This window comes from Chionomys nivalis, chromosome 6 (assembly GCF_950005125.1).
Source record: "Chionomys nivalis chromosome 6, mChiNiv1.1, whole genome shotgun sequence".
Taxonomy (NCBI): Eukaryota; Metazoa; Chordata; class Mammalia; order Rodentia; family Cricetidae; genus Chionomys; species Chionomys nivalis.
Genome location: NC_080091.1, coordinates 26,017,331 through 26,089,419, shown reverse-complemented (window position 1 = coordinate 26,089,419; position 72,089 = coordinate 26,017,331). Strand labels below are relative to the sequence as shown.

Here is a 72,089-nt window from a genome sequence, read left to right as displayed (position 1 = left end):
GAACAGCAATGTGGAAGTGTAAACTGTATAAATCCTTTCCTGCCTAACTTGATTGAAAATTTGTTGCAGATACAGAAACCCTAAGACAGGATTAATTCCCCCATAGAGAGGTTTCCTCTTCCCAAATGACACAAGTTAGTGATAAATTGATCGGATCTTAGTGATAAGTTGATCAGATCTAACAAGCACAACCAATTGTCAACTCCAAACACAAAAATATCACTATTATACTATATCACATCCTTTCTAGTTTATCCCCAAGATCTCATGTTAATATTACAGTATGAATTGTAGTACAACCTTAAAAGTTTCACCATCATTTAAATGATTTCAACCAGTTAGAAATCCAAGTTCTCATTAAAAATCCAAAGCCTTTTAACTGAAGGCTCCTATAAAATAAAAACCAAGTTATATACATTCTTACTCTAATAGAAAACCAGAGCATAGCTACAGTAATATCCAAACATACCAAGTATCCAACAGTATAAAAAGCTCAGTGGCCCAGCATCTGGGACTCACTCATGATCACTCGGGCTTCAAAGTGCTTGAGTAGAACCACCTCTCCAGGTCCACCATCCACAGAATCCCACAGCTTGTCAAGGAAGCTTGGGCAGGCTCCACCCCACCCCGCCACTGTCCTGTGGCATCTTTAGTATGCAACAGAATCCACTACAACTGAAGCTATACCTTCAACAATGGCCTCTTTTGGCTTCGTCGGTACCAAGGCTCAACTTTTCTCTAAGACACCTTCTATCCAGCGGTTTTCACTGTAACTGAAGAAAATGAACTTGTGAAATTTTCAGGATAATGAATGGGACTAGAAAATCATATACTGAGTGAGATAACCCAGACCCCAAAGAAGAATGTCTTGTATGTTACCTCATATGTGCAAACTTACTTAGAAGTTTTAGATTTTTTTTTTAACTGGCACAGAGAAGTCATAAAACTAGAAAGGGGTACTGACTTGGGGAAAAGATGTTCTAAGGGAGGGGAAAGAGTATAGTGTATGTGATATGACAGCAAATACTTGATGTCAAATATTGAAGTAAGAATGTAGGTGGGAGACAGGAAGAGAGTAGGTGGTAAGGAGGAGGATTAATGGAAACTAAAGATTATGAAAACTATCTTATAAGGTAATTTTAAAACACAATTTAAAAAAAACACGAACTTCTTTAGAAGAAACCCTGTGAGAATAGATAAATGCAGATCCCAGAAGCCATAGGCTATTAAACAAAAAGTCCCAATGCCAGGGATATCTCCCTAGGTTGTGCACTCTATGTCAGGGAGACCCAGAAAACAACAGACCATTGCCACTGCTTTTGTTCCATATAAGAGCTATATGACAAGACCCCATTGCTGAAGATACCGGACACTTTGATTACAAATTATATAAAATTAAGTTGAAACTGAGAGGGAAGTTTCCTCCTTACTGGCTAGCTTTCATAGGACAGGAAGATGCTATTCAGCCTGATGGAAGCGACAAGTCATCAATGGTTGTAAATAGCTTGGAACCCTGGGAGCTATAGTACCAGTCTTCCAAGCAAGAGGTGCCCTCTGGTGCAATAGGGACATCGATGTTATGAGCTAACCAACTGCTTTCTTCTTAGGTTGGATGTCTGCTTCCCAAAATGGAACGTATGACTTTTTCTGTAAGCCTAGTCAAAAGTCCATATGCGAGGATGTCCTAGTCCCTTAAAGGCAAATTTCTGTTGTTTTGCTAAATGGAAATGGTCTTGAACTGCTTTCTAAACATTTATGCTTCTAACCATGATGTAGCACATCTCTCTTATTCATAGAATCTGCTCTGCAGTGGGCGACAGTTAGCACAGAGAATCCTAACTGAAAGTCCTGAGAATAAGTGAGTGTTGAGTTCTCAGCCCTAAATAAGACATGTATACAACCTTCTCCAAAGCTTAAAGAACACTGTGTAAAGGGGCAGAAAATGAATAGGAGCTCTGTCAAATGCTGTCTTCTGAACATGAAGTGGCCACTGCACTCCTGAATTCACAGCGATTGTTACCTGCACAAGACATGCACAAGACGAGGCCCATCAACATTCTACCAAAGATGAATGACACACTCATGAGGCCCCACCCCTCCCTGAAGAGCTAAAGGCAATAAATCATTCTTTTTCTTACCATAGCCACTAGTAACTTGTCTCTGTGCCAGTTCATTAATGAAGCAGTCATTAAAAGCCCCTCCCTCAACAAAAAGAAAGAAAAGACCCAGAGACAGAGAGTTTTAGCAGAAAGTCCTACCAGACTTTCAGAGAGCCAATACCAATACACCCCAAATTATTTCACAAAGTAGAAAAAGAAGGAACATTGCCAATATCATTTTATGTTTGCACAGTAACCATAACACCCAAACTACACAAATATTAGACAAATAAAGAATGCAGACTTTTATGTCCATTTCCTTTATGGACATAAATGCAAAAATACTCAATAAAATACTTACAACTCAAATCCCAGAACACATCAAAACCATGACCAATTTGGCTTCATACCAGTTATGCAGATATAACACTTCACCCATGCTCATGCAAGCAATCCTAATTAAACTCAAAGGGTCCAGAATAGTAGGAAAGGGACTTGTGAAAAGAAGGGGTTCTACGGGAGTGGGAAGCATATGAGAGATGGTGGTGCGATGAAAATGAGAAAATGCCTTACCTGCACTTACAAAATTTCAAAGATTTAAAATGTTAAGTGAATATTAAGGAGAAAGGAAGCAGTCACTGTGTAATAGCACTGTCTCTGATGCCACAGCATCATCTGCAGAATATCCCAGACACCCAGCAGACAATAAAGGGGGCCAGAGCCACTACCAGCAAAAGAACATGAGAAACACCAGGTGCACGGGCTGTGGTGACGAGATGGTCTCCAGACTCACACAGCCAAGGACACATTGGTCCAGATCTGCATTGCAGTCACTAGATGCCAAGGGTGCCTTGATTCTTCTGTGTTTTCAGACAAATTATTTCATGAAATGGACTACCGAGGACACACCCACTTGAAGATCTGGGTGTCACTCACCCCTTCTTACATTTTCTGCTCACATCCACATGACCTAGTGGGATTAAGTGAAGCTGAGGTCAAAAGATCTTTAAGTAAGCTATTTTAAAAGCCACTACTGACACCATCAGTTTGGAACTGGTATTCCTGGATCAGCGCCTCCTCCTCCTTACAGCAACAGACACAGTCCTGGTTTATTATTGCCTGGCTGCAAGGGGCCATGGAGAGCTGGGAGTGGTCACCAAGCCCTGGACAGCCTCCTAACATCTAGCAGCGGTGCTCTCACAGAAACTGATAGAAGTCTCTTCCTAAATGAGTCCCAACGAAATGAAACACCAGAATACAATTTGATTATGAAAATATTACGAGGCTAAAATGTAAATCCTGTGTACATAATTTATTCTGAATCAAGTCACTTCTGTTTCTTTCTCTTTTGTGGGGGAGGGGTAATTGATTTTTTTTTTTCATGACAGAGTTTCTCTGTGAAACAATCCTGGCTATCCTGGAACTCACTCTGTAGACCAAGCTGGTCTCGAACTCACAGAGATCTACCTGCCTCTGCCTCCAGAGTGCTGGCATTAAAGCATACTCCAACACTGCCCAGCCACTTCCTGCTTCTTTAAAGGATACTTTTATCGATCTCCTGAGTAAATTGGGAGTATGGGGACCTTGGGAGAGGGTTGAAGGGGAGGGGAGAGGCAGGGAGGGGAGCAAAGAAAAATGTAGAACTCAATAAAAATCAGTAAAATTAAAAAAAAAAAACAAAAAAACAAAAAAGGATATTTTTATCACACATAGGAGGGATTATAAATTCAAGTTAATGCTTGGATTTATTTAAATGGTTATCAAATAAGTTTGCAAAGACTCTACAGAGTGATCTGTAAGTTTTTTCCAATACTTAAGGTTCTGTAAGCCCAGAGAAATGGTGCTCCCTTATTTTAATCTCATCTGGTTCGCTCAATTTAATGAAGTAACTATTATCATTATTATTCCCCCGTCTTATAGTTGAGACAGCAAGTTCAGAGACATTAAATGATTTATCAAAAGCAACACAATTTGTAAGGATAAAACTGGGCCTCATTCCAGTGATTGCAAACTCTCCACAATACCTGGCATAATGTCACCTCTAGGCTACCTGCATTGAAACCCAAGAGATATCATCTATGAAATTTATATTGACTCTCCCCAAACCACCTTTCTATGAAGTAAATAAAGCTCTCTTGGACTTTAATTGTTGTAAGGTATTGACTAGTTTGCATTTTTATGTGGAAGGCACGCAACAAAATATTTCTATGATGCAGTCTTAGATTTTATAACACGGTTTTCAATTTCTTAACAAATCTGGGGAAAAGAACTAAGCCTTTACCACAACATGAAAAAGACCCTCATCCCAGTTACTATCAAGACAATAGGAGACATATATAGTACTCTAACCATCTGTCTTCATAAAACTAGGAAATCTGAGAACACACACACCACACACAAACTCAGGAAATAATCCTTTAAACAACCCTCAATGTACATGCATATTCATCCCAGAGACTGAGACAAAACTGGAGCAAAAACTTTAAGGTTAGAGTCTTGGCAAAGACTTGTAGTGCATGTGTTCTGGAACATGAATTAAGAGTGTATATATGTCAGCAAATGGTGGCAATTCAGTGGTTAATCTTTAAAACACTTTCTTGTACAAATGTCAAATATCATATAGGAGTTAACTGTCTTTTTTGCTAGAAGTTGCAATTGGCACTCAGTATTGGGCTGATATTAATGTAATTCTGTCTCTCCTTAGAAAACAAGCAGGCCTTTGGGGTGTATTAGTCAGGGTTCTCTAGAGTAACTGAATTTGTGGTATGAATATGTATATATGTATGCATGTATGATTTATTAGAATGATTTACAATCTAATGCCGGTGGAGGAATGAACTTGATGAGACAGCAAGGGTAAGCAAGCAGAGAGCAAAAGCTTCCTTCTTCCATATCCTTATACAGACTTCTAGCAGAAGGTGCATCCCAAATTAAAGGTGTGTCTTCCCACCCCAAAATCCAGATTAAAGGCCTGGTTTTTTTCCCAGTTTGAGAGATCTGTATGTCTTCCTCATTCAAAGATCCATAATAGAAGTGGATCTTTCTACTTCAAATTAAGCAAAAAAAAAAAAAAAATTCCTCATTGGTGTGCACTCCATTTTGATGTTTTAGTTCCAGATGTAATTAAGTTGACACCCAAGAGTAGCCATTACAAATAGATAACAATAAATATATAAAATATAAATAAATAAAATATAACAAAACATAAAGTAAACCAAGCAGTGGTGACGCATGTCATTAATCCTAACACTCAGGAGGTAAAAGCAGGTAAATTCCTGTGAGTTCAAGGCCAGCCTGGTCTACAGAGTAAGTTCCATCTAGGGTTACACTCAGAAATCCTGCCTCAAAAACCAAAATTATATACTACATGTATAAACATATAGTTATATATCACATGTATGTGTAATAAAACAAAAATCTGATACATCAGAGTTGAACAAGACAAACAAAGAGAAGGAAATGAGCTCAAGAGAAGGCACAAGATTCAGAGACCCACTCATTTGCACAATCAGGAATCCCACAAAAACACTAAACTAGAACTCACAATATCTACACAGAGGACTTAATTTAGACCCCTGTAGGCTCTGTGCATGCTGCCTCAGTCTCTGGGAGCTCATATGAGCTTTAATCATGTTGATTTCGAGGACCTTGTTTTCTTGGTGTCTTCCATTCCCCTGATGCTTACATTCTCTCCACCTCCGCATCCATGGCTTTCTTTGTGCCCTGGAGGAAGGGAACTGAGAAAGACATCCCATTTAGGGTTGAGAGTACCAAAGTCTCTCATTCTCTGCATGATGTCTGACTGTGGGTCTCTATGTGTTCCCATCTGCTGCAGGAGAAAGTTTATCTGATGATGGCTGAGCAGGACACTGATCTGTGAATATAGCAGAATGTCACCAGGAATCATTTTACTGCATGTCTGTGTTTGTTTGAACTAGTAGTATTCGGTTTTTACCCTAGGTTGCTGGGCTGTCCAGTGCCTGGTTCCTTGTCACCCAAATACTGTTGAGTATGGGTTCCATCTCATGGAGTGGGTCTTAAGTCAAATCAGATATCGGTTGGTTATTCTCACAAGCTTTGTGCCCAAGAATATCATGCAGGTGGAACACTATTGTAAGGGGTTTGTGGGTGGTTCTGGTGTTTACATTTCTCTTTTGGTAGCACACAGACTACGAAAATGTGATGGTAGAGCAAAGGCTCCATGCAGGAACCAGCTCAACTTCTTCGTGTTCAACAAGTTGTATAGATTTTGTCTTCAGCCACCTACAGTCTCTGCAGCAGGCTGGGTTGCTTGAGGATTCCATGGGACACCAATGGCCAACAACTCAATTAGATGCAACCCAATCACAGTACTGAAAGCTTCATTTGGTGACCAGAGATGTCCAGATGGGACTCTGTCTCCACCATTATTCAGAGATTTCATTTATATTGGCATTACATATGTATATATTCCAGGAAACCTCCACTGCATTAGGCTTCTACATTTCCATACCCCTCAAATGGCCCCCAACCTTAGCTCTCTCTTTTCATATTTGGTCCCTCACTCCCACTCCCCTCCCCACTTAATCCACAATATTTGAGAAAAATTACATCATGAAACTTACAGGTAAATAAATGGATAGAAAAGAAAGTCATCCTGGGTGACATATCCCATATTCATAAAGACAAGTATTGTATTGTTTGCTTATATGTGAATATTAGCTATTAAGTCAATGATAACCAAGCTACAGTTCGTAGAACCACAGAAGGTAAATATATACTGACACGCTAGTCGGGAGAACTGGATATTGTTAGGGGAGGGAAATGGAACAGAGTCTTGTGGATGTGTGTGGAGGTTGATTGACAGTTTAACTGGATCTGGAAGCAATTAAGAGACAAGCCTCTGGGAACACCTCTGAGGAATTTCTGGATCAGACTGATTACAATGGGGAGACCCTAACGACTCCAGCAGAAAACTTCTAGAGTTAATAAACACTTTCAACAACGTGGCAGGATACAAAGTAATATAAGAACGAGGAATCATGGTCTACACCAGTAACAACGCACATATTGAGAAGAAAATTGGGGAAACAATCCCTCTTATAACCACTTCCAAAAGAAAAATGAATAAAATTCCTGAAACAAACTTAACCAAGGAAGTAAAAGACCTCCACCAAGAAACTTTTTAAAATATTTAAAGAAGAACTAGAAGACAAATTGGAGTTTGAAACACCTTCAGTGCCAGTGGGTTCCAAGAGATAATGTTGTGGATGATATTGGCCATGCTGCCAACACCGACTGCAGGTCCCATGCTTTCACAGTCAAAATCCCACTACCCTTTCTTACGGAAATAGAAAAAGCAATCTCCAGTTTCATGCACAGTGCAAAATACTATGAGTAGCCAAAGCAGTCTTGAGTTTAAAAAGGAAAAGAGAAAAGAAATAGCATTGGCCTCATATCTGAAATACTACAGAACCTTAATAAAAATGTTCAGCATGTAGATACTGGCACAAAAACAGATAAACTGAATACAAAAGAAGCTCCTGATGTAAGTACACCTACCTGATTTGGGGCAAACACATCAAAAATGTACCCAAGAGAAAAAGTGTGTCTTCTACAAGTGGTTCTGGGGAAACTGGGCATCTATGTGTAGAAGAATGAAAGTAGATACTTCTCTCTCACACTGCATAGAACTCAACTCCAAATGGGTCAGACTCCTCAACATGAGGCCACAGTTTCTAAAACCGGTAAGGAACAAGTAGCAAGTACACTTAAAGACATAGGCATAGATAAGGGTAGTCTAAACAGGACTGCATCTCTCAGTAAGGCCAACAGTTGAAAATGAGACCTCCTGACATTATACAGCTTCAGTACTCCATGAAGACAGTTAGTTACTCAAGTGAAGAGCAGTCTACATAATGGGAGAAAATATTTTTTCGCTATCCAGAGGTTTAATATCTAAAAAAAAAAAAAAACAGTTCATAAAATTAAACACTAAGAAAGCAAAGAACCCAATCAAAAAGTCGCCTATAGAACTGAACAGAGACTTCAAAAGAAGAAACAGGAATAATTAATAAATGTTTTTAGAGTGTTCAACATCTTTAGCCATCACAGAATACAAATTAAAAGTACATTGAGCTTCAGACTCACCCCAGAATGGCTGTCATCAAGAAGAAATGACAGCAAATGCTGGCAGGGAGGTGGGAAAAGGAATCCTTATTTAGTATTGATGGAAACGTAAACCAGTTTAGTTGCCATGGAGCTTTGTGTAAAGGTTTCTCAAAAAACAAAAATGGAAATACAATATGACCTATATATTCCATTCCTAGTTATGTACCCAATGGATTCTACATCCCAATTCAGAGGTACTCACAAACCCATGTTCACTGATGGCCCCTTCACAATATCTAGGAAATTGAGTCTATTTAGATGTCACCAGCTGAAAAACAGATGATGAAAATGTGCCACAAACATTTACACATTTACTCGATTCAGCTGTAAAGAATTATGAAATCACAAAACTTATAATAAAAATGGATAGAACTGAAAATTCCATACTGAGAAAACCTGGCCTCAAAAGTACAAATGCTGTATGCACTCTCATATGAGGATCTCAGCTTCGAAGTTTTAAATGTATAAGCTTAACTTGAAGTGTCTGTAGAGGCCAAGAAGCTAGCAAGAGGTCATGAAGAATTGAGAAGAATACATTAAAATGGGCAATCTCAGAACACAGGTGATGAAAGGATCAGAGACGAGTCAGTTAGAAAGAGTTTATCAGGGATCAGGACAGGAGAAGAGGGATGGTGGGAGGGTTAGCACTTAGGAAATATAAGAAAGCCTTTTTATAAGTTGATTGAAAATATAGCCTTTAAAGGATATAAGTGAGGCATCCTGCATGGATAGATAATGTGGTTCCCAGAAGCCATTAGTTTGCAAATGGAAACTGTAGTATCAGGTGCAGGGTACTTCCCTGTGCGTTGTTGGCCAGGGGAATCCCAGAAGCATCCAAAAAGACCACTGCTGAACTGAATGCTAAGATCCCATTGCTGAAGACACCACATATTTGTTTGCAGGGCTAGAAAATCTAGCTGAAACTAAACTTGAAGCTTCCTCTCTGAGGTGAACTTTCATAGTATGGGGCGCTGAGCAGCCTGCTGGCAGAGCAAAGTCGTCACAGGTCTCTTGCCCAACAGGGAAACCCTGTGCATGAGGATACTGACCCGCCATACACAGGGGCCCACTGGTACAATACTGACAAGACCTTTATTGGGTTAACTAACTGCTTTCTGGTCAGAATTTAGGGTCATATCTAAGAGGGAATTCATGCCTGAAACCGTAAAGCTCCCATGCCTGGTTGGGAAGGTCATAACTCCTGAGGTGTGAGGAGATAAACTCCTGTTGTTTGTCACCTGAATACCTATGCCTATACCTACAAATCGAGCCTTTCTCTCCCTTGCTGTGAGGAGCAGCTAGTTGCATTGGCAACAGTTGATGCAGACCCACAATGATCGAAGTGTCAAGAATGAGTGACTGCTGAGAGCTGGAAGACAAGGGGGAGTGAAATGTTATCTCCTGGACACGATGTGGCTGTCGTATCATGAAGTCACAATAGCTATAGTTACCCACACAAAATCTGCACAGGATTGGACCCATCATGGATAGGATGCTCTTAAGATCCTACCCCTCCCTGAGGAGCCATGGTAAGTTAATTATTGCTGGTGGAGAAGGAGTAATGTTTTTCGTTGGCACATCCTCTGATAACTTGCATATACTCTGGTAAATAATCCCCAACTTGTAGTCATGCAGTATGTAGTAATAAGAGCGGCGGGGCTGTGTCCCCGGCACCCGGCTGCCCGCATGGCTTTACCCGAAATAATTACACGGAAACTGTATTCTTTCAAACACTGCCTGGCCCATTAGTTCCAGCCTCTTATTGGCTAGCTCTTACATATTGATCTAACCCATTTCTAATATTCTGTGTAGTACCATGAGCTGGCTTACCAGGAAAGATCTTAACCTGCATCTGTCTGGAGTGAGAGAATCATGGCGACTCACTGACTTGGCTTCTTTCTCCCAGCATTCTGTTCTGTTTACTCCACCCACCTAAGGGTTGGCCTATCAAATGGGCCTAGGCTGTTTCTTTATTTAACCAATGAAATTAACTCCTCCATCAGCAGCACCCCTAATTAAACCCAGCAGGTCACAGAAAAAGATACAGAAATAGGAGGGGAACCGGGACAGTGGGAGTAGGAAGTCGAAGGGAAAGCAACATGCGTGATGAAAACGTAGCCTACAAATGTATGAAGTTCTCAGACAACAATTTTAAGAAGAAAGAAATATAAACAAGGTAAAATTGAATGGGAATACATGTTAGCCAGAAATTGAGACCTATTATAGTTGGATAATGAATACATACATCCTATCTTTTCTTATTTGAAAATTTTCTTAAATCTTCGTGTTTAACACCTGTTAAATGATGGCTGTGTCTATATAGTAAGAATTAATAGCCTAGGCACAGATGTTTAATGGTAGAAAGGAGCAGAACAGGAAGACAACAAAGCGTAAAAAGAATCCAAAGAGAAAGAAATGCCACAGTTGATGGCATGCTTATGACTTATCACTCACACAACTGTTCCCGGATAAACCTGGAGACCCACAATCTGGCAGCATGCCTGACTAACCATGGCCTTTTAGATTCTGTGTCGCTGCGAGATGGCAAAAATTCTACCCATCCTCCCATTGTCAGTACTGACTTCATAGTCCTTATTTTTAGAGTGTGAGATTTCACAATTCTTAAGACCAATCTGTCCTGTCACTCCTAAAATGAACCTGGATCACCATGGTAACAGCAAAGGCAGCCGATGAGGTGCTCATGTTTTAACACTGCACAAAAAAAGAAAGAAAAGAAAAGAAAAAAAATAGGTAAAAAGCAAAATCAGAGAAAGTTTCCTCTGTGTCCTTCAGGATCCAGCCCAGCCACCCTTCCATAGATGCCAGTGGGGTGCAGATATTGTTTCCCAGTGACCCCTATAGTGTCCATCCAGAGAGCTCTGTTTATAGAACTCAGACTGACCATCCAAGGAAACCACCATCGTCTAGATTTTGCAGAAGGGTAAAGTGAGGCATGACATGACAAGAACCTCTCTAAAGTCTATTCACTGCCAAAACAGGATTGAAGCTTGGATCCACCTGGTGCCAAGGCCCAAGATCTCCCTGACACTGCTGCATTAAGGTGCTCATTCAAAAAGTAGGCTGTATTCTTTGTGTGTGTGACCCTTTATGTCATAAAATGAACATAACACACATTCTAACAAAGACAAATGGTGTGGGAGGTCCTTCTGTCTATGTGTTGCTCTTATTGGTTAATGAATAAAGAAACTGCCTTGGCCTGTTGAGAGGGCAAAACTTAGGTAGGCAGAGAAAACTGGACTGAATACTGGGAGGAAGAAAGCAGAGTCAGGGACACCATGGATCTGCCACCAGAGATAGACGTGCTGAAACTTTGTTGGTAGGTCACGACCTTGTGGTGATATACAGATTACTAGAAATGGGTTAAACTAAGATGTAAAAGTTAGCCAATAAGAAATTAGAGCTAATGGGCCAAGCAGTGATTTAATTGATACAGTTTCTGTGTGATTACTTCAGGGCTAAACTAGCCAGGCAGCTGAGGCAAACAAGGAGTCCCTCCCTCCAACATGAAAAGGTGATCGTAAGTGTAAACTGTAAGCATTTACAGCTCCAGAGTGAATTCATACTTAATTCCTTTCCTCTATCAACTTTCTGCCAAAAAGATTATAATATTAGTAAACAATAAGGGGGAAATCTCTTATTTACAGAAACCTATAAAGAGATAAAAAAAGAACTTCATTAAAGTATGGGCCATACAATCAGTATTCTGGGATAAATAAAAATTATACCACTCAATTTAGACTTCTTCACATAACTCCTTAAAGAAGCAGACCAATACCTATAATAAATATATTATTGACAATTGTGGGTGTGGACTGGAGAATAGGATCCAACTCACTTGGATGCTCTTCCAGAGGACCCAAGTGTGCTCCCAGAGCCCAAATTACGTACTCACAGTGCCTGTAACTCCATCTTCAGGGAGATCTGATACTTTTTTTCTGGTCTCCACAGGCATTCACACACACATAGACATACACACATGTGCACACATCATATATTTGTGCAAAGGTATACTCATACATATAAAATAAATTGAAAAATATGTAGGTGGTACTTTAATAACACAGACCCCTCAGTCTAGAATAATTTCTTAAGCACAATGTCTGGAGCACAGTCCTGGGTTTCTAACACCTTTCTCTAAATTCTCTGAAGACAAGAACCACAGACAGCTATAAAGGAAAAATATGGCTTGAATCTGGGTCAGAAGAGCCAGATTGGTTGTCCATAAAATAATGGAGAACACAACCACCTCCCTACAAGGGTTATCGCAAATAACCAAAGGCATATCAAAAAGAAAACATCACATCACAAAACAGCTCAGACACACCATGCTTGCCTGGGCTCAGCTTCTTCCACAGCTATGGCAAATCCCATGTTTCCTATGTCTCGTTCCCCTACCTCTTCAAGTCCAGTCCTCATCAGTCTGACCCACAGCCAACTTCAGCCTGACTGCTGTTCTTGTCGTGTTATTTAAGACATTATCATTGAAAGTACTCACCTTGTTCCAGTAACAATGAAACACCCCATAGATCTCTGTGAGGAAAAAAAACACATTAAATAATAGCAGATAGAAAAGAAATCCACACCCAGTTTACTCATTCCACATTCTTCCTATTTTTAAAAGACTTTTTCAATTGTGCATGCGTGGTCACATACAGAAAATGTATATCTGCATTCTATAAGCTTAAGAGGCTTAAGAGCAGTAAAATTTTATTTATTTTTGCTTAAATATTCTAGAAAGGTAACAGAATTGGGAAAGGCTTTTACTCGCTCTCCTTGAATAGTTGGTCATCCGATTTTCAAAAGGTTGTTATTGGGGTCTAAAACAAAGATATCCAGTGATTCTTTAGGGATGACTGCAGGAGAGTGGATAATCATGGCTGAGTAAGCTCAGCATCCCACTTCCGAATCTCAATTCTAACTCCTGCTAACTGCAATTACGGACTATCGTTAGTCTTTAAACTCTTTCTCTGTCTCAGAAGCTCCCTGCTAAGGGTTTTATGAGGACTAGAGAAAAGATCTGATATTAAAAAAAAAAAAAAAAAAGCCCTCTGTGGGGAAGAAATGTGTACTGGACATGGAGTAGTAGCTTTGAAGAATGTGTTTCTTCTTTCTGTTTTGGGGGACTCCTGATTATTTAGAATTTTTTTTAATTGTGTTACTGGACATAAACAAAAGGTTTTCCTTCAATATAATAAATTGTGATCAGAAAAATAAGTTCAATTATACAGTAGAATGACTATACTCCAGCTCTGCCCACGAAAAGGATGGGGGAATTGTCTCCTAGAGCAAGTGACAACTCAGTGAATGCCAACTATCTGATCTCTAATCAGTTCAGTTCTGACGGTCTCTAGCTGGCATTTGAGTCAGACCCCACAAGTTACCACCTCAGGCCCACAAAAATGACTCCCATTTGAAGGTCTGGTTTTCCACAACTTCAGCCCAACTTGGCTACAATTTGAAGGTTCCCACACCTCACTTTGAACTCTGTTAATTTTCTAAGGCAGCTTAGAGAGTACAGAGAAAGGGCCAGGTGTGGTGGCACACATCTTTAATCCCAGCACGTGGGAGACAGAGGCAGCGGGATCTCTTTGAGTTTGAGGCAAGCCTGGTCTGCATGGTGAGTTCCAGGACAGTCGGGGCTGTGTAGCAAGACCCTGTCTCAAAAACTCAAACAAAAACAGTACCTAGAATTTTTTATATTTATTGACCTATTGCCTAATGCATAACAAGGCATAAAGGTGTCAAATGGAAGAGACGAACACGAGAACAAAAAGCAAAGCTTCCAGACCCTCTCCTGGCACCACAACCTCCAAGTCATTCCCTTGTTGAGCAATCCAAAAAAGAATTACAAACTTGCCAGGCAGTGGTGATGCATGCCTTTAATCCCAGCACTCAGGAGGCAGAGGTAGGTGGATCTCTGTGAGTTTGAGGCCAGTCTGGTCTACAAGAGCTAGTTCCAGGATAGCCTCTAAAGCTACAGAGAAACCCTGTCTCGAAAAACAAATAAAAAATAATTACAAACTTTACATCTTGGAGATTTTTATTAGGGCATCATCATGAAGACATAACCAATGCATAACCAATGGTTAATGGTTGCTGATTGGATGTATATGGATAAAGGACTGAAATTGTAAGATTTAATCTTAGATGAATCCTTCTGATGGCGGAAATCATTTAAAAACCCACAGTCATCTCCTTAGGTGGAAAAACTTTATCACTGAAGAATTTCTAAGAGAGTTGAGGTTTCTGTGTTAGACACATCTATCCCTGTGCACCTCAGAAAGACCTTAGGAGTCCATTCCAGGAATTAAAGGCAATCAAAGGAAAGACATGGACATTTAGATGCTTTACAATTCCATATGGCCATGGCCAGAGCAGAACTTCACTGGCACGCATTGTGGTCGAAATGTCCAAAATACAAAGCAAATACTTCTGAAAACCACCTGTCTATACTTTAGTATTTTATTTCCAAGCTTAAGAATTTCCAAACTGATACTATAGTTTCTAGAGATCCATTCTCAACTCTTCTATTTCAAAGGTACCCAAGACTCATTGGATTTGTTTCTTTGTTTCATTACTTTAGAAAATTCCCAATGTCCTGTGTAAGACGCAATACAATAAAAATTGTGCTTTGTGTAGGCTTGAGTATTTTGGACAACATTAAAGGTCTTTTAAAACTATATAATCAAGCATGATCTCCATAGCAGGAATTCTCAAGGCATAGTGCCTTAGATTGATGTGCTTGGTATTTTTTGTCTTCTTGGCACAAACTAGAGTCAAGAGGGGACCTCAATTGAGGAGTTGCCTCTATCACATTTGTGTGTGTGTGTCTGTGTGTTGTGTGTGTGGTGTGTGTGTGTGGTGTTTGTGTGTGTGTGTGTGACATTTTCTTGATCAGTGATTGATGTGGGAGGTCCCGGGCTTTTGTGGGTGGTACCACTCCTGGACATATGGTCCTGAACTGCATAGAAGGCAAACTGAGCAAGCCAATAATCACCATTTTTCTGTAGTCTCTGTTTCAGTTTCTTCCTCCAGAATTCTATCTTCAATTCTTGCTTTGGCTCTTAAACCTTTTCTTCTCCAAGCTGAGTTTGCTCCTGATGTTTATCATAGCCTAAGAGAAACAACCGAAGACAAAGAGAAAAGCATAAAGGTCTTTAAAAGTTGTTTCTTGGCAAGTATGGGACCTCTGAGGGAGTATGCCAAAGCCAGAGTTCTTCCGGAGCAGGCCCAAGCCAGGAACCTCTGCAGGTGTGGGCCCAGACCAGGGACATCTACAGAAACAGGTCTGAGCCAGCAGCCTCCCCAGTATCAAGCCTGAGGCAGCGAACTCCACAAGAGCAGGTACAAAGAAGCAACTGCCAAGGAAGCAGGCCCAAGTCAGAGACCCCTGCAGGACCAGGAGCAGGTACAAGAGAGCCACCACTGAGGGAGCGGGACCGAACCAGAGACCTCTGCCAAACTGAGCAAATTAATTTGCGACCACTGAGGTAGCAGGCCTGAGCCAGCAACATCTCCTGGAGCAGGCTTGATCAAGCTACCTCCACTGGAGCAGACCTTTGCCAGCGACCTCTGTGCAAGCAGGTCCAAACAACCCCTGGTATTGCAGAGCAACCCCCAGGAGTGCTGAGCAACCTCCAGGAACACAGAGTGACCAAAAGGGTGACTGGAACCGTGGCCCTGACTGCACCACGAGGTGCAGCCATCTGAGTCTTGGATCCACTGGCACCTGGAAGATTGATCACCAGAGACACAGCCCCAACTACACCAATCAGAGAAAAAGATGGGTAGACAAGGTAAGAACACACGCAACACCACAAAGAGCAACACGACACCAATAAAACCTAGTGGTTTTTCTTTCTAAGTCTGGGTTAACTCACTCAGAGTGGCTTTTTTCTAGTTCTATCCATTTACTTGCAAATTTCATCAAGTCATTGTTTTTACAGCTGAGTATGACTCCATTGTGTAAATGTATCGCATTTTCTTTATCCATCTTCAGTTGAGGAGCATCTAGGCTATTTCCAGGTTCTGGCTATTACAAATAATGCTGTTTTGAACATAGTTGAGCAACTGTCCTTGTGGCATGATTGAGTTTTGTTTGGGTATATGCCCAGGAGTGGTATCTCTGGGTCTTGAGTTAGATTGATTCCCAATTTTCTGAGAAATCACCATACTGATTTCCAACTGGCAGTATAAGTTTGCACTCCCATTAGCAGTGGAGAAGTTATCCCTTGATTCCACATTCTCTCCAACATAAGCTGTCCTCAGTACTTTCAATCATAGCTATTCTAACAGGTGTAAGATGGTATCTCAGAGTCATTTTGATTTGCATTCCCCTGATGATTAAGGATGTGAGCAATTTATTAAATGTCTTTTGGCAATTTGAGATTCTTCTGTTGAGAATTCTCTGATTAGCTCTGTACTCAATTTTTTGATTGGATTCTTTTGTATTTTGATGTCTAGTTTCTGGAGTTTTTTTCTATATTTTTGAGATCAGCCCTTTGTCAGATGTGGGGTTGGTGAAGATCTTTTCACATTCTGTAGACTGTCTTATTTACTGTGTGTCCTTTGCCTTAAAGAAGCTTCTCAGTTTCGGGAGGCCCCATTTATTGATTGTTGCTCCTCAGTTTCTATGCTACTGGTGTTATATTTAGGAAGTGGTCTCCTGTGCCAATGCATTCAAGGCTACTTTCCACTTTCTCTTCTATCAAGTTCAGTGTAACTGGATTTATGCTGAGGTCCTTGATCCATTTGGACTTGCATTTTGTGCATGAAGATAAATATGGATCTATTTGCAATCTTCTACATGTTGACATCCAGTTATGCCAGCATTATTTGTTTAAAGATGCTTTTCTTTTCCATTGTACCACTTTGGATTCTTTTTCAAAAACCAGGTGTTCATAGGTCATCTATTCATTGGTCCAGATGTCTGTTTTTATACCAATACCAAGATGTTTTTTATTACTATAGCTTTGTAAGAGTTTAAAGTCAGGGAGATGATGCCTGTACAGGATTTTACAGGATTGTTTTTAGGAATTCTGTGGTTTTTGCTTTTCCATATGAAGTTGAGTATTATTCTTTCAAGGTCTGTGAATATTTGTATTGGTATTTTTAATGGGGATTGCATTGAATCTGTAGATTGTTTTTGATAGGATTACCATTTTTATTATGTTGATCCTACCTATCTAAGAGCATGGGAGATCTTTCTGTTTTCTAATATCTTATTAGATTTCTTTCTTTAGAAACTTAAAGTTCTTGTCAAACAAGTCTTTCACTTGTTTGCTTAGAGTTACCCTAAGATACATTATATTTGTGGTTATTGTAAAGGGTAATATTTCTCTGATTTTTTTCTCGGCCCTTTTATCATTTGTATATAGGAGGGCTACTGTTTTGGTTTTTTTGTTTTTTGTTTTTTGTTTTTTGTTGTTAATCTTGTATCCTGTCACATTACTGAAGAGGTGTTTATCAGCTGTAGGAGACCCCTGGTAGAATTTTTGGGGTCACTTGTGTATACTATCATATCATCTGCAAATAGTAAAAGTTTGACTTCTTTCTTTACAATTTGTATCCCCTTGATCTCTTTTTGTTGTCTTATTGCTCTAGATAGTATATTGAGTACTATATTGAATAGATATGGAGAAAGTGGACAGCCTTGTCTTGCTTCTGATTTTAGTGGAATCGCTTTGAGTTTCTCTCTGTTTAATTTCATGTTGGCTGTAAGCTGGTTGTCAATTGCTTTTTGTTATGTTTAGATATCTTTCTTGTATCCCTGATCTCTCCCAGACTGCTATCATGAAGGAATGTTGGATTTTGTCAAATGAATTCCCTTTTTAAGAAATAATACTTTAAGATGAGTGGGAGGATGGGGAGAATTGACTTATATTTGCTTGGTGCTTAAAGAATGAAACTTACCTTGATCTCATTCTGATCTCTCATAATATCTTTACTATATTAAGACTTAATGTTGATCTCTTAGTTTTATATACATTAATACTAACAATGAATGTTGAAAGGCTGTAGAGATGGTTTAGTGGTCAACAACACTGGATGCTCCTCCAGAGGACCCATGTTCCAGTCCCATCATCCATATGGCAGCTCACAATCATCTCTAACTCCACTTCCAGAGGATCTGACACCCTTTTCTGACTTTGCAGACACTGCACACACATGTATACATTTGGGCAAAACACCCATACACACAAGATTAAGAAATAAATAACATTTAAATGCTTTTGAAGAATATTCATCTACAAAATCATATTTCAAGATATCTATTGAATCATTCAGGGTACTTTATTCAAGTATCTCTTTGTGCTAGTTAATTTTTTATATTTTTTTCAACTTCACACAGACTAGGTCTTCTGGGAAGAGGAACTCTCAATTGATTTATGATTGGTGTGGGAAACACCGTCTCTCACCAGAGCAGCACAATAGTTTCAAGGTTATTAGCACAAGTGTGGATGAGCCAGCCTTGAAGTTGTGAGTATAAGAGACCTGTCCCCATCACTCATCTGTCTTGTGGTGGCATGGGCAAGGGAGAGATGCCCTCCTCTCCCCAACCACCCATCAACACCGGAGGCAGCTGGGAGAGCTGGCCCTGTGGTCATAAGAAGAGGAGATCTATCTCTGACCCTCACTTGCTACAACAGTCGACAGAGAAAGCCCTGCAGCTTGCCTGGACAGCACAAGGGAGCCAGCTCCATTGGTTCAGGTGGGGGTGAGCCAATCCCGAAGTAGTAAACAAGGGAGAGTTGTCCCCATCACCCATCTGTCTTTTGATGGCATGGGCAGAGAAGAGCTGTACCCAACACCCGCCACCCACACCTATCAGTGCCTGAGGCAAGTGTGAGAACTGGTACTAAGGTCACAAGAGCAAGAGAGCTGTCCCTGCCCCCCACCAGCTGCAACACTTGGGAGAGCAGGCCTTGTACCTCGCTTGGGGAACACGACAGTGCCAACCTTGTTGGCAGGGGTGTGGGTGAACCAGCCCCGAAGTTGTGGCGTGGGAGGATGAGAGATGCCCTTCCTTACCCTTTCCCTCTTTCCTCCTGCAACAGACGAGAGAACTGACTCTCCTCCTTACCAGCTGCAGCACTCGGGAAACGGGTCCTGGCCCTCACCTAGGAAGCACAGCAGAGCTGCCCAGTGATCAGAGGTGAGCAGAGGGCAAGTGTCCCCATAGCTCATCAGACTTGTGGTAGCGCGGGCAGAGGAGAGATGCCAATGCCCGAGACAGGCAGAGGAGGTCATAAGAGCGGGAGTGCTGTCCTTATCCCTCACCGGCTGCTGCAGCACTCAGGAGAGTGGCCCCTGTGCCTCACCTGGACAACACATTAGAGCTGGCCCTGATGATGTAAGTGTGAGAGAGCTGACCCTGAGAGCACGAAAGCAGTGAAACCGTTCCCACCCCTCGCTCATTGTGGTAAGAGATAAATTAGCCCGGGCAATGCTGGAGAGCGCACCCTGGTGGTGAGGACAGGGGAGAACTGGCTGGCAGACCAATCCTACAGCTGCCAGGCCTAGAACTAGGGTTAAGACTTGGACTGCCCCAACATACACCTGCTGGAGTATGGAAAGGGACCTGACCCACCTATCCAAAGCTGCAGGATCTCTACAACACAAGGCAACAACAGGATATCAAAAAGAGTCCCAGTGCCGGGCGGTGGTGGCGCACGCCTTTAATCCCAGCACTCGGGAGGCAGAGGCAGGCGGATCTCTGGGAGTTCAAGGCCAGCCTGGTCTACAAGAGCTAGTTCCGGGACGGGCACCAAAGCTACAGAGAAACCCTGTCTCGAAAAACCAAAAAAGAAAAGAAAAAAAAAAAAAAAGAGTCCCAGCGAGGGCCCAGCATCAACAGTGTAGTAGAAACCAGAGGCCTTGAACCAAACTAAAGTCTTTTTGCAACGCACACTTGTAAGTAAAGATATTGGACAAAAGGGTTCACCGTGTGATTTTTAAATCCCCCCTTTTTTCTCTTAAATTTTGTTTTATTTGGGGGGCATGCAAAGGGTGGAGGGCAGATGTGACGGAGTGGAAAAATGAATGGGATCAAGACACGTGATGTAAAAGATGCATAGAATAAAGAGAAGGGTAAAAAGTATTTTAAATAGTGATGTGGTAGACAATGGAATGGATTCATACAAAGAATGTATTTTTACTTAACTCTGAATTCTTAAGTAAGCATCCTTGTGAAGAGAAAAATGAATATACAAGTACTTAACATAGTGAATTGTAGCAACTGTACACTCAGACTTTTTTGCCTTATTAGTCTCAGGTGCTTGAACAATTGGCTCATTTTTTGCCTTCACGTTATTCTTACTGTGGTATTGGTTCTATTCATGTCTGAACTACTTTTCAAATGTCAGTTTAAGACTTGGAAAATTCTTCTAATCTCTATTCTAAATTTTACATCATACTGTAATACATTTCCTGTTGTTGTTGTTTCAAGATAGGATTTCTGTGCATAACAGCCCTGGCTGTCCTGGAACTCACTTTGTTGACCAGGTTGGCCTCAGACTCACTGAGATTCACCTGCCTCTGCCTCCTGAGTGCTGGGATTAACAGCATATGCCACTACTGCCTGACTGTAATACATTTATTAAATATTGTAATTGGACACCAAAAGAAAGAAAGAAAGAAAGTGCTTTGGGCAGCTGAAAACCATGGAAAATACCACATGCTGCATTAGGTTTTGGCAATGGGAAAGTCATGGTATCAGATTAACAGCTCTGAAACACTCAGTGGTTTTGTGAGTACCGTGTATGTATATGCACAAAAATATATCCCAGGATTTTTTTAATTACAATTACAATCAAGAAAATTTTTCACCCAATAGCCAATCATTTTTATGGAATTTGTATCCTACTTAAATACATGAAATAGTATTTTCATATTTTAGAGAAACTTAACATTCACAAATTAGTATCATTAAATGGACTTTTAACTAAAGGGTTGACATAAAACTAAGAATCAAGATTATTAAAAGTTCATGTGCACATTTTTATTGGCTAGTATCCAACACTTTCTCAGAAATAATGCAGACATCGCATATAAACTGTTAACACCATACACAAGTTTTTAACCTCCTCAAGTCATTTCCTTCCTCTTTCTTGACCAGCCCAGATCATTCTGCCCCTTCAGCTACAATGCATGGTAAGCATTAGATGATTCTTTATAAATTCATGCTCACTGAATAATTCAAAATGTAAAAAAGATCATCTTTTACCCCATACTAATTTTAACACTTAAAAAGAAGAATACTCAGTATTATGACAATGTCAAGATGAGTCAAAAAGTGTTTATGGTGGAGTAGTTTGACATGAAAGAGCTCTTGAGACAACTCATCTAAACCTCAAAGGGCAGGAAATATCTTCAATTGTCCTTTACTTTGACTTCTCATGGTTCTCCGCATCTGGCTTGCAATGCTAATAACCCTTGGCTTTATTCTCCCTCTCATGGCTCTTTCCAGACACTGGTCGAGGACTTGTCTCCCTCACAACACTTGACTCCTGTACAAAGGGGCTTTCCTTGTCCCCTAGAAAGTCCCATGGACCACACCCAATGACCCCACTCAACTCTAAAGAAGCCAAAGAAAGATTGATGCCTCAATTTCCTAGATAGCAGTTAGGGTTACCTCTTGGGAGGTGGGGGGGTGTGGTGGGGGGGCTGGGTATGAGAATGGAAGGTACAAAATATTTAACCTTACTTGGGAAAAGACTTTCCAAAATCAGTAGTTCCAGAAGTGTCCTTGTTTCCCTGGCCAGGAACATCAGATCTCGGGCTTCTTGTCTCTTCCTAAATGAGCAGCCCTCAGCTATAGGCTAAATTCAACGGTGAGGACAAGGATTGCCATCCAAACTTAGATCCCTTCTGGCGAACAGTTTTGGGACAGAATCTCTACTTTTTTGGTGAAGATGGGTTGTATTGAGTCCCCAGTTCCAGTATATTGCCTGAGTTTAGAGTTATTCTTCAGAGGGAAAATGGGACAGTAAAGAATGGACTCTAGACTACACCTCCCAGAATTCCAGGGGGTGGAACTGTCAGAGTAGAACTCTCACGTGCAAAGAAAGGTTGGGAAAGCTGATGAAGAAACTTTTTGAGTCTTTCATTGGTGAGATTTCCCATCTCCACAGCAGCTTAACTGGAACAACATAGCTTTTCTTTCTCTTCCCCACCTTCCTCATCCAGACAACTGCCAGGATTATAGCTAGTCTGCACTGGGGTGTTTCTTTTGAATGAATAAAGTGGTTTCTGAGCTTCAGGATAAATAATAAAATTTTATATATATATATATATACATATATAGTTAAAATGTTTACAATTGGATTTGTATGGCTTTGCCCTCATCCTAGTAATTAGATTATGAATCTGATTACTTTTAGGTGTGGAAGAATTTACATATGAACATGGTTGCAACACAACAATAATTCAAAACTCAACATTTGGGGGGGGGCATGTAAAATGTGCCAGGTATTGTTTTGTGCATGTTGAGTATACACTAATAAGTAAAAGAGAGAAAAATTCCATCCTTGTGTTTCAAATCCCACCCTCATGCTTCCACTGCGTAATACCCATCCATTCTTGTAATTAAGTTTTAGCAAGTGTTAACCGATGTAACCTATGACACATATTTTAAACAGTTTATAGAAATACACAGTCTATATACATATATATGTGAAAACTTATTCAACCATTCGTTAATGTTGTTGGGTTTTTTTTTTTCAACCATCCTTTATAGACTGACATCCATTCAGGTTTTGTTTTGGTTTTTGCAATCATAGCTACAATAAACACAAATACGTCAAAATCATGAATCTATCACTTATATACACATATATAGCTTGTTATTTATAAGTAAAAAGTCAAACCTAGGTGGAGTACAAACATGCCCATCTTTCCCAATTGTATGCACTGATTGGATCCTGCATTTCCCAGGTAGGCGGCTATGGTACTATCCACCTTTGTGGTGCTGAAGAAGGGACTCCTTTTCCGATTCCATACACCTGGTCTCCTTTTGCTGCTTGGAATCTTCAGCGGTCCAACCAACGTCTATGGGAAAGCAGTTCAGAATAACATCTAACTTGCAAGTGCAAACTCTTCAGTGTCGTATGGAGTGCTCTGCGGTCGTCTTGTGGCTCGTCCTTCCTCTTGGACAGGGTCGCGACCTACACCTTAAATTCCCTACTAGCTTACCATTTACAGAACTGAGTAGCTCGCTCCTACAGTTATAAATACGTGTTAACCGATTACGGTGTCTTTTTTGAGACAAGATACGTATAATGGAAATAAACATATAGGACTCGTTCAGTCTCTCCCCCACCCACCCTTTTCTCCCTAACCCGCATCTGTCTTTCTACCCGCACCGCATCAAGTGTAGCTTCCATGTCACATGATAAGGAACTCTGCCTTCCCGGGGTCATTTGCCCTGAGCTCTCGACAGGATACGCTCGTTTCCTGACATTTAAATCACTAGCTAGCAGTTTTCGACTCCGTTTCCCGACACTGGTCTCCATTTCCCCTCTCAGCGTCTTCTCACCAAACCGCAGCTCAGACTCTCTAGAAAGGGAATCCACCCCCTTGGTGCCTAGACTCTGGGGTCTCCACTCCTTGGTGTAACAGTTAATCTTCTCCCAGTGCCTGCCCGCCCCATCCTCCTAGCATCCGGTGCTGTTCTAGGAGGAGCCTAAACGTCCGCCCTGCTGAAGGGGATTGTGGTGCGTAAACAGGATTAACTCTCTAGCCCCCAGCTGTGCTGATTTGCGGGGCAGCCTGCCAGTCCAGTCCCAGCGAGCCCTCGCGTGCGTGCAGGGCCCAGCGCGTGGAGCGGGGGATGGGGCAGCCAGCTGCCTCCCTGCTGTTTCTGGGGCTGGCTCTGTGGCTGAGTGCGGTGGAGGGCCACAGCCTCACCAACAGCTGCTCAAAATCTGGGGTGGACGGAGGTGACCGCTCCTAGCTGTGGCCTGCATCCATCAGCTCCTTCTTCCTCCCTGCGTGTCCCCTCCGCCCATCGCACGGCAACAGCTCCCTCCAGCCCGCACTATCCATCACCACGGCCACGACTGCCAGCCCCTCTGTCAGCTATGGGGGACCTACCCGGGCTCGTGCGCCTTTCCATCGCGCTGCGCATCCAGCCCAATGACGGCCCTGTTTTCTTCAAGGTAGACGGCCAGCGCTTCGGCCAGAACCGCACAATCAAGCTGCTCACCGGCTCCTCCTACAAGGTGGAGGTGAAGATTAAACCCACAACACTGCAGGTCGAGTGAGTGTGGGGCGCGCCGGGCGGCAGGGCGTTAATATTCCAGGTGTGGGAGGAGCACAGAGGCCCCAGAACATCCCTAGCCTTCCCTTGGTCCCCCTTAGTCTCTTCCGTGCTCAGCGGGATCTGGGGTGTGAACGCCCTTTCCCCAAGCTACTCTCCCGCCCTGAGCTTGTAGTCCTGCACCCCAGCATCCTTCCACCCTTCCCTGCGAGTGCCTTTAAATCTGCTACAAGAAGCCAGGATTTGGGGCTTTTGTTATGTTTTGGGGTTTGCTTTGTTTCGTTTTCTTGTAAATTTCTCTTCCATCCAGCTACAACGGGGGAACCACAGGTAGACAGGGTGGGGCAGATGGTAGATATAGAGGGGTTCAGCAACTGCAATCCCATCCTTTCTCTCCTGGATCCTAGGCTCTTCCTCTGCTTTTGCTGAGGAGACTGAAGCGGTGGGGGAGGGCTGAGGAATGAGAACCTCAGTGGACAGATGGCCACTGGGTTCCCTGAGGGACGCTCCCCACTACTCCTCTTCAGAGTTAGTGGCACGAATTCGAGGGCACCACCAATGCTGGGGCCTACCTTTACGGTTTTCCATGCGCTCTACCTTTTCTTTGCTTCCTGGCAGAATTTTGGGGTCAGCCCGGTGCTGTTACCTGTGGTCTAAAAACGCCTTCACAAGACGGGTGTAAAACAGGGGAGTGACATATGGGGAATAATTCCCATGTGGGTTTTAGATTCCTTTCCTGTTGCTGGGCTAAAATTCCCTGGCAAAATCAACTTCAGAAAGAAAGGTTTTGTGTGGCTAAAAATTCGAGGTTGCAGTCCATCATGTGGAAAAGTCAAGGCAACTGGAACTTGAAGAAGCCAGTCATAATGACATCCAGAGTCAAGAACAGGCACAGTGGACTGATACATACATGCCCGTGCCCAGCAGCTTCCTCTTTTTCCTTAGTCCAGAGCCCAGCCCATGAGATGGTCACCTCCACTTTTAGGGTGGCTATAAGAAAATCCTGCACAGACATAACCCGAGGCCAAGCCATCAAGACACTCCCTCATTGAGACTCTTCCCAGGTGGTTCTAGATTGTGTTGTCAAGGCGACAACTGAGACTAGCCATCACAGGGTCCTGTACCTTTCACCTAAACACTGTGTGAGGTCTAGTTTGTGAACAAGAACAAAACAAAACTCACATATGCTGAGGGAGGAGGGGCCTGTGAATCTATCACTTACTTGTAGTTAGTTTGAACTCAGTAAACCTATTTTATTTAGGCTTCATGACACACAGATATGTAGCCACACTTGGATGATTTCTGGTATGCCCAATGCATTTAGTCCATCAGCATCCCCCACCTCACAGATCCCCACACCCGTTGTCCTCACATTGCCCGGTTGTCTCTTCACTTGTAGCCAGGCTTCTCCTTTCTCCCCTGCCCTGACATTTGCCCTCAGGCATAAGCGTTATTTTCCCTTAAGTCAGTCCAGAGAGCGGAAGTAGTTGATCTGTGATCATAATACTGCTTAGTTGGAGAACTGTAACCTCCTGAGCTTTCGGAGGTTGCTACCATGTCTTCCTATGGGTTTCCTCTCTACGATTTTGGTTCAGACTAGAACAGGATACCTAAGCTAATTCCGACCGTCTATGCTCAACTCAAGTCCATTGCAGGAACATTTCCATTGGTGGCGTGCTTGTCCCACTGGAGCTGAAGTGTAAAGAGCCTGAGGGTGACAGAGTTGTCTACACGGGCATATACGATACAGAAGGCGTAGCTCCTACCAAAAGTGGAGAGCGGCAACCTATCCAGATCACCATGCCGGTAAGTCCAAGGTGGAGGTGTGGGGGTGTGGTTTCAGATCAAATGGAAACTGCAGGGGAAAAAAAATCACTACCTCTTTAAGAATAAGAAAAGATGCTTTGGAGCCAGTTACTATGGCAATTGGCTTCAGTTTCCTTCATGGATCTATGAGAGAGCCTGTTTTGCATGACAGGCTGAAGTTTCCGAGGGATAATGACTACGTTGCCATTTTCTCTGTTGTGCTCTACACAAGGACTTGTTTAAATAATCCACTCTGAAAAGATTGCGGTTCTACATACTTCACAGTCCCTTGGGTGTGAAAAAAAGAAATCTCTAAGTAAATGACACATTGCTCCTTAAAGCCACTCTAGCAGAAGAACCCTTAAAAAGTGACTTCTATGCTAAGCAATAAGATCCTAGTCCTTTTATATCATGTGTAGTCATCCCTCTGTGCCCGTGGGAGATTCATCCCAAGACCATTCAAAGATGCCAGATCCACAGATGATCATCCCTTACACAGAGTGACTCAGTATTTGCATATAACCTATACATGCCATTGCATACACTTTAAATCATCTTGAGAGTGTGACTGTTTTGTAAATACTTCTTGTGTGGCATTCTTTAGGGAATGATGGTGCATGTTCAATACACACACAGTTTTCTTCTGAGTGCCTTCTGGTCCAGGTTGATTAATCCATGGGCATGGAGTCTCCTAACATAAAAAGCATGTGTATATTACAAGAAAATATTTATCACCAAGGAATATTGACATCAGATAGATGAAAGGATAGAGTTGACAAGTAAAGTTAGTTAATTGTATGTGCACACACAGTAGATGACGCAGGAAGCTTGCTAAAACACAGTAGCAGGCTACTGTAAAAACTGGTCAATCTTTTCCCCCCCTGCTTCTATAGAGAAGATCACAGTGTTTCCAAATACCCACCCATACGAGAAAAAATTTCCTCTGAAGGCTACTCAAAAGTTCAGTCCTGGTTCCAGAACCAGTTTTTGTTTTTAATTTAATGGCGGGTAAGTTATGATCAAACAAACGGACACACCTACAGAGAACCAACCCTGATGAGGATGATCAACCCTTCAAGAGACATTGATCTAAGATCTTATCCATCCCATCTGATAAAACCTCAAGGTCTCACAGAATCCAGTATCCTTAAAACATCTGCAATGCTTGCCTAAGGAAAGAATCTCGGAGCCCATTCTTTTGAGGGCTATATTTGAACCCCTCTTGTAAGGAATTCTATTTTCCACCAGAGATTCAACAGAGGAAAATACATAACTGTGGAAAATACTAATTTCTCTTAGAGACAATATTTTAGACCCTGTTCTTGGAAAGCTGCTTCTGCTATGTCTTTGCATACATGCATAGGGTTTTTTCTTAAGTACATACACATCAGGAGATGTAAGTATGAAGTATGAGTTTGAAGTCCGTTATGTGAGTGTGTCAAAATCTCCAATACCTACCGGTGGTTTTCATTTCTCACTACTATAAAGAAAACCACTTTAAGTCTTATCACTTCTGCAATGCTATTGTTTACTTGGGGTAGATTTGCAGAAGAAATGTGCATGGGGTTTTTATAAACATTGACCTCTAGGAATTCAAGCAGAGTCTGGATCGATGGCTGAGTACTCTGCCACTAGCCTGACGGACCCAGTTCAGTCCCCAGAGTCCTGTTGGTGGAAAGAAAGAACCCCAATTTAAGCTGCACTTGGCACATATACCCAAACAAGAAATGACAGATAGTTAATAATAATAAATAAGTGTGATTTAAAAACACTTTTAAATGTTTTAACCCTGATAGAATATTTTAACGTTTATGTTTCTAATTACTGATGGCTTGAGATACTTGCCATTTGTACTCTCTGCATAAATTATATTTCATAACTTTTATCCCTGTCTCAACCTGTGCATATTACTGACTGCAATAAATCTTAAAATGATCTCTTACTGTATTTTAAATGTCCTTAGTATTTACCATCTATTAGCTTTGGTCGTAATGTAAGTTTAATTTTTTTAATGTAGCCCAAAATATTAGTCTTTTCTTTTATGACTTTTGCAGTTAGCACCAACCCAGAATAGAAAATCTTTTCTAATTCTGAGATTGATTATGCATACATATAAACACAACTATATTTGTATATTTTCATTTATATTTTCATGGTTTCATTTGTTAAATTTTGGATGAACTGGAGTTAAATATTATTTCAGTTCATATCATTCTATTGGAAGATAATGTAGGAATTAATTCCTAAAATAAGATGAACTTAAATATTTTATTTAACATATTGGTAGATTCAATGATATAAGATTACATTTAGAATTTTCATATTATAATTTTTATTTATTTTGTTTATCAGCAAATACTTGAGAATTTCCTCTATCGGGGGCCCTACACACAGAACCGTGAGAAAAAAAAATAATAATCCTGACTTCACTGAGCTTCTAACCTTAAGAGACAGAAACGTATTTTATATATGATTGTCAATAATGGCATAAACAGTAGGGAGTATAAGCCAAGCATGATGGTGCATGCTTACATGCACTGATAAGGTCGAGGCAGCATTGTGAGTTCAAAGCCAACCTGTGCTGCATAATCAGACCCTGGCTCAAAGACAAAAACAGCTGCTATTATAAAGCAATAATGAATCTGTATAGGACCTTGGGAGGGTATGCCAGGAGTGTTATGTTAGTTCAAAATTAGAAAAGAAATAAAGGATGAGAGGTTGGAGGGCAGATTGACAATGAAGAGCAATTGCTACTCCTGAAGAAGTTTGCTTCCTAGCACCCACTTCCACTAGCTCAACCACTTGTAGCTCAAATTTCGGGGATCTGATGCCCTCTGTCAGCCTCTACAGGCACCTGCACATAAACTCAGGCAGGCATATACACATAAATAAAAATCAATGAATCTTGAGAGGAAGGAGTCCACCATTGAATACAATATTCTTGAGACTCTGCCGTGCTACATATGTCAGTTCTGCTATTGTGTGTTGGCTCAGGTTATCAGTGGATATTTTATTTCAAACTTCCTTTTTCTCCTTATATGCAGGTGCATAGTGTTGTCGGGGTTTCTGTCCTGCCCTATTCCCACAATCCATAAGTCCCAAAGAAATCACACAGAGTTCTACATTAGTTATGAACTGATTGGCCCATTAGCTTAGGCTTCTTATTAACTCTTATAACTTATATTAGCCCATTATTCTTGTCTATGTTAGCCACTTGGCTTGGTACCTTTTTCGGTGAGGCAGTCACATCTTGCTTGCTCTGGTCTGGATCAGGACTGCAGACTAAAACTTCCTTCTTCCCAGAATTCTCCTGTTCTCATTGACCCACCTCTACTTCCTGGCTGGTTGTCCCACCTATTCTTCCTGCCTGGCTACTGACCAATCAGTGTTTATTTAAAATATAATTGACAGAATACAGACCATTGTCCCACACCAGCATAGCTTGATTATTTTCAGCTTTTGGCATTATATATAAGTCTACAATGAGCATCAAAGTATTGTTCTCACCTAGAAAACATTTTCATTTCCTTTGAGTTGACAACCAAGAAGAGAATTTCTAAGTCACAGGATTAGTGTACATTTAACTATATAAGAGATATCCATGTTGAAGAGATGGCCTGGCACCTGCTGCTCTTCCAGAGGACCTGAGTTCAGTTCCCAACAACAATATCAGGTGACTCACACCTGCCTGTAACTCCAGCTCTAGGTCTGATGCTTCCATGCCCCTGAAGGTACCTACACTCATATCACAACCACACACACACACACACACATTGAAAAATAAAATAATTCTTATTTTAAATATCCAGACTGTTGCAACTTTTTTTTTCTACCAGAAATGTTGTGTGAATCCTAATTGCTTTAAATCCATAATGTATGCCCATCTTTAAATTTGGAAATGAATGAGACCTAGAATATCCAACAAAATTTTGATTTGCAATATATATTGATTTCTTACATTAGAACTACAAGTTTATATTTAAAACTTTGGGATTTCCTTTCAGGCCATTATATTTTTATAGAGATTTTAAAATTAGCTTGTATATTTATTCAATAATTGGGCTGTTGTATTTGCATCAAATCTACAGGCCAGCTAGGTGTGATAGCATACTCCTGCTAGTCACAGCTACTCACTCAGGAGACTGGGCAAGAGGATGGCTTGTGCCCAAGAGTTCACAGTGGGGCTGTGAGACATGAGACATTGTGTGGAGGAGGAGGAGGAGGAGGAGGAGGAGGAGGAGGAGGAGGAGGAGGGGGAAAAGAGGAAGAAAGGGGTAGTCTATACATATAATCACAGCAATTGGAAAGCCCAGGGAGAAGGAACAGTACTAGACAACATTCAAAGGCTGTGTGAGGGGTAAAAAAGGAATGAGTATTTACAAATCAATTTTTAAAAATTTAATATCTTTGTATTGAGTCTTTTAATCCATTAATATGTCTATTGAAAATTCCCAATTTTCTCTCATCTTCTATATAATAGGTTACAATATTCCCTATGCAGTTTCATGAATTTTTAAAAAAATTACTAGTTTCATAGTTTTCTATGCTACCATAATGGAATTCTTTTCATTGCTGTTATGGATGTAAACTTAGTTTCTACATAATCTTCAGTCCTAAAGTGTGGAAAATCTTGTTGATTTGTCCTGTAGCTCTTCTTGTAGAATCCTTATTAATTTCTATATATGCTGTCATTGAAAGATATTTTTCTTCTTTCCTTCCCATCTCTATTCCTTTTATTTATGGCTTGGTTATACTAGCTAGGAACTTTAGTATGATGCTAAGTGGAAATGGTGAGGTTTTTTTGTCTCTCCGTCTTCAGAAGACTTCAGTTTTTAACAGTATGATGTTAGCTATGTAGTTTTTAATATAAACTTTGATATTAAAGAGATTCCTTCTGCTTTCCTAAGCATTTTCATTCTGCTACAGAATGTTTTCAAGATTTTTATGTATTGCCAGAGTTTATAATTACGTATCTTCTTCTTTGTTTTGTTTATAATATATTAACTTTTTTCAATGCTGAAGTAAACTTGAATTCCAAGATAAGTAGTAATTAATTATGGTATGTTTTCTGGATGAATAGCTGGACTTTTCTTATTAATACCGTATTGATGATTTTTCTATCTATGCTTCTGCAAGTGATTGGTCTGGACTTCTCTTGTTATGTATTTGTCTGACTAGCTGTATGACATGGTTTAGAAATCTCACACCTTAGAGATCCCAAAATATATTGAATAGAATTCACCAAAAGCCTTCCATTAAAATTCAGTTTTATCAGGCTAGTCACATTTACAGACTTTGCCTTTAAAGTAATTAATTTTATTGTTGTTTTATTTGCTTCAATAAAACTGTTCATGGTAATACTTCTTTTAATATTTTATTTCAATTTAAGTGTGTGTGTCTATATTTGTATGTCTGTATTTGTGTTTGTATATGTGTGTCTGTGTGTTTGTGTATGTGAGTGTCTGTGTGTGTGTGCGTGTCTGTGTGTATCTTTATGTGTGTATGTGCTCAGGTGCCAAGGGAGCTGACGTGGGTGCTGAGAACCAACCTTGGGTCCTCTGGGGAAGCAGTATTTCTCATAACTGCTCAGGATCTTCCCAGCCCCTCATGCTAATTCTTAATCATCCACAGGATTTTCAACAAGATCCACTCTTTCATTCTTGATATTCAAAATGTCTGGTTTTTTCTGGTCAGTGTAGCTAGGCATTTATTGCCTTTAATGGCTTTCCAAAATCCCACCTTTGCTTTTATGTAATTCTAGACCTAAATTTTATTCCTCTGTTTGCTTTGAAATATTGGTTAAGGTATGTATTATACAGTATGGTTTTAAGTAGTTTGGCTGTAGTACACCTGAGTGTGTTTTTCTTTGTATTGGTTTTTATTGTGAATCATTGAATTTATTGAATCTATAAGCTTTCTAGCAAAATTTGGAGTATTATGGACCTTTATTTTGCTAAATACTTGTTCTCCTAGAGCCATATATTTTATTTTTATTGAAGGCTTTTAATTACAAATTAGAATTCCTTGGTGTTGGACTATCTACTTTTATTTCTTCGGGCTACTTTGCCTTTTGTATTTTGCATTTGAGGTAATTCATTTCAAATAAGCTGTCAGCTTCACTGACAACTTTATTGGCAAAAAAAATTTTTTTTTTGGCAAAAAATTTTTATAGCAATCCTTTGTTCTTCCTTTTCTTATAGGATTCCAAATACACATATGTAAGGAAGCTTGGTGTTATCTCCTAAGTCTTTGAGACTTTGTTTAACTTCATTTAATTAAAAAAATGTTTTAATTGAAATAGAATTGCATCCCTTCTCCCCTATTTTTCCTCCCTGTGTCCCCCCAAATTATCTTCTCTCATTTGCCCCCACTCTCAACTTGGTAGCCTCCTTTTCTTTTGTTATTCTTTTTATGTATGTGTGTATGTAAATATATATTTACAAATATATATACATATATATATACAACTTGTTGAGTTTGTTTTTGTTGGTGATGTGTATATGATATCAGAGCTGACAACTCTGCATTAGACAACCAATTAGTAGATCCTTCTCTGGAAGAGGTCAGTTTTTCTCCCAGCTCTATGTACTTAGTCTCCTGTGTTTCTGTGGATCCTCAGAGAATTTTGAATGCAGTGTCTTTACATGCACCGATTTTCCTGAAATTTTCATATGTATATTCTGTTCAAAACCTTTGCTATCATGTTTTCAACTCTAGAGTTTTAATTGCCTACTTGCTCAAATTACGTTTTTCGTTATTTTTGAACATTTATAATTTCTGAGGAAGTGTTTTCTTGTTTTATTGATTTGTTGTCCTTTGTGGTACTGGAGAGTAAAATCAGAGCCTTCAAATACTTGATAAATTCTGTACCACTGTATGCCCAGCCCTCTTTCCAATTTTCATTTTGCGACGGGGTCTTATTAAGTTGCCTAGACTGCCCTGAAACATTTTCATACTCTGGACCCACAAAGAGGCCTTGAACCTGTGATCTTCCTACCTCAGCTTCCCAAGTAGATAGGCTTGCAGCAAAGCACCACCTGACTGTAACCAGTGGCCTGAAATCGTTGATAAGTCCAACATCCACCTCCATTTATAAGCTTCTCTAGGCTGATTTTTCCCCTGGGTGTGCGCGTCTCTGTGTCATTACATGCTTGGTGATTTTGGCTAGAAATCAGACACTGTGGGTAACATTGACTGTTGTGGTTTCTCCTTTATTCTCCTGTGTATAAATTGTGTCCCTTATCCAAAAGTAGGCACTTTTCCTAGTGCCTACTTTAGTAGGCTTTGAGAACTGGAAATTATGTTCATGGACTTAACTTGATGAACTTAATCCAAAAGCTTTCAGACCAGAAATAATTGTTTTGCCTCTTGAGATAAGGTGGCCTTGAAGTCACGGTTCTCTGTCTTCAGCTTCTTGAGTGCCGAAGTTAGAGGAAAGCATCACCACATTCAGCTAAAACTCCAAACTTGCTAGAGGTTATGCTGGGATATAATTTCAGATTTTGTATCTTCAGGTTAGAGATGCTCAACATGTATTACTGTGCTTTCCTGTCCTAGCAAACACTGAGCAGCTTGACTCAAACCTCAAGCTCTGTGAGTCGCAGCCGACGGCTCCATCAGTCTTCCCACCCTTCTGGTTGCTGACTTTCTACCTTGACATCCCATTGTGCCCTTCGGATGCAACAGTCAGACAATAATAGAGATTTGTATCTCTGCATTTTATTTATTTATTTTGTGTGTGCGCACACATGACGCACTACACAGGGGGATGGCGGAGAGCAATAATGGGATTTGGTTCTCAACTTCCACCACGTGAGGCCCCAGGAATCAAACTCAGGTTCCCAGGCTTGGAAGTAGGTACTTTTCCTCCCTGAGCCATCCTCCTAGTCCCGAATGAGATTTTTATACTGAGATTTTAGACGGTCTGCCCTGAGTTGCACCGAAATACCCAGCTTCAATCTCACTTCTAAATTCTTAGCTTTACACTGAAAAATCAGTAAAACTCTGACTTCTCAAGTTTGGGCTGCAGTTTATTTATTTTTATATACACCTATACTTTTATATTTAGCTCTTGCCTCTGAGAAAGGATGTAACATTTTTTCTGAGTTTGTCTTAATTCACTTAATATAATGATATGCAATTGTACCCATCTTTCTGCAAATGACATTATTTAATTTTTCTTTATGGCTGCATAAAATTTCATTCTGTGTGCATACTATATTTCATTAATCCATTCATCTGCTAATGGGCATCTAAGTGTGGTCTTTTGCCTGCCTCTGTAGCTATAAATGAGCATATACAAGTATTTCTACAGTATGCCCAAAAATGCTATGGCGCACGCCTTTAATCCCAGCACTTGAGAGGCAGAGGCAGGCGGATCTCTGTGAGTTCGAGACCAGCCTGGTCTACAAGAGCTAGTTCCAGGACAGGCTCCAAAACCACAGAGAAACCCTGTCTCGAAAAACAAAAAAAAAAAAAAAAAAAAAAAAAATGCTATATCTGGGTCATATAATAGTTCTATTTGCAGTATTTAGAAAAATCTTACTATTATTTCCTCAGTGGCTATGTAAGTTCACACTTCCATCAACAGTGGTTCAGGGTTCCTCTTTTCCCACATCCTGGCCAGTATATATAGTCATTCGCTTTCTGAGATAGCTATTCTAACTGTGGTGAACCAGCATCTCAATGTAGTTTTAACTGCCTTCTCCGGTAACAAAAATATTGAACAACTTGTCAAGTAATTATTTGCCATCTGAATGTCTTCTTTTAAGTAGGCCTATTCAGTTCATTGGCTCATTTTTTGGTGGGAGAGTTTGGGTTTAGAGTGTTTCATTTTTGCGGGTTTGTGTATTCTGTGTTTTAAGACCCTTTGCTATGCAGAAACATTATAGTTTCATAGACTACACCATCTGTCAACCCTTGGGCTCACTCTGTGTGCTGCTATATAACCCTTTCGAGAGACCTCTGCCTGTGTCTACACCTTCACGTGTTTTACCTGTGTTTTCCTCTATCAGTGTCGAAGACTCTGGTCTTACAAAGTGTGGTGGTTTGAATGACGAACGCCACCATAGGAGTGTCACTATTATGAGTAAGTGTGCTGTTATTAGAAGAGGCATGTCCCTGTGATAAAATTTGGAGTTTCGGATATTCAAACCAGGCTTGGTGCCACTCTTTCTTCCTGCTGCCTGCTGATCCAAACGTAGAACTCTCAGCCACCTCTTCAGTTACCAGATCTACCTGCCTGATGCCATGTTTCCCACCCTAATGTTAATGGACTAAACATCTAAACTGTAAGCCAGCCGCAGTTAAATGTTTTCCTTTATAAGAGTTGCCATGGCCATGGTGACTTCTCACAGTGATAGAAAACTAGGGCACAAAGCTTCTGGGATTTCTTGTTTTGTTTTGCTATTGTTTTGTTTTATCCATTTTGAATTTATTTTTATACACAGTGAGAGATCTGTTTCCAGTTTAATCTTTGCGCTGTAAAATATCATTTATTCTTCCCAGCATCATTTTTAGGTTAGGTTTCTGCTGCTATGATAAACACTATTACCAAGAAAAAAAAAGGTCACTTCATCTTACGATTGTAGTCCCTCGTGAAAGGAAGTCAAGGAAGGAACTCAAGGTAGGGGTCACAGTTAGAACTGAAATGGAAGAACAAACCAGTAAGCTTGTTCTTCATGACTTGCCTACACTGCTCTCTTGTACAGTCCAGGACCGCCTGGTACAAGAGCGGGACCACTCACAATGGGCTGGAACCTTGCACATAAATAATCAAAAAATCTCCCCAACAGACTTACTTACAGGGCAGTCTGATGGAGGCAGTCCCTCAGTTGAGATATTGCTGGGGGGGGGGGGTCTGCAAACACCTCAGCCAGCAGAATGTTAATCCATGAGAGACAAGAAGTGAGCATAATTCAGTAGTCGCTGTTGGTTCAAACGCCAAGAGTCTGACACCAGGTAGTTGATTTCACACATATTTAAGCGCAGCAAAATTTGGTGGTGGTGGTGGGGGGGGGGGGTCCTGGTGAGAATTAACCTCCATGTGCACAGCAACTCTTAAGACATGACTACATTGAAACTCCTATAAAGTACAAGTGACATCGTCCATAAAGATGGGTTCTATAGATGAACTGAGAAAACAGACTTAAGGTAAATAAGCTCCTGACAAGGGTCTGGGGAAACCAGATGTTGTCTGGCCCTACGGATAGCACAGAGGTCACCAGGCTACGAAGCACATCCCCAGCCTTGTGGGCAGAAAGCGGGTTAGACATCGCTCCCTTTGAAGAGACAACCCCGTGTGTTTAACACTCCGGGTTCCCCCTGGTGCTTGTCTGTATGCCCAAGGGCATTCTTCCACAGGTCCTCTCTTCCCATACACGTCTGAGTTTGTGTCAGATTGACAAAAACCAACCAGCGCAATTTGCTAAAGAGGCTGTCTATCTGTATAAATTCAGTCTTCCCAACATCATTTTGAAGAGGCTTTCCACAAAGAATGTTTTTGGACCTAAATTAGCTAACTTTTTTTGTTACTGTGACAAAATACCTGATTAAAGTCAATGAAGGAAGCAAGGGTTTGTTTTGGCTTAGAGATAGAGGACAGAGCTCCTCCTGGCAGGGAAGGCACGACAGGAGAATGAGCCAAAAGGGTCACAACACAGGTTGAAAAACACCGCTCTATAGTGTTATTCACGGTCAGGTATTGTTACATATCCAACATTGTTCTTTCTGTTCAGGATTGCTTTGGCTAGTTCTGATCTTATGTCTTACCTTGTGGATTGTGGATTTGTTCTCTTCAGTAGAAAGAACGTCATGAGAACTTTTTATCTGTACATTACTTTTGGCAATGTTGCCATTTTCATAATATTAATTCAGCCTATCCATTGGTATAAAAAAAATTTTCTATCTTCTAGTATCTACAAGTTCTTATTTTAGTGCCTTAAAGTTTTTATTTTACAAGTCTTTAATATCCTTGGTTAGGTTTATTTCTAGATTGTGTGTGTCTGTGTGTGTGCGCGCGCACATGCATGTGTGGGTAGTGTATGTGCATACATGTTTGCATATGTGTGTGAAGGCACCTGTGTGTATGCATGTGGAGGCCAGAAGTTAAGGTCAGGTGCCTTCCACTATCATTCTCCATCTTAATTTTAAGCAGAGTCTCTCACTGAATTCAGTACAATTTTCTTGACTGGGCCGGCTGGCCTGAAAACCTCAAGGATCTACCTGACTCTCTCACCTTGACCCCCAAGCACTGGGGTTGCAGATGTGTGTGATTGTGTCCAGCTTTTGCAAAGGGTGCTTGCAAGCTCATGCCCTCACACTTGTCCAGTGGGCATTTTCCTCATGGGGCCATCTATCTCTCCACCCATAGGTAATGATTCTGAAATTTTATTTATTCATGTATTTGTATACCAGGGCATGCCATAGCATACATATGGAGATCAGAGGACAGATCTGTGGGAATTGCTTCTCTCATTCCACCACGTGGGTCCTAGGAATTGAACTCAGGGAGTCAAGGTTGAGGTCAAGCCACCTTTAGCCCCTGAGCATTGAGTCAAGTGATTTAAGGAATTTTTAAATTTCATCCCTAATTTATTCAACAACTTGCTAGTACTTCAAGTATTGCTCAGTCTCAAAGAATTTATGTACTTTCTGTAATTTTTTTCTGTTGGTTTCTTTTTTTTTTGAATCATGGATACGATTTATTAAGATATCCAATTACATTTGCTTTCTGATACCATACAATGCAGAGGAGATCCTGCCAAATTCTTTCAGTACTCCTCCAAATTACCTAAAATATCCTCAAGTTCTAGTTTATTGTACTACAACCTAGTATGAGGCAAGGGATTATTTTGATTCTTTCTTTGTTTGGTAAATCTTGATTTGTGACCTAGAATGTTATCTGTTTTAAGGAAGGTTCCATGGGCTGCGAGAAAACTCTGTTTCTGATAAATGGACTGTTCTGAAGATACCTGCTAAGTCAGTTTGCTCAGTGGTATACTTTAACGCTGAAGTTTCCTTGTTGATTTCTAGTTTAGAGGCTGGTATATCAGTCATCCACCATTGTTGTATAAGAGAAGCAGATCTTTTAAGTCTATTGATATTTATTTTGTGAAATAATCTGCTTTAAGTGAAGAGGCCCACAATCCCCTGCATATGTCCACCTACAATACCTGAAAACCTCCTACACCAAATGAGAGACCTCCAGCTTCCCCTGCTTAGATCTTCCTAAGCCAAATGGAAACCTCCCTCTATGTGCCCAGACTCCTGTACCAGCTCCATCTATACTACGCAGGAATTTTCTCCAGGAGCCCAACCCACTCAGCTTCCTGTGCCAATGGAGGGACCATGACTTCCATCCCTAGACCACCTACTCACCAAGGACCACCTACTCACCAAGTCTTCCTCTAAGCAGTGGTTCTCAACCTTCCTCATACTGCTTCCTCATGTTATGATGACCACTTTGACCGTAAAATTACTTTATTTACCACTTCATAATGATATTTTTACCACTATTATGAACCGTAATGTAAAATCTGTGTTTTCCAATGGCAATCCCTGTGAAAGGGGCTGCAACCCACAGGTTGAGAACAACTGCTCTCAGAAGAAAAAGAGAAATAGAGCCTACAGCTCTTAATACTAGCCACACAATGGAAAATGACCTCAAACCAACTTCTGAATATTGTACATACTTCCGCTGAAAGAAGAAAGGTGATTTGAACAAAAAAAAAAAAAAAGTTTAGAGGGATAGCTCAGTGATTAAGGTAGCTCTTGCTACCCTTCCAGAGGACCTGAGTTTGATTCCTAGCACCCACCTGGAGAAGCTGGCCACTGCCTGTATCTCCAGCTCAAGGGGATTAAATGTTTTCTTCCAGCTTTCACACATCCATGCTCACAAACACACACATATGCACATCAATTAAAATAAAGACAAATCTAGTTTAAAGGAAAGAATGACACAAGCAGTTAACTTCATTGCATATATCCCAACACACAAACAAAATTAAAGACCAAGAAAGCATGTCTACTCCAAAACTTATTAATCCCATAATAGTGAACCCCAATGAGAACAACATAAAGAACTTTCAGAAAAAGAATTTTAAATGGTATTCAAACAACTCAAAGGAAGCACGGATATACTGCAAGAGAACAAAAACAAGCTGAATGAAATAAGGGAACCAATACAAGACACACAAAAAAATTAGAAAGGAGAATTACTAAACAAAAGCAAGCGGAAATGATGCTGGAAATGAAAATCCTCAATAAACCCACTTAAAAAAAAAAAGCCCCACCAACATAATAAATCATGTAAAGAACAGAGTATTGGGACTTTAAGACAAGGTAGAGGGACTGTATCCTGCATTGAAGTCAACAACAAATTGTTAAAAACATATTTATGGAACATAAGAGAGATTTAGGATACCACTGAAAGATCTAGCCTTATGATTTTTTTTCTTTTTTTTGTTTGTTTGTTTGTTTGTTTGTTTTTTGAGACAGGGTTTCTCTGTAGCTTTGGTGCCCATCCCGGAACTAGCTCTTGTAGACCAGGCTGGCCTCGAACTCCCAGAGATCCGCCTGCCTCTGCCTCCCGAGTGCTGGGATTAAAGGCGTGCGCCACCACCGCCCGGCTAGCCTTATGATTATGTGCATAGAAGAATAAAAATAATCTGATACCAAAGGAATACAGAATATTTTCAATAAAAGCATAAAAGAAAAATTCCCGAGCCCAGAGAAAGAAATTCCCATCCAGTACAAGAGGCCAGCAGAACACCAATTAGACAGAGCCAGAAATGAAATCCGATAGCATTATAGTTAAGACATTAAAAATACCAAATAAAGAAAGAGTATGGAAAGCTGAAAGAGAATGGTCAAATTACTTATAAAGGCAAGCTCATCAAAGTAACAGATGATGGATTATTCAAGGAATCTTTTAACGTGAGAAGTACCTGCAAAGGTCTGCTCCCAGTTCTGGATGACAACTGTCAACTCAGGCTATTACACCTAGAAAAAAATATTTATTAAAGTTGAAAAAGAAATAAAAAATTATAATAAAAACTGATTAAAGGAATTCATGATTGCTAAAATAACTCTACAAAGGGCACTGAAAGAAACACTGAGAAGACAAGTAAACACACTGAAGAGGACACAGGGAATAAATAAATAATACCAGGACAGTTAACCAAAGAAATCTTGGAAAGCACTACAATACAAAGAGAGGAATTACTACATATCTTTTAGCAATGACTGAATATTATCAGTTTCAACTTCCCAATAAAAAGATACACGTCAGCAAATTGAATCGGAGAAGAGGAGTCATCATTTTGCTGCCTCCAAAAACAATACACCTCTCCGACAATGATAAATAGCACCTTAAGGTAAAATATAGAAGGTATTCCAGACAAATAGAACCAGAGACGCAAATAGTCATACCTATTTTAATATCTGCCAAAATAGACTGCACACCACAGCAAGTCACAAAAGATAACAAAGCTCAGTTTATACTCATTAAAAGAACAATATGCTAAAAAAAAAAGTATTACAGTTCTGAACATATACATGCTAAATACAGGTGCACCCAATATAATAAATACAACTAGATGTAAAATCACAGACTGACCTCAACACAGTGACAGTGAGTGACTTCAATACCTCACTCTCACCAGTAGACACAGCATCTGGATGTGGGGGGGGGGGTACATTGGAGTTAAATGACACCATAAATCAAATGTGCCTAACTACAAAACATTCCACCTAAACAAAAAAGATTGCCCATACTTTTCAGAAGCCTCCTATGGAGTTTTCTTCTAAGTTGACTGGCCACATGTTAGGAGAATTGAAATGACATTCTCTGTCCTATTTGACCATAATGGAATAAAGCTATATATCAAAAGTGATAAAAATTATAGAAAGTGCATAAACTCATAGAAATGCAACTACATGCTATTTGATGATAATTGTGACAAAGAAGAGCTAAAGAAGTAACTTTTAAAATCCCTAGAAGTAAATGAAAATGAAAACACAGGAAGCCACAGTCTTTGGGATACAATGAAGGCAATCCTAAAATAAACATTATAGTACTGAATGCCTATGTCAAAAAAATCTGTCCCCAGTTGATAGAACATTTTTGGGAAGAATTAGGAGGTATGGCCTTGTTGAAGGAAGAATGTCATAGAAAAGTAACCAAGACAGTATATGTTTACACTTGTTGAGAAGACTGTGATATCACAATGCAATATATATTAGGTCCATTGTGGCCTAAAATGACTATCTAACACACATCTATATAAACTTTTCACTCTTTATTCTATTTTTTTTTAAAAAAGTTTTCTTGGTCTTAACATCCTTCTCATATATTTCTGACTTTAATATTTTAAAAAGTAGAAAAAATACACAAATTTACTTATAAGGCCATGACATTTTCTGTACAAATATCCTTTATTTAAAATTTATTTATCAGTTTGGGTTGTTAGAGTCATGTACTGGCTGGTTTTGTGTAACAACTTGACATAAGTTAGAGTCACCAGAGGAAAGAGCCTCAGTTGAGAAAATGCCTCAGTGAGATCCAGATATAAGGCATTTTCTCAATTAGTGATCAGTGGGGGAGAGCCCAGCTCATGGTGGGTTGCTGGGATGGGCCAGGAGGGAGAAACAAGCCTGTATGGTTGTTTATGCTCTCAGATAGATGAGGGAAAAAAAGTCTGAACTAGATAGTAAAAGAAACAGGAAGTGGAATTCCAGAAAACTGGTGGGAAAAATAAAAATCCAAGGACTGGAAGAGAGGAAGCTGTGCAGACTTAACAGAGATATACTTCAGCATGACTCTGGAGTCAGGAGAAGCCCAACCAAATGAGGACTGGAAACTAACATCTGACGTATTTGCTGCGACCATTGCTGTCCGCTTATTTCTGTTTGGGTCTCTTGTGTTACTGAATACTACTGAATATTCTTAGATCAAGACTTCCAGGAGCTGGAGAGATGTCTCAGTGGTTAAGAACACTCGCTGCTCCTCCAGAGGACCCCAGGTTCTAGCCCCAACAGCTACGTGGAAGTTCACAACCACCTCTGACTCCAGTTCCAGGGCATTCAAAGCAGCCTTCTGGCCACTGTGGGCATGGACCACACATGCTACACAAACATACATGCCTCAAAACACCCTGACACATAAACTAAAAATAAATTTTTAAGAATAACTTTCCTAGTTTAATTTTTCGGGTAAGTTAATAATACTGAAGTTTCCTCTTATGGGTGGTTATATTATTCATTTTTAATGTTTTTGTTATTTTATATCCAGTTCTTTCTTATTGAAAAAAAAGTTCTCAGTGTTTTCTCTCATTTGGGAAGCATATGGCTTCAGGCTGCTGCTTCTCTTGAGTGGTTAGCTTTATTTAAAAAACTATTTTGGGGCTGGAGAGATGGCTCAGAGTTAAGAGCATTGACTGCTCTTCCAGAGGTCCTGAGTTCAATTCCCAGCAACAACAAGATGGCGCACAACCACCTATAGTGGGATCTGGCATACAAGCATACATGTAGGCAGAATACTGTATACATAATACACAATAAAATCTTCTTTAAAAAGCAAAAAAGAAAACTGTTTTTATAATAAAATGTTTTACTACTAAAATATGTACTTTATAAAATACCTTTATTAGCCAGAGATGCAGGTCAGCCCTCAGCGGCAGAGGCAGGAGGATCTTTGTGATTTCAAGGCTAGCCGGATTTACATAGCAAGCATCAGATAGACAGAGTCACACAGTGAGACCTTACCTCAAAATAAGTTAGTCATTATAATTTAGAATTCAAATTCCAGTTAAAGTTTATAATTCGGTTGTTCCTAACACTGGAAATGCCTCTGTTGGTTAAAACTAAGGAAACTACATCTTTCAAAGTGAGTTATTAAATGAGGTTGCAGTTTGTACATACCACTACTGTAACGCGAATAACAGAAACCCACTACTATCTTATTTTGAACAAAGCTGTGGTATTTTCATTAGAATGTACATATTCTTAATAAAATTTCTAACATATCAGTCTTAACTTTACAGGTAGGATAAGTCATTTCATTTTGAAAATAGCTCTTTTTTACAGAACAACATGAATGAAGAAATAGAAAATGTTGATTACTTAGAAGTTAAAACTCTGCTTTTATACACTTTAGATATGTGTATGAACTGTTCTGGTCTCCTTCTGGCTAAGACTGTTCCATGCCTGTTCTCACATCATATTCCTCCCTTACTGGCTCTGCAAATCCCCATGCCAATACCCCACTATTTTCACAGTATTTTCTTAATAACAGATGCTTACAACAGTGCTTCTGGGACTTGGAAATTTAAACTAATTGAACAGATAACTGGTATCTCTGTAAAAGTTTGTGTTTGCTTAACTGCTAATACTGTGTTTGAAGTTTTTCTGGTTTTTTCAATATTTACTAATTTTATGTTAATTTATGTGTGTGTGGTGCTTAATGTAGGAGCCCAAAGAGGTCAGAAGAGGCCTCCGATCCCCTGGAACTAAAATTTACAGATGTGAGCCAACATACGGGTACTGGGAACTGGACCTAGGTCCTCTGTCAGAGCACCAAGTGTCTTTAACCACCGAGCCATCTTTCTTGCCCATATAGTTTTCTTTTAATGAACTATGGTTCAGTCTTTTATCCTAACAGTCTTAGTAACTCATACATTTCATATAATATTTTATTTCCTTATTAAATATTTTACATTACTCTTTGGCCAAAAATGTCAATACTTAGCATGGTTTGGGTTTTTTTTATTTTTCTAATTAAATTTAAAAATACAAATAAGCACATAGAAAAATAAATGTAATCCATCAGTTTCCAACGTTAAGTTGGAATTAAGTAAGTAGGATTAAATTGGACATTAGAATATTACTGTCCTAGATTTTATCTTTTACTAAGGATTGACCCAGAGTCTTTCATATTTTCTAAGCAGGCACTCCACCACTGAACTATATCCCTGTCACAATACCATGCGTTCAATATTGTACTGTACTTGATTTATATAGGAATAAAAAATAATAGAAAAATATTTTACATTATAATTTCTTTAAACAGTCTGATCTATAAGTAAAAGTTGCCATGCTCAGTTTCACTGCTCTGAAATTTATGATATTCTTGGGAAGTATGATTTCTGGATCCGCGTCTATTCACACCTTCAACCTGACTGTCAAAGGACTCCTTCATGAAGGACTCAGTAGCCTACCTTCCTGTAGCTTACTGAAAATGGATACTGATTTAAAAAGCAACCAAGTGACATGATTCTCAAATAATAAGTTACCCAGTATATAGTTCAGTGTGGTTTGGCCCACATCAACCAAGATATAGAACACTTTTATCATTGTTCTCCAAAAATTCTGTCATATATTTTCAGCAATCTCCCCCTCTCAGGCCCTAAATAACCATGGATATGTTCTGCTAGTATAGTTTATATTTATTATATAATTTTAAAGCAATTGGAAGCATATGGTATATATTCTCTGGAATCTAGATTCTTTTGCTTACAGTGTCTTAAGATCCATCCCTGTTCTTACCTTAATCTACATGTCCTATTGATAGATCTACATGTCATTTTACACATATACCAAAACATGACTCCCATCAGGTGAATAGTGAGGTGTTTTGAGTTTATTCAAGCCTAGGATTATTATAAACAAGCTGCTGTAAGCTCATAGATCTTTACGTCATGGCTCTCCAAAAAGAGATACTTCCTCTTCGTACCTAGGAAATGTGTAGACTCTAATGGTTTGGTCCCCGTGTTTCACGTCAGGCACACTTCCAAAATGAAAGCCCAGATCTTGATGCGGGACCAAGTCAGTGGGTGAGGCGATGATGCAGGGACTAAGTCCTGAGCACCTTGGCAAGCTCTCTGAGAAACACCTGATCACCCTCCTCTTGTATCAGCTGCACAGCGCAAAAGCTCGCCTTGCTCACTGCCCTTCTCTCTATGTCTCCTGGCTCCAAGAGAGTCTAAGATTCCTGCCAAGTCAGTCCTGACCCTTCTCATCAAGAGAGGATCGGCGGAGAAAATAACTACAGACATAATGCTGTTTACTGCCAGGTCCTCTAAATAGCTGCAGAAGGCAGCAGTCAGGCAAACCCCGGGACACTTGAGCATCTGCCCAGTGGCCTCTAGAGCATTCTGTGTCCTCTTCGTGGCTACAAAACACTCATCCTAATGTCTCAAAATTCCGTACAGTGATTTTTTTTTTATTGAGCCTACCTTCCAACCTTCTGGTAGAACAACTTTTATTTTCATAGTGGTTCGAGCTGGCCTTGAACTCTTAGCCTTCTATAAGCTTGGATTTCAGTTTAAACCAACATACCTGGCTGTAACATAATAAGAGTAATAATCACATCTTATACAACTTTCATATGTACATGGTACAGAATAGGCACTCATAATTTGAATGGTACAGTACCTAACCTTGAGAGCTGGGCATATACCTTTGATATTTGACAATTAAAGTAAATCTTTATGAAACCAATACTTCAAGGCAAAGCATTTGTGGTTGTCACCTTCAGTCAAATATCCTCCCTGAATTAAAACTAGTAATAAAAAAACAATTATTTATACCTTACATTTAGATGAATTATATAGACGTTTTCTTGTACTTCTGTCTCAAAACAGAAAGCAAAAGATGGCCAGTCAACACTATTCCCTTTCTTCTCTTTCCAGTTCCTTTCTGTGAAGAGGGGGACTTTTGAAAAAGTACAGAAATTGTAAAAGTCTAAGGTTGGCTTTTTAGAAAACAACATAAATTCATGAAATAGTCCAATGCCCAAGAGATTTGGGGAAAAGATCTCCAATATCTTAGGAATGAAGTTCCTAAGAGAAAATGTGTGAATTTTCTAAGAGAGATGTGGCTACTGAGATCTGATTATTGGGAGCCATGTTACTGACTTTAGCGGGCATCCACTGCTTGAGTGTGTCACTGACTTTAGCAAGCATCTAACCGCTGCTGTGTGTGTCACTGACTTTAGCGGGCATCCACTGCTTGTGTGTGTCACTGACTTTAGTGAGCATCTATCCACTGCTTGAGTGTGTCACTGACTTTAGCGGGCATCCACTACTTGTGTGTGTTGCTAACTTTAGCAGGCATTCACTGCTTGTGTGTGTCGTTGACTTTAGCGGGCATCCATCGCTTGTGGCAAGATGGGATTTTGATGGGTGTCTCTCTCCCTTCAGTTCACAGACATTGGGACCTTCGAGACAGTGTGGCAAGTCAAGTTCTACAATTACCACAAGCGAGACCACTGCCAGTGGGGAAGCCCGTTCTCTGTCATTGAGTATGAATGCAAGCCCAATGAGACACGCAGCCTCATGTGGGTGAACAAGGAGTCTTTCCTCTGAATACAGCTCCTTACGATGTGGCTAGACAATCTCCAGAAATCTACGTTTAGACAAACCAGCACAAGCCTTAACCAAGGCACACCACACCATGGTTGTTTCCCAATGACGTCCTAGCCCCAGTTACTTTGAAAGTGTGATTCCTCTCTGATATAGTGACATAAATGATGATGTCACATCCCTTCCACTCTTCGATGCTGGTGTTCCTGCATCCAGCCGCGTTCCATCATACTGCCCTGCCGGTGTGACTGGAGCTCAGAGGAACTAGAAGCTTTGTCCTACCCATGAAGCTTCCACAGAAGGACCATGGTGTTTTGTTTCCAAGACAACCAATTCCTCCCTTTTGTGTTCATTGTCAAATAAAGTAACAATGTGCTCGAGTCCCCCATGTGTGTGATATTGTAACATGTAGCATGCAGTGTTTGTGAGCCTCCAAAGCAGACTTTGTGAAAATGTAACACAGTCAGCAGCAAATGGGACTCGAATGCCATGCGAATGCCATGCGAATGCCATGCGAATGCCATGCGAATGCCATGCTTCCTCTCAACCCCTCCGCTTCCTCAGAGGAAGAAAATGACAGAATAAATTGATGAATCTATAAAGAAACATTTATAATGTATTAGTAGTCTTTCCAATAGCAAGGCATTATGCTGCGGCCTAGCTGAAATCAGGAAAAGACATTATTGTGGCATTGGAAGTTTGGGTAAGCCTTTGGGCAAGTTACCACAGACCAAGCACACATAGAGATGCCACCCTCCGTACCATTTCATTGAGATCTGTACAGCCGTGCATGGAATGGTAATCAACTTTTGCTATTTCCTAATAAAGACATTGAAAATCACGGCCCAGCTTGAACTCTGAATTGTGCAACAGTTGCCTAGCAGGCCAATCTCTTTTCTAGGACAGTGCACTCAAATCTCTCTGCTGAAGGGTAAGGAGAGTGTACTGAGGGTCAACCTTCTATACCTTGCTGGTGGCCTCCAGCAGGGTCTAACATGGCAACAGGAGTCTAAGCAGCTACTAAACCATCAGAATAGGATCACTATTGTCCCTATTCCTTCCTCATAGCAACTACTCCAGTAGTTAGCTGCTTAACTCGATAGCAAGAGGGCTTCGTGCTACAACAAAGCATTACAACAGCACTGAGACGTCATTGCCTGCTCACAGGTCGCTTCAAAGTGCATAGCACAAAGGCTATGCTCCATACGGTTCCATGGGAGGAAATGTCCTCTTAAAACATAATTTCCTGCCTTCCATGTTATCACTCACTTGCCCAGCAAAAATACTACCATGCTGGGGGAAGTCAGCTGAGGATTCCGGTTTTCTGTTTTTGGTTTGTTCTGCCTATAAACCTTTCACATGAGAATATAATGGTCCACACTTGCAATCCCAGCCTGTGGAAGGAGAAGGCAAGAGGACTGTAAGTTCAAGCAAGCCTATACTGTATAGCCAGACCCTGTTTAAATCCATCAGTAGCATGCCATGTTAATGGAAGCATTTTAAAGAGTTGATTTATTATAGAGCTAAGTTTGGAAGCCTTTCTTCCAACAGGAAGTAGCTGGGCTGCAATGAGTCCTTGCTGCCGCCAGGGAACAGCAATTCCTTGGCTTTCGGCTAATAAATGTTTTAAAGAGCTCGATGTGTTTCTCAGCGAGCTTGCTCAAAAACAATAGCGTGTATTACATTTGCCAAGGAAAAAGCGTGAGCCTGTTTCAAATTATCATATTTTAAAAGTCTAACTTGAATTATTGGCTACACATTGAACTAATTTTAAAAGTGGGTTTATTGTAGGGGCTTTGGTTTTCCTCCAGAATGTGGAGCAATTTAAGTGCAACAAAAGTTGGGGGGGGGCAGCAACTGCACAATTCTGTCTTTATAAATGCTTGATTCGTAAGTTTTGTGTTTGTGAAATGCAAGTTTCAAATCAGTAAGCGACCTCAGAGCTTCAGCACTTGTTTGGAGATTGTAAATGGGTTATGATGTTTGCAAAGAATCTGTGGTTTTTGAAGCAAGAGGCTTCATTGCGAGTTGGAATTCAGTCAACACAAGACTGGAGGAAATGTGGCTGGTCTAACCGCATAAGCATCGCACAGAGGTGTTGAAAGCCGAGCCTGGATGAAGAGCCGGGGTGTGAGTCCCGTTAAGGCTCTTTCTGAGCCCATGGTCACCTCAGCTCATTCTCTTCTAGTTTTTCCAAAATCCTTTAAAATCTCTGGCTTGGCTGGGCGGTGGTGGCGCACGCCTTTAATCCCAGCACTCGGGAGGCAGAGGCAGGTGGATCTCTGGGAGTTCGAGGCCAGCCTGGTCTACAAGAGCTAGTTCCGGCCGGGTGGTGGTGGCGCACGCCTTTAATCCCAGCACTCGGGAGGCAGAGGCAGGCGGATCTCCGTGAGTTCGAGACCAGCCTGGTCTACAAGAGCTAGTTCCAGGACAGGCTCCAAAACTACAGAGAAACCCTGTCTCGAAAAAAAAACAAAAACAAAAACAAAAACAAAAAAAAAAAAAGGAGCTAGTTCCGGGACGGGCACCAAAACCACAGAAAAACCCTGTCTTGAGAAACAAAAAAAAAAAACTCTGGCTTGCACGTCTATTCAATACTTTTTTAAAAAGTGTGTGTGTGTGTGTGTGTGTGTGTGTGTGTGTGTGTGTGTGATATTCCTGCAGGTGCAGAGGCAAGGCACACTGAAGGAGGTGGACCAGTGGTGGGAATAAAGCAACAGGAAATCCTAACAGCTAATCTGCATGTCAAATGATGGCTCCTGGCATCTTTGGTTTTATTTGGGAGTGGACTCCAGCCCAGTCTCTCTGGCTCCTTTTCTCTGGTTCTCCTCCTGCTCCAAAATGTGAGTGCTCAGCTCTATCAAGCTGCTGAGTTGTAACTCTGTCACTCAACCACCTTGGAGAGCTATTTTTATACAGGTTGTAGCCTCTCTCACTCCCTGGAAGCCTGAGGAATGAGGCCATCCTTTTAATTGGGGTGATGATGAAAATACTTTGCAGCAAGCAGAAGGGTAGAAACGCCTTGGGTTTATGCTATGTGGCACTTCGTTCCTTGAGAAGCCATCTCTCTAGCCACGTAAAGCATACAGACCTCCGATGAGAACATACAACATGACGAAAATAAAGCGCCTGCCACAGATGTCACAAAATCTGTTCCCTGCAGACTGCATTTTCCAAAACGGACTGCGACTCCCAGGTTAGACACAGTTCTACCATGTGCGGTGATGCAGTCTCTGATCCAGGTTAGACACAGTTCTACTGTGTGCGGTGATGCAGTCTCTGATCCAGGTTAGACACAGTTCTACCGTGTGCGGTGACACAATCTCTGACTCTTTGGAAATTAAAAATAGAACAATTAGAGGAAAGAGAACAATTTATAGAGCTTCGGTATATGGAGAATGACTTTTCACAGAAAAAAAAAAGGGCAAATATCGTAATAAGTCAAATTGTATAGTAGTAACCTCCATCTGTAACAGAGGTATAACCGCATCCTAAATCAAGGAGTGGTTGCAGATACCAAATGAAAACTGATGTACATAATCATGACTTGGATTCATGTAAGGAACCTGGCCCACTGTTTCTATTAGCGTATCATGCTAAAGGTCAAGAGTTATTCAAAATTTCTATTTACTATTTCTTTCAATCATCTTGTTCTTGGGAGGGAGGCAGTGTACATCCTGTTTCTATTTCTCACAGAAATACAGTCTCAGAGGTTGAAAAATAAGACTCAATTTTGTTTTGTTACAAGAAACCCCTTTATTTGACTTAGTAAAATAAAATCTACCTCTCAAACTGGTTCTGAGAAAGCCTTTCTTCTCCCCATCACTCTTCCCTTGATAAACACATTCTGTTTAAAATATGTTCTTCTATACCCTCATCCCTGCACTGTTTTTTAAAAACTTTTTGGGTTTGCTTTAGTTTGGTTTAACCTAGTAGGTCACCTGCCATTCCCAGAGGAACTTGTGTGTGTGTGTTACAACACCCATAACCTGACAAATTTTTTCCTGAACAGAAACGTTCTTTTCCTGAGAGGTCATTCAATATAATACAACTGTCCCTTCTTATCTACATGGGATATTTTCTAAGATACCCAAAAAACTTGGATATCAACAAAACCTATATTTGCTTGCTACACCTATTCACATGACAAAGTTTAATTAGGCTCAATAAGAGATTAACAACATCAAAAATAAAATAACATAATAGTGAAAGCACGACCAAATGTCCCAATCACTTCATGCTCATAACTTCATGCAATTTAAAATGCATGAGCTGTTTATTTCTGGAATCACCTATTTGATCTTTTTGGACCGCCACTGGCCATGGGTAACCAACACTGTGGACAGCAAAAGTTAGAATAAACAAACACCGTTACACTTCCTACAGTAAATTACATGGCAATAGTCTTTATTAGTGATGGCAATGATGAATTAAACATTTTATTTAGTAAGTAAGGCTCTTTATCCAGTCTCCTAACGAATGAAAAGGTTTGGTCCTACACTAGGATTTTTGGTCCTACGCTAGAATTTCAGTGTATTCAGGATGGGCACAGAACCCCAGCTCCTTTAGATACTGTAAGCCCAGAGGTCTTCTGGGCATCATTCTGCCTGCCACCTGCTTGGAATGCCCCACCTCGCAAATACCTTTATCTGACAGTTTGAATGTCACTTCTGCTATGAAGTCCTTCCTAACTACTGTAAATGGTCAAGTCAAGAAATGTTCAAATTTTAGTTTATTCAGATGTTTGGTTTTATTGTTTCATTTCTTTTTTTTTTAATATTTATTTATTTATTTATTATGTATACAGTATTCTGTCTGTGTGTATGCCTGCAGGCCAGAAGAGGGCACCAGACCCCATTATAGATGGTTGTCAGCCACCATGTGGTTGCTGGGAATTGAACTCAGGACCTTTGGAAGAGCAGGCAATGCTCTTAACCGCTGAGCCATCTCTCCAGCCCCTATTGTTTCATTTCGTAAACGTTTGGTCAGCCTCCCTCCACCTAACTTTTGCTTTTCCCACTCTCACGACAGCTCCTACATCTCCTTCTGGATGCACTGAAAACTAGCTGACTCAATAAAAAGGTGTTGAGATTCTCGGAAGAGCTGGCTGGCTGGCCAGCTGGCGGCCTCACTGGCTAAAGCACCTGGCACTGTTTGGAAGAGATTTGCCCTCAGCCGGCTAGAACTGATCCGCTTGAAAGAGACTTTTGAAAGAAAGGAAGTGGCTGGGGATGGAGGAGGGGTCTGAATTCTTTTACTGAAATCACTTCCGGAGAGTCTGCTTTTCCATGATAATTGGTTCTTTGAAGAAATTTGTGTATTTACTCTTATCAAGATAAAGTCTCTGAACAAATGCTTCCAGCTCTCCCCTGCTAAGCACCAGACAGGATTTGTGATGGAATATGGGCCAGAATTTCAGGCCAATGAGTTAGGACCAGAGCCCAGGGGAGATCCAGATGGCCCCTTCGTGACAACCATGGATACCTGTCATCCTGGGTCCTGGAACGGAAGAAGTGGCTCCCCAGCCAACCTTCTCTCACTATGGCCCCGGGAGTGTGGGAGAGCTGGCAAGGATGGCACCAGCCTAGGAGAGCCTGACGGGGTGGACCCACAGACTGATCAGCTCCACCAGACCCACATCCCAGGCCTTGGATCTGAGAGGAGTTTCCGTGCCTGGCCAGTGACGATGGCATGCCAGAGGCCATGAGCCAAACCAATGACTCATTGCAATGAACATTCGTGGCATTTGTGGATGGGGCTGAATGGACAAAGTTATATGGTTTGTTTGTTTATTTTGTTCTTAATTAATTTGGGGAGGGGGGTTCTGTTATGATTTATGATGCAGGTGACCTGAGGCCGGTCCCACGAGGGGGCCACAGCGGTGACCCAAGGCCGCAGTGGGTGGGAGAGAGACAGAGAGATATACCATGCAGAGAAAGAGCTTGGGTATAGAATTTATTTAGTGGGTACTGGGAAAGGTATAAGGGTAAAGGGTTATGGAGTGGGAGAGAGAAGCGGGGACGGAAGAGGGTCAGAGAAAGAGGAGAAAGAGTAAGGGGAAAGGGATACACAAAAGCTGCCTGTTCAAAATATTCAAAACAAGAACAGGCAAAGAGAGTAAGAGGAAGAGAGGAGAAAGATCAGCTTACCTGGGCAGGAAGTGGGGGGGATTGGGAGGGAGTGGGGTGGTTGGGAGGGAGTGGGGTGGTTGGGAGGGAGTGGGGGGTGGGGAGGGAGTGGGGGAGCAGGAGGGAGTGGGCAGGGCTTGTCTCTTAAAGGGACAGGGGACCCAGGTGACAGGGCAGGCCTGCAGAATTATAATTACAACAGGTCCTTCTGGGGCGGGGGATGCTGCAGGGTGAGGGGTAGATATGGAGGAACAGAGAGGTGCCCAGGATTCGGGTGAATTGAATGATGTGAAATTCCCAAAGATCTATAAAGAATTATGTTATAAAAAATTAAATTACATTAAACTAAAAAAATAAAAATGGCAGCTTATTAAATAAAATTTCTCTCTCAACATGTTTAATGTGATAAATGTTAAATTGTGCAGAAAAGTTCCAAGACTTGCACAAACATCCCATGGATTTCCCAAGCAACACATTGCCATCTTGACTTCATCACACGCCTGCTCCTCTGCAAAGGTTTTCTTTCCTTCTGTTGCAGGAGCTTTAGAGGCCTTTGAGTGGATTCACCCCACATCTCTAATGGAATACCTCTGCTCCTGGGTGGAGATGTGACCTTCTGATCTGCTGCAAAGATTCGAACATTATATACCATTTTCTTCTTATTTACAGGGCCCAGCAGCCCAGGGATGAAGCTGGAAGACACCCAAGTGCCAGCCTTGAGACTATGTGATGGAGAGGCAGACGGGAAAGATGGCGTACTTGGTGGAGAGCTGGAAAGAAAGCAGAATAGAGCAGCTCCTGCACTATGGAGAGAGGTAGAACCAGAGACACAATGGCAGGGAGGAACAGGCAGGTATGAGGAGCCTGCTTAGCCATCTGAGTTTGTGGAGATGTCCCAGGAATGCTGCCCAGGGCCATGTCTGGGTCCATGGTCCTGCTGCAGCCAGAATCTGAGCTGATGTCAACAGCCCGAGTTAACACCAAAGGCCGTGCTAATGTCCGTGGTCTGAGCTGCCACCTGAGACCATGTGGATGTCTGAAGGGCCTGCTGCCATGGGGGAGAGGGGGTCATATGACAGGTGCTGACATCTGAGTCCATGGTGATATCATGACTGCGCTGCTGTCAAGGGCCATGTCTGGGTCCATGGTCTTATCACAGCTGGGGTCTGCGTTGATGTCAAAGGCCCGTGTTTCCACCAAAAGCTATGTGGATATCCAGGGTCTGGACTTCCGCCAAGAGCCGTGTTTGTATCAATGGCCGTAGCACTGGAGGAGGGGAGGCTCGGCAGAGACCCAGGCTTACAAACCCAACTGTCGTCCAGGTCCTGACTTGGCCCACCCCAACATCTTCTTCAGTATGAGCTACTGGCACACGTGAAGAAGTTGGCAGAATGGAATAATAGCCAAAGAATCTCCATAACTCTGGGCAACAACAGAATATCCAAGACAATTCTCAAAGAGGATCCAGTATCAATAACGGAGCATGAGTCAGGGACCCTGAACCAGACTCATTGCAATGAAAGCTTTTTGAGAAAAAGCATACATTGTGTGGCACGCCATAGTACCCAGTGCCACTACAACAACAAGTGTGTGATGGAGAGGCAGGAAAGACGGAGAAGCCACATGGTACAAGGACAGTGACAGCCATGACCGGTCTGAGAAAGACTGCAATCAATAGAGGAGCAGGTCATTGCCCCCTGGGGGGGTCGCGAGATGTGAAGTTTTTGTGTAATTTTTGTTTCTCTTTTAATTTTGTTTTGTTTTTTTGTGTGTGTTTTTGAGACAGGGTTTGTCTATAACTTTGAAGCTGGTCCTGGAATTCACTCTGTAGACCAGGCTGGCTTCGAACTCACAGAGATCTGCCTGACTCTGCCTCCCCAGTACTGGGACCATTGCCTGTCACAATTTTTATTTATTTATTTATTTATTTATTTATTTATTTACTTACTTACTTACTTACTTCTTTTCTTTGAGGTGAAATGTTACAAGGGGGAATGTTAGAAGGACGAGAAAAATGAGTGGAACTGGGGTGCATGATGTGAAGAATGACTTTTTAAAATGTATGTTAAAATAAACAAACAAAAAAGAATTAATCCACTGGGCCTAGCTAAGAGACCACCCCTTAGGAAAGCTGGCTCACCTAAAGCCTTGCAAAAGAGGCTAAAGAAGTGAAAGACACCCCCACCCCAACCCCCCACCCCCGGTGTGGAGAGACTCTCACTCAAATCTCGGGATAACACGACCCCCGCCCCAGGAACTCACAAGAGACCATCCTTACTGCAAATCACATGAGGTTTATTGACAGGAACCAGCACTGGGCCGAGACTCATATCCCACGCAGGGGAGGAGGGGCCGAGACTCAGATCCCACGCAGGGGAGGAGGGGCCGAGACTCAGATCCCACGCAGGGGAGGAGTTCGACCCCAAGTAACTGGGAGAAGGGGTATTTAAGGGAAGAAACCACAACCCCAGTAATCCAAAGGGGGTAGGGAAGGCGTCATTGGAAAATTCCAAAAATACCAGTGATAATCACAAGGGGGTAACTCCCTACTTCTCAAGATTATTCTCAAGATTATAATCTAACTTTATCTTCAGCTAGTTCCTAAAACAGAGTCACTGAACCGGCTAACCTAGATTTTTGATTCTTCTCTCCCCGCTTAGATTTTTGGCTCTATTTTTTTCTGCTAGAGGGGTCTGGATTTATCTGGGTCTTTCAGGAGCAGTTATCCTCCTAACGAGACATCGGACTTTTGCTTCCCACACCCACAGTCCAGTTGCTTGAGGAGTTATAGCCATGTACGTCTGGTAAGTCTGAGTACTAACCTAGAAAGTGTGGCCTCTCCTTTTCCTCCTTTTCTATTTATTCTAGTCTTTTCTATCTCTCAGCTGCAGCCATGTTTCCTCTGTCACCTTGGGCCTTCTCTTCCTCTGGAGCAGCCCCGCTTCTACCATGCAGCCTACAGCTGCTTGCTGCTGGCACACTTCCATTAACTGTTCCTGCCTAACTCTGGAGACACTGCTTTCTCTCTTCCATTTCTCCAGATTCTGCCTCCGACTGGCTGAGATTTACGGTGTGCTCACCCTGTGTTTTCTCATCAATTCTAATAAAATTATTCTACTGATTCCATTTTTTAAAATTTGTTTTTATTGAACTGTCCATTTTTCTCTGCTCACCTCCCCTCCTTCCCTCTCCTCTTCTCCCTTCTTCATGGTCCCCATGCTCCTGATTTACTCAGGAGATCTTGTCCTTTTCTATTTCTCATATAGATTAGATCCATATATGTCTCTCTTAGGGTCCTCATTGTTCCCTAGGTTCTCTAGAATTGTGAATTGTAGGTTGGTTTTCTTTGTTTTATGTCTAAAAGCCACTTATGAATGAGTACATATAATATTTGTCTTTCTGGGTTGGGGTTACCTCACTCAATATGATATTTTCTAGATCCATCCATTTTCCTGCTAATTTCAAGATGTCATTATTTTTATCTACTGTGTAGTACTCCATTGTGTAAATGTACATTTTCCTTATCCATTCTTCAGTCGAGGGCATTTAGGTTGTTTCCAGGTTCTGGCTATGACAAAGAATGCTGCTATGAACATAATTGAGCACATGCCCTTGTGGTACAATTGAGCATCCTTTGGGTATATACTCAAAAGTAGTATTGCTGGGTCTTGAGGAAGGTTAACCTTCCTGAGAAATTGCCACACTGATATCCAAAAGGGCTATACCAGCTTGTATTCCCACCAGCAACGGAGGAGTTTCCCCTTACCCCACATCCTTTCCAGCATAAGTTGTCATCAGTGTTTTTGATCTTGGCCATTCTTACAGGTATAAAATGGAATCTCAGAGTTATTTTGATTTGTATTTCTCTGATGGCTAAGGATGTTGAGCATTTCCTTAAGTGTCTTTCAGCAATTTTAGATTCATCTGTTGAAAGTCCTCTGTTCAGGTCTGTACCCCATTTTTTATTGAGTTATTTGTTCTTTTGAAGATCAATTTCTTGAGTTCTTTGTATATTTTAGAGATCAACCCTCTGTCCCATGTGGGGTTGGTTAAGATCTTTTCCCATTTTGTGGGCTGCTATTTTGTCTTGTTGACTGTGTCCTTTGCTTTACAGAAGCTTCTCAGTTTCAGGAGGTTCCATTTATTAACTGTTTCTCTCGGTGTGTGTGCTACTGGGGTTATATTTAGGAAGTGCTGACTCCATCTTTAAATTGTTTTATTAATAACAATGACAATTTGCTTGGCCAAGTTGGTACATGCCTTTAATCCCAGCACTTGGAAGCCAGAGGCAGGTGGATCTCCAAGTTCAAGGCCAGCCTGATCTACAGAGTGAGTTCCAGGACAGCCAGAGCTACATGAAAAAAAACCTGTCTCAAAAATAATAATAATTAAAAGAGGAAAGCTCAACTTCCCCAGTCACATATGGTCAACCAATGTGAGCCCTGAACAATTATAGGTAACCTTTAGTTTTTCTCTGTCCTTCATTCTTTCTTTCTCTGTCATTTACATCAATGTCATTTTATATCATTACTACAGGATAAACTTGCTTTTCTCATATAGAATGTCTGAATCAGATAAATTCATTGTGGCTGCTCTTCTTTTCTGCAAAAAGTGGAATAACTTAAAAAAAGAAGAAAAAAAAGAAATGAATGGGGGAAAATAACTTTTTAAGTCAGTTCTAAATCATTTTCTGCCGTAGTTAAGTCAAGGGATAAACTGAATACAGTGACTGTGTCTCCAATCCCGACCCTTGGGACCCAGAGGTAGGAGAATCTCAGTGTAGAGGGCCGCCTAAACTGTATAGCCAAACCCTGTATCCAAAAGCAAGTCCTAGGGTGGGTTAAGAGAGTGATTACTCATTTTTCCCTTTCACAGTCTTATAGAATAAAATAAATGCTAACTAGTTTGGGTGATGTTCTATTTGGTATAAGGAGGACGGATTAAACTTCGGAAGAAAAGGGAAAATTACATTCATTGGGTGGCTAAAATTTTGTACATGCAGTCAGTCTCTTTAAAACCTGTAAACTGCTCTATGTACAATGTGTACACGATTTGCATTTCAAAGATGGAGATACTGGGTTGGAGAGATGACTCAATGGTTAAGAGCTCCCATTGCTCTCCCAAAGGACCCCAGTTCATTTCCCAGCACCCTCTTCGGGTGACTCAGAACCATCTGTAACTCCAGTTCCAGGGCATCTGATGCCTCCAGCCTCTGTGGGTGTCTGTGCTCACTGTGCACATCCGCAGACACAGACACATACACATAAGTAAAACTAATAGGAACAAATCTCTGGAACAAGGGAGCCATTAAGCTTAGCGTGGTGAAGGTGCCTGCCCACAAAGCTGATATGAATGGAGAAGGCAGAGGGAGGACTCAAATCCGTGTGAGGCCAAGACACGCGCCCTTCTTTCTCTAGAACTTGCTAACCCCTGGGTCTCTGGAAAACCTAGCTGCTGCTGATTCTTTACCCCAAGATGGCCATTCCCATGAAGTTACGGCCTGAGAGGTACCGGGGGTCTTAGAAGCAACCTCTCTCCTGCTTGAAGCCAAATTTAAAGTGTCAAAATTACCAAACAAGAAGATTCTGTCTGCTAGGGAAAGAGCCACAGCGGGCTAAATATAGAAGCATGTGCATTCTCCAAGGCCTTAATCATGGTCACTATCTCTCAACAGGAGTACACGTTTTAAAATACTAACTTATGGGTGCATATGTGTTCATGTCTATACAAGCATGGACATGTGTGGAGGCCAGAGGCTATGATCTGGTACCCTTCTCTGTCACTCTCAACCTTTTGCTGTTGTTTTGAGACAGGGTCAAACTACATAGTCAGTCCTGGTTGTCTTGGAGTGCACTATGCAGTCCATATTGGCCTCAGACTCACAAAGATCCTCCTGCCTCCAATTCCTAACTGCAAATATGAAAGGCATGCATCTCCATTCCCAAAGCTCCACCTTATTATTTTTGAGACAAGGTCTCCCATTGAACCTTGCAGTTATCAAACTCCAAGGATGTACCTTTCTCTGCCTTTTCCATGCACACCACTGCACCTGGCTTTTTCATGTGCACGTGTTGGGGATCGAGCTCCAGTCCTCAAGGCTCTGTGGCCAGTCTACCAGCAGGCCCTTCTACCAGCTTCCAATGTTTCCATTGAGACAAAATATCCCTACATGGCCCATGCTGGCTTGAAACTCACCACGTAGCCTAGGCTGACCTCAAATCTACAATCCTTCTGCCTCCACTTCCAAGAGCTACCAGTAAATCTGGCTTAAAGTACTAATTAAATCTGGTTTAAAGTACTAATTAAACCATTTGCACTTTTAGATGTTTTTAAATTTAATGGAAAGATCCCACATATAAATATTTAATTCTATTGCCTAGGATTTCTAATTAACCATCAAGAAAATAAAACTAACAATTTAGAGATAGTAAATATCCCCCCAATGAGGAAATGGTAAAGTCAACTTATTTTCAATTGAATTTTTACCCCCATTTTTTTCAAATACTTGGAAGACAAATTAAGAGATTTATCAAACATAAAACCCACTGGAGTAACAAGCATTTGTTTCTTCGCTTTTGGAACTAGATAGTGTAGAAGTGGCCAGAGAAAGAGACGGAATGCTAGCAAATCAACAAGCTGAATGGTCAGGAACCAAAATGCTGTCACCTGTCGGGGGGTAACAACAAAAAAAAGAACATGAATTTCTGGGGACCAAAATACTTTCAAACCAAATAAGTAAGCCAGATTCTCTGAAAGGAAATTTAAGAAAGAAAGATAGCACATAAACAGGAACATAAACAACTAGCAACCCGCTCAAAAATAAACCAATGAACTAACTATCCACAGAAGGAGGTCCCAGGCCAACATCTACTCCAGGAGTCAATGCCAGGTGGTTGGGCACAAGCTGCTATCTGCTTTTGATCCTGTTGACTCTTCCAGTAGAAAATAGATTGCCTCCAAGACATCACATTAAAAGTGCACACCTGACCATGTGAAAAATGAAGCTCCTACCCCAAAGGGGACCTGATATAGTTAGTTAACTTTGGAAGCAAGAATAAGTGATTAGGGCTGGGAACACAGAGTTGGGTTATATCAAATTCCATGCTATCTGATGACATTTTTAGCTTTTGGTAGAAGCCAATAATCAATGATCTGTTATTATGTTCCAAAAGGTTTCTCTCGATAGTCACAAGGATGTTAGGTCCAACACAGATGTGAGTAATGACTGACCATTAAGGGACCCAAAACCCATAAAAACAGAAAAAAAACAAAACCAAAAAACAAACAAACAAAAAACTGCTGACTCTGGAGCTGCATCTTTCCACCCTCTCTTCAATACCTGAAGTTATAATCAGCCAATGAATGTTCGATGCAGGGGCAGCTTCTTCCCAGGACCTTTAGTTCATAGATGTATTTAATACGAAAATAAAAACATCATAAATCAAGACATTTCTGAAAGTCAACACTCAAGTGTAGTCATAGTAAATAAAATTTGAGAACTGATTACCCTTTACGCGTGTGTGGATATTCTCTCTCTCTCTCTCTCTCTCTCTCTCTCTCTCTCTCTCTCTCTCTCTCTCTCTCTCTTACATACACACACCTCCTACATTAAAGCAGAAGCTTAAATAATAAGCCATTAAAGACAAAGATCCTAGCTGAGTTCACTACATGTAAGTTAAAAGGGACATGTTAAATATAAAGAAGAAAATAAAAGTTTAGGGTTTCTTTTCCAAAGAAAAAGTCTGAGAATCCAGCAGTCCTCACACATCCCTCCCCCATTCTTATCTGTCCTCCCATGACTTTGCCTCTCCCTTCTTCGTCACCCAGCAGATTCTGTTTCAAAGCAAACGCAGTAAGAACATGTGGATTGCCTTGGTCCTCTGTCATCTTCAGTCTAGACTTTTGAAACGGAAGAATGAGGGTGCCGTGGAGATCACAGCTAAGTGGGAAAGAGAAACACTAACCTGAAACGAGGTTAACCCAACTGGGCTAACCTCATTGGAGCTGAGGACAAATATGTTTGTGATACACTAGTCAGTGGTAGAAATTCACAGTTGGTCAAAGAGCAAAGAGAGAAAGGCAAAGAGAGAGCTCAGCCACAGTTGACCACCCCTCCCCCAGAGGTGGGGGAGTCTTCCTCCAGCAGGTAGGAAGACTCTGAAGTCCAGAGGTTAAGGACAAGAGTGGAGCAGTGTCCTCAACCTGACAGGACCACCACACTCATAGATTTTTAGCAACTGTGGTCGCCTGCACAAAATCAAGGCAGTCCCCATTCTAGCAAGGATGTGGGGAAGGGGACTCATGAAGCCTCATCCCTAACTGAGGTGCATTGGACACTATATGACTTCTGGGGGAGGAAGAAGAGTTAATTTTCTTTAAGGGTGTGGCCCCTGGGAGATTGACCATGCTCCAGTCCATAACCTCTCACTCAGCAGCATGAATTAGACTTATATGGGTTATATGAACACACACACACACACACAAAATGAAGGACATAAAGTTGTGGATAAGGAAGTGGGGGTGGATCCAGGAGGGGTTGAAAGAGGAGTAGAAGGTGGAGATGATCAAACTACCCTGAATGAAATGCTTAGAAAGGTTTTTTTTTAGGACCAAGAGAGGAGTCAGGAAAATGCAACATTCAGAATTGAGTGAGGTGGGGGAAACGTTAAGTCACAGAAATGAGGACCCAAGATAAGTCCAAGCATATCAGAGTAGCTACAGTTGGAGTTCCTGGGTCTCTAGGGTAAAAGAGGGCAGGGATTGGATCTATGCTCCAGGTAGAGATGTCGTGGTAGTTTGAATGAAAATGGTCCCAAAAAGCCCATAGAAAATGGCACTATTGGGGGCATGGGTTTGTTGGAATAGGTGACTTTGAGGTTTCAGAAGCTCAAGCCAGGCCCAGTGTCATTCTCTCTTCCTGCTGCCTGCCATTTCAGACGAAGAAGTCTTGGCTCCTTCTCCAGCACCGTGTCTGCTTATGTGCCATGCTTCCTGCCATGATGACAATGGACTAAATGTCTGAAACTGTAAGCCAGCCCCAATTAAATAATTTCCTTATTAAGAATTGCTGTGGTCGTGGTGTCTGTTCACAGCAATAGAAACTCTAAGACAAACGTGGTACCTGAAGTTCTCACCTTCGGAACCACAGCATAATCTCTGTTTACCACTTTCTGAAAACCTTTTTAGACTATCACTGTCTAAGGCTCTTCCTTGTCCAGTGTGGTTCCTTTGCTCTGAGTAGAAGCCAGGAATTCTTTGGGATTTATTGCTCTTGTAAGGGAAATTATCTAAACAGCCTGGAAAGCACCTGCTAAAGATAACACGAGCATTTGGCAAGGTGGGTGGTGAAAATGAGACAGAGCAGAGGGGAGGGGAGGGACTGGAAATTATCCCACGTTCTCACTCCTTGTATCTGGCTCCCCAGGAGCTGCTCTTGAGCAATGCCTCTCCGATGAGTTGGTGGGAACTTGTACTTGTTCTTCCTTCAGGGAACAAGGGAAGACAGGCTTAAATCTGCTAAAAATAATCGCGGAACATCCAAAGAGAAATTTGACAAATGCATCATTTTAATGGAGGCAGGGGTAACGGGCTTGGCCAAACAGTGACTATTTTGGCAAAACAATGATGCAATCGACCTGAAAAAGAAACGATGAAGCCTTTGAACGAGAGCACGAAGCTTCGTTTCACTGGGGTTTCCTCCAATGAGGCTAGTATCTATTTATTCTCAAGACTGCAGAGAACAACGGCTTCCAGGGATCCCTTGAGGGAACAAGCACTTTCTTCAATGTGCGCCACTCAGGAACAAATGTTCTTTGCTTTTTTTTCCCCCAAAATTACTTACTTTGTATTCTAAAGGAAGCTTTCCCCAAGTCATCAGAATTATCTGGAATGCTTCTGAAAATGTAGATCCATGGGCTTCACTTTGCTGACTTTCAGAGAGTAAGGTTGAAGCACCTGCCCTTTAATAAGTACATTAGGTGATTCTTACCACATTATAGCTTAGGAAGCATTACCCTGGGGTTATTCGCTACAGTCCATTCATATGTGCATTCATTCATTCATTCATTCAAGCAGCAAATGTAAAATGTGCTAGTATTCTGAGGTTAAAAAAAATGACCATTGGAATGTAATGATAAACAACAGAAAATCAATAACGATACAACGTGCAATAATGATACAACGTGCTTCAAGTGTTTGTAGTTGAAAATTTCCCGAGAAGGAGACACACCTATCTTACAACAGGCTGATGAGAAGTCTGGTAACTGAGGAAAGATTTGAATGTTAAGGGCCTAAATGCAAATTACCTTTGGGCCATCTTGGCCCCGTGAATATTCATTGTTCTCCTCTGTGTGTGACTTCTTTTGGTTTTTCAAGGCAGGGTATCTCTGTGTAACTTTGGCTGTCCTTCCTGGAGTTCACCCTGTAGAACAGGCTGGCCTTGAACTCATAGAGATTCACCTGCTTCTGCCTCCTGTGTGCTGGGATTACAGGCGTGTGCCACCACTGTCCAGCTGTGTGTGACTTCTTGATGTCCTCACGACTATCACATGAAACTATTTGGGATACATTAATAGATGACTGTCTAGCACCAACCCAAAAGCTAAGATGTCCCAGGAGAGCATCAAGGCTTACAACAGAGGTTTCCCTGCCTTTGTATAATGTGCCAATCTACTGTTTGCACCAATATATTTGAAAGACATCATAAGTTTTGATTTTCCTTGTTCATTGACTATAAAATACCATGAAACTGCTGACATGTTAGAACATGGAATTGGATCAGCCTGAAACTGTTCCTGGGCCATGATCACTTATACTTGCCTCCAGAATAAACTATGTCTTGTCCCATGGATTTGAGACATGTTTTCTTGCATCATCAGTTATGGTGCCCCAAACTGAAACCTCAAGAATGATTCATTTAAGCAAGGTGGTGGCACACGCCTTTAATCCCAGCACTCGGGAGGCAGAGGCAGGTGGATCTCTGTGAGTTCAAGGCCAGCCTGGTCTACAAGAGCTAGTTCCAGGACAGGCTCCAAAGCTACAGAGAAACACTGTCTCGAAAAACCAAAAAGAAGAAGAAGAGAAGGAGGAGGAGGAGGAGGAAAAGAATTAATTCACTTATTACCTGGGATGGAGACAGATACTAGCATGAACCCATCATGTCCAAAACATTTATCTCCTCATATAGATGTTTGTGAGTTCTTGCTTAATGCTAGCCCTCCCTTGGTTTGATTGATGGTGCATTTGTTTATTCTCAGCTGACTGATTAAGATCCTATTTGCTGCGGGGCTGGTGAGACTGCACAGTGGTTCAGAGTACTTCCTGCTCTTCCAGAGGGTCCAGCACTCAAATGGCAATGCACAAGTACCTCTAATTCCAGTTCCAAGGATCAAGCAGTCCTTCTGGCTTCTGTGGACACCGTGTTACGTGGGACACAGAAATACATATATGTTTCAAGATTCTACTTGTTGGGTACCTCTATTTAGTTCACTTTCAAGAGTTTGATTTAAGGTAGCCTTTTGTTTGTTTGTTTGCTTGCTTGCTTGCTTGCTTGTTTGTTTCCTTGCTTGCTTGCTTGCTTGCTTGCTTGCTTGCTTGCTTGCTTGCTTGCTTTGAGGTTATTTTGCTTCCTGGCCATTTGGTTCATTAATTTGTTAGCACTCTGTTTTCCCTCTAGTGACTTCTCCCACACATGATTCACAGAAAGTATTTCCCTTTTCAGAGAAGAACAAATTGTTTGCAACTTTGGCTGGCTTTATCCTTAATGAGCTTGTACTTCACTTATGGGTGTTTAAAAAGTGGGGGAAATCTAAACAAAGACAACTTAGCTTTACATTTCCTTGAAGGCAGAACATTTATTAACTATCAATTGGTTTAACCAGAAGTTCTAAGCAATAAAGATAAGGTCATAAGTGACCAACCTGCTTTCACTGAAATTCAAAAACATCTAAATATGATACAAATTATAATTTGCAAATTAGTAAGAATTTGAGGAACTCTATTTATAGTAAAAGGCTATTTAAAAATAATTACAATATTGATAACTCCCAGGGAAGTTCCATACCTTGCAGGGGCTTCAATGGAAGATCCAGGGTGTAGGCTTGATTTGGCTCTGTATTGGACACACTGGCTCTGTGGCAACTCTGTCTCTCCCAGTGACCTCAGAGGAAGCTGTGGACCCTGGATATGCTTCAGCTCTGACATACCTACCATAAGTCCTATTGGTACTTGGGTTGTTGCACATCTTATATCAGCATCAGCAGAAAAAAATATTAAAATTCATAAGAAAACACAAATGACCCAGGATAGACAAAATAAATCGCAACAGTAAAAACACTGTGGAAGTTATTACCATCCCTGATTTCAAGTTATACTACAGAGCCATAGTGGCAAAAACAACATGGTACTAGTGTAAACACACAAAGATCGTTGACGTTGATTTGAGGACCCATATATAAGCCTATGTTTTTATAGACACTTGCTTATTGACAAAGGGATCCAAAAGACACAATGAAGAAAAGATAGCATCTTCAATGAATGGTGTTGGTCTATCTGTATATAAGTTCATGAAATTGTATAGGCTTTGGGTTCATTTACTCTTGGTGTTGATGGCTTTATTTGCAAGGGTTTTTAAATAATAAGTTGATTGTTAAAAAAAACTTAAAATACACAAAATTGGATGGGTAGGGAGATGGGTTGAATGTGGGAGGAGTTGAGAAGGGCTCAAAGAATAAATAAAAATATTATTATTTAAGACCCCATTATTGAAAGCCCCTAAGTGTGGAGACAGACTTTGGACAGTTCCTCTTCAACCTGCACTCCCCTGTCCCACCCCACCCCTCCTTTAAACTCGGTTTCACCCATTGCCATCCTCCAGCTACTGCTGCAGCTGCCTGGCAGATCTTTTCAGCACTCTGACAAACACAAACCATTGTTCTCAGACTGGTGATCTGTGTGTATATTGCATCTTCTTAGGGCTCTAAGGCAATTAAGAAGAAACAGCAAGATATACTTGGTTTCTGAGAAGTCAAATGAAAGAGGGATTGAAGGGACTGGAGAGATGGCTCAGCCGTTAAGAGCATTGCCTGCTCTTCCAAAGGTCCTGAGTTCAATTCCCAGCAACCACATGGTGGCTCACAACCATCTGTAATGAGGTCTGGTGGCCTCTTCTGGCCTTCAGGCATACATCCAGAAAGAATATTGTATACATAATAAATAAATAAATATTAAAAAAAGCAAAAAAAAATAGGGATTGAAGAAAAATATACTGCAGCTAACAAAAAGAAAACCAGACATGGGTGAGAGAAAACATACCCCAAAACAGTCTTCTGGCTACAGAGTACCCCCTACCCTGTTAGAATTTCCATGAAAGCCAGTCCTTGATGCTTTGTTTGAGGCCTGATGAAGTATGCACTGCTTGCCTTTTTAGACTTTAGGAACCACCTGATTCAAAGAAAGAAGAAACCTAAACAAAGCTGCCAGCGTGGGGTTGTGTATCCCTCCTTCAACATCTTAAAAACTGAGTCTCTTTTGCTTTATAAACTAGAAAAATTATCTTGATTTTGAAAGAAGTAGGCTTCATTCTCAAATAAGAAATTAGCTGGTGTTTCAAATGGGAACAATCAAAGTCGCTGTGGAATGGAAAGTGTGACTGTGATGTGGGGAAGATGGGAAATGAAGTTCAAACTTCAGGTACACTGTTACCTGCCAAAGCATTTTATTTGATTTAAGTACTTTACCAAAAAACATACTCCTATTTCTTAATATTACTGTGTATATTAAGGATATGTGAAATTCAGCACTGAGGAATTATAAGAGGAAAGAGAGGGCTGAGAGAGAGACTCTTATTCCAAAATGACCTCATGAATTTTAGAAACTATGGGTACACACCTTGTTGGTGTGAAGTCCCTGTTGTTGAAATATGTTTGCTGGTCGTGTTTACGATGCGTTGGACATTGTCATTTCCTACAGGGATTTTGACAATGCCACTCTTCTTGTAGAAGAAACTTATATATCTTGGGCCACGAGTTTTCTAGGCTTCTAAATATACTCTCTCATTATACATCCAGTGATCAAAATAGTTGACTTCCCACAAGAACCGCATTAAATGCATTCCCCTGACAGATTCCTCATCTCACTAGGCAATTATGACATAGCTATGTTTATAAGTCACTTGCCGCCATGAGATATGGATATATAAGTCCTGGAAATAAGACGGCAACTGAGTTTAAACTCGTCCCTTCTTGCAAAGAGTACAGACTTCTAATTAGCCATCTAGAGGGCCCCGCCGTGCTTGAAATGTGTTTTTCTGGCTATTTGCTAAAGAAGTCTTAGGGGTCCTCCCACACCCCTTTAACACTGTCAGTGATCATGGTTTGATCCAAAGCAGCCCCCCCTCCCAAATGCCAGTGCAGGTAACAATTTCCTGAACAGAAGGACTCTGGCTGGCTGAGCAGAAGGGTGGTTACTGACAAACGGGAGAGTAGAGCCAGCGTTCCTCAGGTGGATTTCTGTTTACCAGGAAAGCCACTACCTCCATTATCCACCCCCATTGTCAGTTACCTCAGGCAAGGGCAACTAGAGCCTGATTCATCCGAACATCCCACATCAACTCAAAGACTCCCACCCTCCTGACTGTCACATCAAATCCACTTCCTGTCTCCCACCAAGGGCTGTCCTCTGTTCTTGGAGGCAAACCTGTAACTGGCTCCCCCAATACATTTGTCTTTCTTGCGCATGAAGTGGTCCTGGCTTTTTAACTCGCTGGGCTCGCTGTGCCCTACCTTACAATTGCTAAGGCTACTTCCTCTTTTTTTTTTTTTTTTTGTTTTTTTTTTGTTTTTTTTTTGGTTTTTTTTTTTTTTTTTTCATGTTTTGCCAAATGTAATCCCATATATTTTTTTTTATTCTTTTTTACTTAAAATTTCCAACTGCTCCCCGTTTCCCATTTCCCTCCCCCTCCTCCCACATATTGCCCCCTCCCCCTGTTCCCCTCCCCCTATCCCCACTCCACTTCTCCTCCCCCTAGTCCACTCCCCCTCCCTCTCGATACTGAAGAGCAGTCCAAATTCCCTGCTTTACATGAAGACCAAGGTCCTCCCACTTCTATACTTCCTCTTGATAATCTAATCTGGCCTTTTGTTTTCAGTCAGGCAGACTGTGTGAGCACAATGTGAGATGAGTCACCGTTGTGCCATGATTTTATCAGAAGGCACAGTTGTCAACCAAAAGCAACAATTTTTGAAATATTTTGAAGACAAAGAACATGGCCCACAACATCCAGTTAGAAGGAATTCATGTTGTGGTCTCGTTCCGTATTACTTTGTCCCTTAAAACAAACACCTTTTCCTCTCAACTTCATCGTGTCTGCTGCTGACAAGTCTGTACTCTGAAAATTCAACATGCAACGAAGCCATGGCTTTATTAATTGAGAGTCAAGCTTGATGTGATCATTTAAAATACGTTCTTTTGGAAACATTTAAGAGTGTCCTCCAAATTCTTTATCACTTTGAAAGACCATATTCTGCCGGTGAGTCCTAAAGTCATTTTCAGCACCAAAGTCACAAATCCAGGTTAGCCTGAGTTGAAGTCCCCAGAATCCCCGAGGGGGATTCCTCAGGCTACTAAAGATTGAAGTAGGGAGCCATGTTTCCATCCCCTCACCACTAACAGCGTGGGCCGGTGGGGTAGGGCTAAAAACCACCTTAAAGCATCAGTTGTGCGCTTGTCTGTCATTTGGTCAATCTGTCCCCCTAAGCATACTTTGCCTGCTGCCTCGAACTCCTTTCCATCTGTTCTCTCCAGAGACCCCGTGTTTAATATGTGCCACTAACACTGAAGAGAAAAATTACCTTCTACATTCTGTCATAAAGGCTTTCTAGGTCGGATGGAACTTTATTGGCCCACTGGGAAGACCACTGATGGTTGGCCACCCAGTATTTGACGCCCCCTCAAGTTTCTCATAAAATGTGCGAGACAAACCCAAAGACACAGTGGGAGAGTTACTCCCAGAAACAGCGCATTCTGGGTCCAAAACACTTTAGCAATGGCTGCTTCTGTCCTAAAATCTTATAGGTGCTCTCTGCTCCTCCCCAGCCCTTCCTTTTCTTTCTCTAGAGCTGAGAGGCTAGACAGGGCACTCTCGCACCCTTTTGTCCTCCAAGTTCATCGGCTTGAATAAAGGGACCTCTAATGACCTTTTCATAGGCACTGTAATGCCAGCTAGCCTTTTACTTGTGAAATGCCAATCTCTTGTCTTTGATTCTCGATTTTTTACTCTGTGTCCAAGTGTTTTGAATACATGCGTGGTGCCCATGGAGGCCAGAAGAAGGTGTCAAATCTCCTGGAACTGGAGGTACAGATGGTTGTTAGCCACCATGTAGGTGCCGGGAACCCAGATCCTCTGCAAGAGCAACAAGTGTTCTAAACCCACTAAGCGATCTTTCTAGTCTTGCAGAAAATATATTAAAGACCCAACAGTATGTAGTATATTTCCACCTGTGTTTTTACCAGCTAAGTAGAGGAGCGAGAGATGGAGGATTGAGATGGAAGCGGAAAAGCAGAGTAACTCGTCGTAAGTAAGACCAGCGGGGCTGAGAGGGAAAGAGAACTGAGGAACCTTTTACAGTGGGCTCTAATCTCTTATATACATTTAGCATTAAATTTTCATGCAATTTGTAATTTTTTAAAAATATTTTTTAAAGCAATCTTTCAAAAAGAGGCTCGCACATCTTGGCCACCACTAGGTGGTACTAGTGGTAGAACAGAATGGATGGCTCCTAAGCTCCCTTGTTCAGCCATAACACCTGGGTATATGGGTCTAATTTCAAATGCTTACATATGGATCCAAGTTTCTAACATAGCAGACTGAAACAAATGCCTCTGCCAGTTACTGCTGGTCTGTGTCTTCAGAGCCTCCGGTGGAGAGCCCCGGGATTCCCCTTTCTTCTCTTGTAGATATGAGTGGCAGGATTTTAATATACTTCCTGCATTAATCTAATCGACACAGCTCAGTTGCGTATGTCATGATGAAGTTTTCTGCCTATATGAATTCCCAAGACAATCTAAATATACACACAAGGACAGCCGATAGCACCCTTTGCTTGACTTTCCAACTACAGGACTAGGCCTCTCCTGACCTTCGCTAGTCCCGGCTGGTGTGTCTTCCATCACGTCAGCTGACACGGGCACAGGAAGTGTTCCATCTCTTGCCTTCGCTGTACCTATTATGAGACTGCACGTATGATTTCATTTTGGAGAGCATTTTTCCTCTAATTGGGGCCTATTTTCTCATTTTATTTGAATGGTCTGAACTAGCTGGGATGTTGTCTCACTCTACACACACACACACACATGCACACACAGCTGTCAATCAGGGTCATTTGTTGAGTCAATTGCTTAGATGAAACCAAAAGGAGAGATCAACTAGTCTCTTTTAAAGAGTAGCAATTGCCCATCCGCATGCCCAGTTAAGTCATCAATAATCCCAGAGGAAAATCAGGAGCATTCCATTCAATGGATATTAAATTTTAAATGGACAACCACTATCCATAATTGATAGCAATGAAGCTACTGTTTATTCAAATTCCTGGTCATTGATGTGTCCTGCGCTAAGTGCTTTGCTTCTTTGATGCTTTCGATCATACTGTAAAGCAGAATTATTGCTCTCATTTTGCAGGTGTGAAAGCACAGAGTTAAAAAGATCAAGATGCCCAGCTCAGATTTATCTGCTTCAAAGTTTGTCTTCTTAGTCTAAAGATAGTTAAAGGTTCTGAGTGTTCAAAGACCTTTTGATATGTCACTTAATGGTCTATTGGGGACCTTCACCTCTTCTCCTCTTTACTCCTCACTTACCCTTTCCAAAGGAAGAAGACAAGGTCAAGGTAAAAAAAAAAAAATAGGAGAGAGGTTAACCTATGCACACATTTTTGCTTTTAAAAGTTATTTTTAACTTTAAAAAAAATTTACGTGTATGGGTTTTGCCTTAACAGATGTCTTGCTATATGCATGTCAGGTGCCTACAGAGGGCAGAAGAAGGCTTCAGATCCATTGGAAATGGAGTTACAGAACTGTGAAGAGTCTTGCAGTTGTTGGAAATTGAACGAGGGTCCTGTGGAAGAGCAGCTGTGCTCTTTTAATGAGTGGGCCATCGCTCCAGCCCCTCTTCACATTTTCTACAGGAAGTGAGTATAAGCCAGGTTGGTTTTCCTCACTTTTTAAGTATTTTCCTCAAAATTAATGTTTTCCTCATTAATTTCCCCTGGAAATTAAATGGAAACACATTGAAATATTAATCTATCAGCTAAGACTAGTTTTATTAGATGAGTTAAATTTTATTGTGTCAAGAAAAGCAAAGGGGCTGGAGAGATGACTTAGCAGTTAGGAGCACCGGGCGATCTTGGCTCACGACTGCCTGTTAACTCCAATCCAACACCCTCTTCTGACCTCTGTGAGCTTCTGCATGGGTGTGTTGCACAGACACACCACACACTCAAGTACACACATGCACACTTACACATAAAAATAAAACAAATACTTTTAAAACATAAAGAAAAGCTTGACTGACTGAAAATAGTAAAGAAGAATAAATATATCACAAACATTCTTTGCCAGAAACCATTGCACTAAGACTCACTTCCTCATCTAACTAGGCACAGAGTTCAGTGACAGTTTGAACAGTGACTAAACACACATACGCACACAAACACACACACACACTTTTATTTTTTCAAAACATATTTTTCTCTTTACTACCTCTAGATGAACCTGGCTCTGCTACTCCAAATTCAATGATGTCAGGACAGCAGGGACCAAACACAAGATTATAATTTTCATCATCTATTAGCGAGGGACATACTTTAATCCCCAAGGTCCAAGTTCAGTTCTAAAGGGCATGTTTTCTTTTCTACACATGTGATTATCTCTTATTAACAGTAATGGGCATTGCCCATGAATATGCAGAAAACTTTATACCACTAAGATTAGCCCAAGAATAAATTGAACTGGAAATTGAATCCAAGGGTCTCAGGCAGACTTAAAATACACTTTCAAATGTGCCATTGCTTCAGTCCCAGTGAGGCCAAATGAAACATATTTTTACCACATAGTACAACCCTCCTCCCTGTTAGGACAAATGCTGCTACCAGAATGAGCATTTTAACCAAGAAAATGCCAACGTGTATGGCTCATGCACACGTTATCTAAAACACCTTTTAAAAGCTTTTCTTTTGTGTTCAGTGCTAGACCTGGGATCCATTACAGCCTTGGGAAG

The 72,089-nt window shown here is 41.1% G+C and overlaps 1 protein-coding gene across 1 annotated transcript; it reads left to right on the top strand.

Moving 5' to 3' along the window:
- Positions 1–23,715: 23,715 nt before the first annotated feature.
- On the top strand, positions 23,716–47,548 carry Cnrip1 (cannabinoid receptor interacting protein 1). The gene is made up of 3 exons (XM_057772182.1): positions 23,716–24,528; positions 26,184–26,334; positions 46,533–47,548. Exons 1-3 carry the CDS (start codon positions 24,350–24,352, stop codon positions 46,695–46,697), a joined length of 495 nt encoding a protein of 164 aa, XP_057628165.1. The 5' UTR covers positions 23,716–24,349; the 3' UTR covers positions 46,698–47,548.
- The last annotated feature ends 24,541 nt before the right edge of the window (positions 47,549–72,089 follow it).

Coding starts and splice junctions, on each gene's coding strand:
- Cnrip1 (XM_057772182.1), top strand. CDS start 24,350: ATGGGGGACCTACCCGGGCTCGTGCGCCTTTCCATCGCGCTGCGCATC. Junction 24,529..26,183: donor CCCACAACACTGCAGGTCGA/GTGAGTGTGGGG, acceptor AGTCCATTGCAG/GAACATTTCCATTGGTGGCG. Junction 26,335..46,532: donor CTATCCAGATCACCATGCCG/GTAAGTCCAAGG, acceptor CTCTCCCTTCAG/TTCACAGACATTGGGACCTT.